Source organism: Triticum urartu, chromosome 5 (genome assembly GCF_003073215.2).
Source record: "Triticum urartu cultivar G1812 chromosome 5, Tu2.1, whole genome shotgun sequence".
Taxonomy (NCBI): Eukaryota; Viridiplantae; Streptophyta; class Magnoliopsida; order Poales; family Poaceae; genus Triticum; species Triticum urartu.
Window position 1 is genome coordinate 253,796,184 of NC_053026.1, and position 60,948 is coordinate 253,857,131.

Consider the following 60,948-nt stretch of genomic DNA (forward strand, 5'->3'; position numbering starts at 1 on the left):
CATCAACAGAGAGTCGGTAATCGAGGAGGAGAGGGATCAGCCGCTGGCCCGTTGCCTCGGTCGGCACCTAGCCAGATGCGTGATAGGAAGGAGGGAATATATGGACACGCGTGGAGTACATGAAGCGCCATGGTAACTGACCTGTAATTATCTCACGCCGACGAGTTATGCGCATCCAATTGTCATTAAAGCCCTAGGAATGGTTTCGAATTGACAGGTATCGAATCACCCGCGAGGGGTATCTAATCGGTAGGTGACGATCCGCAGCCCCCGCCCATCTTGATCGGACCCGAAGGGCAGTCGGCAAGCGACGCTGTAGGTCGCGTCGGTCGGACCGTGGCTGTAACATCCCAAAATTCTAAATTTTGGAATGTTATAATAAATAGATAGATAGATTGATTGTTTGATTGTTGTGTGATTGATTGAGTGAAATTCGAAACTTTTGAAAGTTAAATGAGAAGGAATAAAAGGACTTTCCCAAACTTTCACCTTTTGCATTTTGATCTCCATGAATTCAAATTCTTTTCAAATACAAAACCCTCGAGAGAAGATGACATGACTTCTTCCATTTAAATAAATGAAAAGGGTTTTGAAAAGATTTGAATTTCATTTAGAAATATTTTCAAATTCAGAAACTTCAAGCGACTCAATGATTTTCATGAGAGAAGATAAAATGACTTCTTCAAATTATATGAAATATGAGTTGGGAGTTTAAAAGGATCAAATTTAAAGTCTGTTTGGAATTATTTTTCAATTTGGAGTTATTTGGATTTTACTCAAATTATTTTTCTCCAAAAATAAAATATACAGAAAATAGGGTAACATGATTCCCTACATTAGAAAATTGGAGAGAAATAAATTTGATTTCATTTTGGTATTTTTAAAATGATTTTTGTTGGATATTATTAGAGCAGGAGCACTGTTGGAATTATTATAATTTGTGTGTATTTTATTTAATGCTAGAAAAATGTTCATGTCGTAGAAAGTCTTTTTCTGAAAATTTTGATATATAATATGCCTATATAAAATTTTTATTTTATTTTTGTTATTCGGTTTTCCTTCTGTTTCTATTTTAAAAAACACTATACGTGCGGCTCGTATTTATTTATCGCCTATATGCACAGTATAGTAGCTTCTGGCGCCCTATTGTTTTTTTCTCTCTTAATTAGGCCAGGCCCAGCCAGCCCTTTTTCCTTTTCAGATTTTATTTTCCTTTGGCAAAGAAAATGCCGCACGTACGCGCGCAGCCGACCGATGGGCTTTAGGTCATGCGAGGTGCTTAGCTCTTCTCCTCTGTTTCGTTTATTTTGGTCTTATATTTAGTCCCACATTGCCTAGCCTTTGACCTCTAAGTCTCTTTTCTACCAATAAATATAGACCCATAGAGCCTCCAAAAATCATACAATTCGGATTAAATCAATATTTTGGTTTGACTAGATTCATTCAAAAAAATTATATTTCTCCTCTCCGGCGCGACTTCTGGAAATTGTCTTTTCTCTTCAAAGTCGTCTTTTCTCTACTTTATAAAGGTATCTTTCTTTTTTTTTCTTCTTCTTATACTTCCATAGTTTATTATTTTTAGACTAATATGATAGAATAATTAGATTATCAATTAGTCTACGTATCTATACATTAGACCCTAGCCGTAGCTATTTTTCCTCCGTAAAACAGCTTGACCCTGATTTTTAAATAGTCATAACTTTTTACTCATTCATCCAAATTAGATGAAACCAGCGCCTATAGCTTCGTCTTGTTTTCACCTATCCAGTGAACCTGTCACATCAACTTTTTGAAATTTTCAAATTTCAAATTTTGTTCAGATTCATATTCAAACTTCTTTTGATCATAACTTGAGTTTTATAACTCCGATTTAGTTGATTCTTTTTGCAAATCGAAGCTCTTGACCTAAACTTTCTGATAAGGCCAAATTCACATAATTTTGGTATAGTTATAAATTGATTTATGTTTCAAGAGTTATTTGCTTGGTTTTGATGTTTTCCGAACTGTCTTCTTCGTTCTTCCCGATCTTTTGAGTGATTGCTTATGTGTGGTTACTATTGCTTACTTACAATAGATTGACCGGAGTGTGACGAGTAGAACTATCAAGAGTTTTGAGTGCGAATCATCTTCATCAACATTGCAGGAAGGTTCACACTTTGATCATATCCCTTTAATACCCAGTTTTATGCATTAGTTTCAACCCTCAAACATTGCATAGTTAGGAATTGATAACATGTGGGTATTGGGAAGTAGTTGATGAGGTAGGAACCTATTGCCCTGCATTAAAACCTTGGGGGTTACTATTACGTTATGCTTATATTGCTATGCTATGCTCGTAGACGTGGATTGGGTTTGAGAGTATTCATGACAGATGTGAGATTGTTAATTAATGGTTTACTTAAGGTGGCAGCTTTAACACACATCTGGGTGGATTAAGGCACCTGGGTATTCCAGCGATTACCTGTTTAGACACCTGGGTATTCCAGCGATTGCCTGTTTTTCTTTATGGACCGCCACCCAGGCTCAAAGGGATCATGAGATTATTCATACTAGAAACTTCCATGTGCAGCCACAAGCTATTATGGGCTCTAGCATAGTTGATTAAGTCGTGTGAACTCTTACAGTGGTAGACTAGCAGATGTAGGGGATGTAGGTGGTATGGTCTACCCATCGTAAGGTGCAAAACGCTCCTGAAAGACTATGTCTCGGTCATCCGTTTCTCAAACACCATGTAGTGCGAGAAATCCAACGGAGGAGATCGAGTCTTGTGGGGAAAAGTGCGCAAACCTCTGCAGAGTGTATAAACTAATCATGATTAGCCGTGTCCCCGGTTATGGACGTCTTGAGTATCTAGTACTTGGATTATCATGTGAATCTCGTCATGTTACTTTAAATTAAGTTTGTTGGGTTTTAATGATGTTACTTAATTGGGATTGAGAATGCTGTCAACCATTCTCAATGTTCAACAACCACCATGATAGTTAAATAAAATTTATTCCTTTGCAGTAGGGAAAAATTGGCTTTTCGCAAAAACCATATAACCATAGAGCTTTTCCACCAGCCATATTTGCATGTAGTGATAGCCTTTGTTCATCATTCTCTATGGTGTGAATTTGCCAGTACATTCAATGTACTAACCCTTGTGGCTGCAACGTCTCATGTTGCAGGAATCTTACGACGAGTAAGTGATACGTTAGGGTTACGATTTCTACACTCAACTTTGCCGTTGGTGTTGATGGGAATCCACAACCTTGTTGTTACTTCCGCTATTTGGATTGAGGTAATAGTATTTACATTACTTTTACATGTGATTTACCTCTGTTATAAATCCTCAAGTACTGTGTGTGTCAGCATACTGATCCAGGGATGACACTTAAGCATAGAGACTTGATCCATTCGGTCGGGTCGCTACAAGATGGTATCAGAGCACATGTTGACTGTAGGACGTGACCCCTAGAAACTGGCAAGCCCATAGGAAAGATTTTTCTCTACAACTTTCTTTTCAAAAGGATCTTTTACCTCTCTTCTCTTCCGAACTTATTCAAATATACCCTTTTAGTGAGACCATACCCCTTTTAATTTTTTGACCACTCAAAGATTCGGCGGATGAGACCACTCCAAGAAATACAAGATATGGGACCACTAAGACCACATCAGAATGAAGAGGATTTTACCGTATATTATAATGATGGAAACTACAACGGTTGAAGACTTCGAAGACTAGGGGAATTTGAAGGCCCTGTAGAATTTTCCAGATTTGTATGACCTAGGAAGGCACCCCTTCTGGAACTTGGCAGACTAAGGAAGCCGTCAATACCTGAGATCAAGGTGTATCAGAGAAAGAGCAAGCATGGAGAGTTAAAAACCTCAAAGTTTTGTCAAGAAAACCCTAAGGCAGGAGATATCAACTATGGAAGATAGCTCATGGCAATGACAAGGGCAGAAACACGGTTATCTGTGATGTCATCGCCACTGATACTATGGTCACCGAGCTAAGCTAAGCATGCATTTCTTTGGAAGGATTGTATGGAGCATCTATCAGCAAAGGATGCAGTTTTAAACTTAGCTGGTGTATCACCAGGATCTGGAGAATTACATCAGGAATTTTAAGACGGACCCGCAGGAAGCCGTATTTTGACAAGGAAGCATTTTGTGAAGAACTTAGGTCCAAGAAGCTGAAGTAGCCAAGCTGGAGGAGCAAAACCTCGAGATACCGGAGATTCGTTAGGAACTGAAGGACAGTAGGACCATGGTTCATGCGAAGGATGTTGAAACCAGAAGTTTGGAACGCAACTCCAGAATATTAAAGGACGTCACGAGAGACTTTGCGTCAACAGAGTTGATCTGGCAAAAGAACTTGAGGAAGACAAGCATGATCGGAAGAAGCCATTGGAGGCATGAACAAGGCTTGAAGAGTTTGGAGATGTTGAAGATTTATTGACCTTTAGAAGACCAAACCCCTGTTATATACCTACGTTAGATGCGACATTTGTTAGATGTCATTTCTTTGATATTTTTCCCGACAACCACAAATAAAATCTGTCTTTTCAAAACTTTTGTTTGTATTGTGTGTATCCCTCCCTATCTCTCTTATCTTACCCCAAACCCATGGACCCAATAAAGGATGAATGAAGATGAGCTTATATTTTCTGGACCGATGAGTCAATTGGAGACGGACCAATGGATTCAGAACATGGAGGATCACATGAAGAATAACCCTATAGTCAGAAAGGATATGACCCAGCATGCTCTTCAGTGCTTTGAAAGAGGTGCTGCTACTTGGTGGAGGATGTACCAAACCATCAATGGATGGCAAGGAGTAACCACTTGGAAAGAATTTAAGTTGACTCTGCCAAAGTCTCGGCTTGTGTCCCAGAAGTTAAAGCCTTATGGAAATAATATGAAGAAACCTTGTGCATGCAAAATTTGTGGAGAAATAAGACACACCCATAAAGAACACAAGGATGAATGCCCTAATTGTAAAGGAAGTCACCCAGTTGAAGAACGCCCAACTAGGCAGATTACTTGTTTCTTGTGTGAAGGGACTACCCACTATTCTACTCAGTGTCACATTTACCCCATGGTACAACGAACCATCCAGCAGAAGAAAGAAGTAATGAAAGGAGCCCTCATGGAAATTTTAGAAGAAGCTGTGATGAAGGAAGAGGTGGAGCACACACCTAAAGAAGACCCGAGTAAACCCTGCACTAACTCTTGCTATTCATGTGGAGAAGAAGGACACATCTCCCAAAATTGTTTGAATGGGGATCTAGTAGAATTCCCGACAGAGGAAGTAGAATATGACCCACAGGAAATAGAAGCCCTGATTGGAATGGAAAAGTCCAGGAAGAGAAACCGATTGGAGCCCAGGAGGGACCTGAGTCATATCACCTGTTACAGGTGCAAGGAGTCAGGGCATTACCTCAACAGTTGCCCAAAAAGGAAACCTCGATACTTGTCAAAAGTAATATGTTTTAGTTGTAATGGAGCAGGGCACTTTGCCAGAGAATGCCCCAAGGAGAAGGAAACTTGTGCTAGATAGTTGAGTTTGCAACAAAAGAAATGGAGTAGTAGAAGTGAGAGCATTTTCTTTTATATTGAGGTGTTGAGTTGAGACATGTAATGGAAAAGCGAGAGATTGTAATCATTTGAGAATGAATAAAGTTAGCATCGTTGGTACTGATATGGATTTTATGAGTTGTTACTCTATGAAGAAGAATTTTGGCCATTTTGAGGATATGAGAAATATGGTCTATGGAAGGTTTGTGCATTTTAAGGGTGGTAGTACCCTGTAAGAACCGTTGACCCCTGGAAAAGATAAGGATACTCCACTAAGTGGATTTCGGACAAAATGAATACAAGTTTTGTCTCGATATGTGTGATACCCCAAGAGTATGTGGGATGAAGTTGGAGACCGTCAGTTGTTTGGACCAAATGTGATCAAGGAGTCAGAAGAGAATGTTAAGTTGATTCGAGATAGACTGAAGGTAGCTCAGTCCAGGCAGAAGAGTTATGCAGACTAAAAAACGCAAGGAGGTAGTGTATGAAAATTGTAGACAGAGCATGTCTTCGTGTGCCCCCCCTCTGCGAGGAGTTAAACGAATTGGAGTTAAGGGAAAGTTAGCCCCGAGATTTGTAGGACCATACCATGTTTTAGAGCGTATGGGAGAAGTGGCCAACAAGTTGGAGTCACCCAAAGGACTGTCAGGAGTTCATGATGTGTTTCATGTTTCCCAGTTGAAGAAGTGCCATGCAGAGACGGCCAATATTCCCCTGTAAGGACGCTTGACCCTGGAAAGGATAATGATGTTCCATGAAGTGGAATATGGACTTCATAAGTATACGTTTTTATCTCGGTATGAGGGATATCCCACGAGGATGAAGAGATAAATTACTAGTGGATATAAAGGAGGTATGATGTCGGAAATATGGATCAATGGAAACTCCATGATGAGTCTGAGTAATCATGTCCTAGTTTGGTGCCAATAGAAGGAAGGAAGACAGTACAATTGGATGGATTTAAGAATACTAGGAAGTTGGAAGTTGGAATAATGATCAGTTGCCCGATGATAAGTTCAAGGACTACACGTGATGAGATGGGCCATAACCGACAGGCCCCAGGACATGCCAAGAAGCAAGCACATTCTTGCTGAAGGAAAACCCCTGGAGGAAGATACGGCGTTTATCGGCAGACAATTTTATAGGAGTAACGCAAAACCTGAGAGTTGTGAAGGATAGATATATGTTTATTTGGCTTGCAGAATCAATGGATTATTCCGAACGCAGTTCATGGACAAGAGAAATTCTGCAATGCTTGTGAGGATGACCGAGTGTTAGAATGCGAGATTCGCTAAACCGTATACAAGGTAATGATTTGGTTGCGGGATGGATTGATCACCATACCGACTTACTCTTATTATTCGCCTATATGGGATGGTAAATCTGAGTGACTTACCTATAGTAGAGAGACGACGATCAAAACCTTGTTTAATCCTTAGAATGGTATAGGTATTTTCCCTTGTACAAGGCAGATTTTGCCAACCGTAGGTTATACGATGAGGATCAACCCAGACCCATTTCCTGCAGGGGAAACCATAAATGGTTGACCACCATGAGATATCGATAGTTGTTTAGTATTGGCGCCAGACCCGACAGCTAAGAAGACCCAGTCATGGAAGAACCTTACCAAGATGAAAGGACAGGAGAATTGTGGTAAAGGTTATGCCACTACCAGAAGATCCCAGATAAGGAATTATCCTGAAGATCCGAGAAGACCGACACTGTTAACAATATGGATGAAGTACATGAGTTTTGATGGAACCGTAACCATGCTTCTAAGGGTGGTAGCACCCCAAACCCCCTCCTGCGACAATCAATGGATTTTGAGGAGACCCCAAACCTAACCTATTTCTTTCTAGCCTCTCCGAATCTCGAGGACGAGATTCATTTTAAGGGTGGTAGGTTTGTAACATCCCAAAATTCTAAATTTTGGAATGCTATAATAAATTGATAAATTGATTGATTGTTTGATTGTTGTGTGATTGATTGAGTGAAATTCGAAACTTTTGAAAGTTAAATGAGAAGGAATAAAACGACTTTCCCAAACTTTCACGTTTTGCATTTTGATCTCCGTGAATTCAAATTCTTTTCAAATACAAAACCCTCTAGAGAAGATGACATGACTTCTTCCATTTAAATAGATGGAAAGGGTTTTGAAAAGATTTGAATTTCATTTGGAAATATTTTCAAATTCAGAAACTTCAAGCGACTCAATGATTTTCATGAGAGAAGATAAAATGACTTCTTCAAATTATATGAAATATGAGTTGGGAGTTTAAAAGGATCAAATTTAAAGTCCGTTTGGAATTATTTTTCAATTTGGAGTTATTTGGATTTTACTCAAATTATTTTTCTCCAAAAATAAAATATACGAAAAATAGGGTAACATGATTCCCTACATCAGAAAATAGGAGAGAAATAAATTTTATTTCATTTTGGTATTTTTAAAATGATTTTTGTTGGATCTTATTAGAGCAGGAGCAATGTTGGAATTATTAGAATTTGTGTGTATTTTATTTAATGCTAGAAAAATGTTCATGTCGTGGAAAATCTTTTTCTGAAAATTTTGATATATAATATGCCTATATAAAATTTTCATCTTATTTTTGTTATTCGGTTTTCCTTCTGTTTCTATTTTAAAAAACACTATACGTGCGGCTCGTATTTATTTATCGCCTATATGCACAGTATAGTAGCTTCTGGCGCCCTATTGTTTTTTTCTCTCTTAATTAGGCCAGCCCAGCCAGCCTTTTGCCTTTTCAGATTTTACTTTCCTTTGGCAAAAAAAATGCAGCACGTACGTGCGCGGCCGGCCGATGGGCTTTAGGTCGTGCGAGGCGCTTAGCTCTTCTCCTCTGTTTCGTTTATTTTGGTCTTATATTTAGTCCCACATTGCCTAGCCTTTAACCTCTAAGCCTCTTTTTCATCAATAAATATAGACTCATAGAGTCTCTAAAAATTATTCGATTCGGGTTAAATAAATATTTTGGTTTGATTAGATTCATTTAAGAAAAATATATTTCTCCTCTCCGGCGCGACTTCTGGAAATTGTTTTTTCTCTCCAAAGTCGTCTTTTCTCTGCCTTATAAAGGTATCTTTCTTTGTTTTTTTCTTCTTCTTCTTATACTTCCGTAGTTTATTATTTTTAGACTAATACGATAGAATAATTAGATTATCAATTAGTCTACGTATTTATACATTAGACCCTAGCCATAACTATTTTTCCTCCGTAAAACAGCTTGACCCTAATTTTTAAATAGCCATAACTTTTTACTCGTTAATCCAAATTAGATGAAACCAGTGCCTATAGCTTCGTATTGTTTTTACCTATCCAGTGAACCTGTCACGTCAACTTTTTGAAATTTTCAAATTTCAAATTTTGTTCAGATTTATATTCAAACTTCTTTTGATCATAACTTGAGTTTTATAACTCCGATTTAGTTGATTCTTTTTGCAAATCGAAGCTCTTGACCTAAACTTTCTGATAAGGCCAAATTCACATAATTTTGGTACTGTTAGAAATTGTTTTATGTTGCAAGAGTTATTTGCTTGGTTTTGATGTTTTCCGAACTATCTTCTTCGTTCTTCCCGATCTTCTGAGTGATTGCTTATGCGTGGTTAATATTGCTTGCTCACGATAGATTGAACGGAGTGTGACGAGTAGAACTATCAAGAGTTATGAGTGCGAATCATCTTCATCAACATTGCAGGCAAGTTCACACTTTGATCATATCCCTTTCATACCAAGTTTTTATGCATTAGTTTCACCCTCAAACATTGCATGAGTAGGATTGATAACATGTGGGTATTGGGAAGTAGTTGATGAGGTAGAAAACTATTTCCCTGCATTCAAACCTTGGGAGTTACTATTACGTTATGCTTATATTGCCATACTATGCTCGTAGACGTGGATTGGGTTTGAGAGTATTTCATGACAGACGTGAGATCGTTAATTAATGGTTTACTTAAGGTGGCAACTTTAACACACATCTGGGTGGATTGAGGCACCTAGGTATTCCAGCGATTGCCTGTCTAGGCACCTGGGTATTCCAGAATTGCCTGTTTTTTTATGGAACGCCACCTAGGCTCAAAGGGATCATGAGATTATTCATACTAGAAACTTCCGTGTGCAGCCACAAGCTATTATGGGCTCTAGCATAGTTGATTAAGTCGTGTGAACTCTTACAGTGGTAGACTAGCAGATGTACGGGTTGTAGGTGGTACGGTCTACCCATCGTAAGGTGCAAACGCTTCTGAAAGACTATGTCTCGGTCATCCGTTTCTCAAACACCATGTAGTGCGAGAAATCCAACGGAGGAGGTCGAGTCTTGTGGGGAAAAGTGCGCAAACCTCTGCAGAGTGTATAAACTAATCATGATTAGCCGTGTCCCCGGTTATGGACGTTTTGAGTATCTAGTACTTGGATTATCATGTGAATCTCATCATGTTACTTTAAATAATTTTGTTGGGTTTTAATGATGTTACTTAATTGGGATTGAGAATGCTGTCAACCATTCTCAATGTTCAACAACCACCATGATAGTTAAATAAAATTTATTCCTTTGCAGTAGGGAAAAATTGGCTTTTTGCTAAAACATATAACCATAGAGCTTTTCCACCAGCCATATATGCATGTAGTGATAGCCACTGTTCATCATTTCTCTCTATGGTGTGAATTTGCCAGTACATTCAATGTACTGACCCTTTGTGGCTGCAACGTCTCATGTTGCAAGATATCTTACGACGAGTAAGTGATACGTTAGGGTTACGATTTCTACACTCAACTTTGCCGTTGGTGTTGATGGGAATCCACAACCTTGTTACTTCCGCTATTTTGGATTGAGATAATAGTATTTACGTTACTTTACACATGTGATTTACCTCTGTTATAAATCCTTGAGTACTGTGTGTGTCAGCATACCGATCCAGGGATGACACTTAAGCACAGAGACTTGATCCATTCGGGTCAGGTCGCTACATGGACTCCGAGGCCGGAGGTTCCGGGATGGTCGGAAGGTCCGGGGGCCGGAAGTTCCGGGCGGAGGCCGGAAGTTCCGGGCTTTCCAGAAGCTTGTCCTTGCTTCTTCTTCCTTCTCCTCTTCCATGCTTGGCCTTGGTCCTTGGATCCTCCATGGTCGTCTCGGTTGTACCTGAGTATATGCAAGGTCCATGCATGAGGTAGTAGCCATGTCTCATATATGGAAAGTGACGGTTCGAAGAGGAGTGAGTTCACCTTGTGTCCAATGGTGTATGGTCGAGGTCTCATCGCATATCCTCTTGGGGCTTGGGGAGTAGTCGAAATGTACATGGGGATGATCGTAGGATGCTCCGCATCATCTCCCCTCCCTTGGGAAAGATCCCACATCGGATCGAAAACCTCATCACCATGGAAACGGTTGTCGTGGACGGACTTGTAGTTGGATGGAGTGGAAGATGTTGCGCAATCCAAGTACTCCAAGGTGTCGCCGGAGTGGTATACATGCAAAAAGAGCAAACACAAACGACACTCGGAAATACAATGGTTAGAGCACACAAAGTGTCCATCATGTACGAATGAGTCCATGCAACAAGATTGAGCATGACAAGGTGCATGAAGCTTATCCAAAAGAGATGGAATGGTATGCAAAGCATTCATGGGAGCGAAAACATTCATTATGCACACAATTGTGTTGTGAAAATGATAAATGCAACCACGGTGCAAAATGATGTCATAGAGAGACGGTGTATCAAAAGCATGAACATGGTAATTGGTGCTCAATGTGACTATGTGATCATGCAATTGATGGTGGGCAATATGATCATGATGTATGAATATGCCATCAAGAAAGATCACAACAAATTTGCTAAGGAAATTCACAAGCTCATATATCATGGATGATATGGAAAGAGATGCAACAAGGCAATCATAATGTGAGTCAATCCATGCATAAGATGCAAATTTGTTATGGGTGGTGTTGTACCATAGCTCAATGTTGTGGTAGAAGTGGTGGTCCGGTGGTGAATCCACTAAGTCCGAGCACTCCTCAACTTGAAGGTCCATAGAGCCAATCTCCCATGTCGCTCCTCCATTCACGAGATGTATCATGTAGACAACAAGAAGAAGACAACAATGAAAGAGTGACCCATCCAATATGCGTAATTGAGGATGGCTCAAAGGGAAGGAATTCACCTTTAGGAGATTCTCGCAAATGTTGGTGTTGCACATCGTGTATGCCTTCACATGACCAAATTATCTCATGACGGTATTGCCTTGTGAATCCTTCAAAATGAAAGAACATGACAAACACTTGGAAAAACAAATGAGGTCAGCGGAGATGCAAAACCTACCATTCGTGTGGTAAGATACCCAACAAGTGTATGAATCATGCTCATCATAATAAAGGACAAGGGAGAATTTCATAATATGGAGGCATATGATGCGAGAACAACCAAATACAATAGGCTCAATCAAACAAGCATGCATCACAAGTAAAGTGTCCAAGTCTCCAAGATCAATAAGCATAGATGCAACAATTGGAGGCAATCGACAATGAACAAGATGTATCATGTGAGAGGCATGAGCACATATGTCATCAACCAAAGAAAGCAAGTAAGAGTTGAACATGGGTGATGCGACAAATCAAGCAATCATGGTGATCAAGTCAAGCAAGCTAGTAGTACGAAGATGCAAAATACTAGAAGTAATCATGGCAAGCATGTCATGGGTGCAAATAATGTGCATGAATAATTCACATGACATATCACAAGCATGAAAGGAGGATATCAGCAAAATAGCATCAATAGCTTGAGGCACATGATAAACATGGCAATAGCAACAAGGATCTCCACCAAGCATGCAAATACACATAGGAGTAGCATAATGATGAATCATGGGTAGATGCAAGCAAGGGTCACAATTGCATGGCAAAGGCATAGAAGCAAGCATAGCATGCAAAGGGAACACGGTAAAATGAGAAAGAAGCGAGAAGCAGTATATAGCCCATAGCCGTGTGAGAGCCAAGTGAAAGAGATGCGCGTAGTCATTGCGCGAACAGAGTGGTGGAAAGGATAGTTCACGGGATCCCAAGTCATTTTTGCTCTCAAGAGCTCGTTTCGTCAACTCTTGGGATTGAGAGGTTGACGAGTATATGTGAGTACCTACACAAAACAAAGACAAAGGGAAAATTGTGTGTGCGTGGTAGATGTACACATCATCCATCATGATGCGCACGTGCTTGTGTTGGTTAGCACAAAATATCCAATGCTCAAATAAATGAGATGCGTGATATAGAAACATGTCATCCATCATGATAGGTTTGTTGTTATGTATGGCATAATGGAGACTCAAAGTATGTAATGCGTCATGGGAAATATCTAGAGCATTGTTATGCGTGGAATGCATATGGTGCAAGCAATTATGGGAATCATGCCAAGTATGGAATGCATCAAAATCTCCTAATATGTATGAGGAAACTATGGGGGTCTCCTCATGAGCATTAATGGAAATATCACATGGAGAATATTGACAACATCCAAAACAAAGCATATTTGGTACATTGTGATCATGGCATGGCATAGTAGATGAATTGCAAAAATCATGTAAAGGAAGCATGGCAATATCATCACATGAAAAACAAAAGCCAATGACCATCATCTCGTCATCTACGCCATAAGTGCAAATGGGATTGACTTTAATGGGGCATGCATAGTTACTATGTTGAGATTGAAATGAAGCAATATGGGATATCTCACTCATAGCATATGACAAGTTTAAAGGATTCTCAAACATGATGTGACCAATAGAATTTTCACATGATATCCTATGGAGCATAGCATCACAACTAGGCAAATCAACATGCTCATCATCATATTTATCATAAATAGGTAAGTCATGACATGAAGAAGTCGCACTAGCATGAAGCATGGGTATAGGTGTGTCAACCTCATGCAAGCAATCATTCGTAAAATAGTCCACTAGTGGGACAAGAGAAGCACCATCACCTATTTTACCTTTGGAGCATCGCTCATGTGTTGTAGGTGAGGTGTCGAAGACCGAGTCGTGGTCATCTTCATCTTGATGGAACCATGTGGGGGTGCATCATCATCCACCATGGCCATCATTGTCTCCATTGGAGGTATGGACTCGTCGAGGGTAGGCATGCCATCATGTAGGAGACCTAGCACCCAAGAAGAAAACACACTAGGAGTAGGGGTTAAGTCGTTAGAAATCAAAGTGGCCTCACATGCCGTGTCAACAACCTCACTCACTAAGTGTTGGCTCACTCACTCCCTCTCGGATGCTCTCACTCATATGGTTGGTGGAGTCACTCAAATGGCTCTCAACCTCACATAGGATGTGTGGCATGCTCTCAAGTGTGGGGCTAGTGGTGGTCACACTCATCCTCTCATAGAAAATGCTCTCAATGTCACGTAGGGTGGAGTCACTCATGTTACTCATGTGGTGGTGGCTCTCCTCACATGGCAATTAGGGCATCTCGTCACATGTCATTGTCGGAGAGATGTAGGTGCAAATGTCTCCATTCTCAATCATGTCGTGGTCGTAGCCGTGGATGAAGGCCGAAGATGGCACATCATCACTCTCCTCGAAGACCAAAGATAAGGTCTCATGAGAGGTCTCGTAGCTTGACTCGGAGTATGAGTCCAATATGGGCGCCATCTTCATGTTGTTGAAGAGGTTCGTGCTCGTCGCCGTGGTCAAAGGGGATGGCCCTAGGTCGACCTTCTTGTCGCCGTCTTGTTGTAGGAGGTCCATATGATGTGGCACCTCATAGCTCGTCTCCATGACCGAAGGGAAATTCCCATGCTTGGCCATCTTCCTCGAGGGGCTTCCCAAGATGGAAGTGTCGCCCTCACTTGTAGGTGGTCGCCTTGGACTTGATGAAGTCAATGTAGGCGTACTCGTGGGAAGTAGGCGAAGATGCCGTACATCCAAAGGCGAAGATGCCTTGATAGCACTTGGCAAAGATGCCGAAGTGGTTGTTGTAGCCGTAGCGTGCTCTTGGTGGTGCTTGTCTCGCAGTCTTCTCTTGTGGTCATGAAGTTTGGACGTGGCGTGAAGTAGGGCTTGTTGGGACTTGTAAGTTTGCGCTTGTGGAGCATCTTCATGTTGATGGTGTCGTTGTCGCACTTGAGCTCGTAGTAGATGTCGTTCGTCCTTGTCGTGCACATGTTGCTTGGAGGTGACTTGCTCTTCATGACGATGTGGATCACGAACGTGATGGTGGTCGCCATGGAGATGTGGACGTGGATGACTTGCGCTTGCATCTTGTTTGCGCTCCGAAGATGATCGAGTTGCTCGCCGCCGCCTTGAAGATGACGAAGGGGAAGTAGACTTGATCAAGGCTCGAATCTCCTCCATCCTTGCATCTTGCTCCTCCTTTTGTGCGGAAAGCTTGTTGTCGATGTAGTCCCTTTTCCTTGCTTCGGAGAGATGAATGTCGATGGAGAGGTTCTCAGTGCGCTCTTGTAAGGTAGAATGTGCGGCTCTCGATGCTCGTTGTAGTCCGAAGATGGACACTTTGGTGATGTAGTTGTTCACGCCGTCGTTGTTGTCGAAGACCGGAGATGAAATGCCTTGCCTATCCATCACAAGACTTGAACCAATATGAGTGGGAGAAATGAGAAGAACTTATACTGAATGTACCTTGACCGATGTTGAAAATGGATCAATGATCACTCAATAGTGTAACAAGGAAATAGCACAATTGGTATCAATTCTTGTCGGTTTCTCACACCTACACAAATAAGGCTTATGGTGGAGCTCGGTGAGGATAGTGGCACACTTTTTTTAATGCAAAATGTTAGCAAGAGTCAATAATGTTGAAAGAGATTCACAAATTCGCAAGTGAAACAAGTAGACCAATAGCAATATGTGGCACACGGAAACACACACACGGATAGATAAATGGGGTCGTGCAACCAAGGAATGAGCTCAAAATGTGGAATCCATGGAAAATGCTCTTGTTGCACAACTCTAGAGAGACGCTAGCACGATTGCTCAATAGGCGGATACGACACATGTGCACAACCTATAGGAGACAAAAATGCAACGACTTCTATCCCAAGTATGCTATGTATATATGGTTCCCGGTGTTATAATCCAAGATGATCTTATATGGCAATGTGGTATGATGCTATGGCACTTTCTTACAAGCTCTTTGTTCACTCTTTTTCTTTGCTTAAAAGCTTTATTCTCTTTTTTTGTATGGCCACTTTTGCACAATGCACAAACCAAGATAGCTATTGTGTATATGCGGGAACAAACTTGAGGCACGAAGGATGATATGATACCGATATGGTATGGTATGTATGCAATGTATGGTGTAGATCACTAATGTGCACAAGTAACGTTGCTGGCAATACTCAAATGGCTAGTCTCGATAGGCAAGTGACGCAAAATGGGCTAGGGGTTATCAATGCAATTGCAATGGAATATACAATGGAGGGATACCACGATACCAAGATGATATGGAGGTTACCGTCCTTGTCGATGATGAGTGGCCGTGATCTTGATGGAGATACCAAGATGATGGAGACTCGTCCCTAAGTAGCCGAAACACCTTAGGAAATGGAAAAACCGCGAACTCAAAATCTCAAATGTCAAAATGGTGGTAGCGGGATGCGGTGGTGGTGTTGCGGAAGCTCAATGGGATTGCGACAATGCAATGATGGGTTATGCGAGTAGGCAATGCGGAAGTGGAGGGTTATTGGGTTATGTGAGTCGGAGTTGGAAGCACGGTCCCTAAGTAGCCGAAACACCTTAGGAGACACAACTCACAACACAAACAAAATTGGGTTAAGTTGGGGTGTAAGAAGTGTATGGTTGGTAAGCCTATGCGGAAGTTATGGTGGTGGTGGTGGTTGATGAAGAAGCAACCGTCCCTAAGTATCCTAGACACCTTAGGAGACTCAAATCACTCCTCAAGCAACCACATATGCGACGGGGAACAAAATTGGTTAGGTTGCGGAAGTTTGCGGTGGTGTAGCGGATGATGTGGTGGAAGCCCTAGGCAAAGATGCCAAAATGCCAAAAATTTGATGGTTTCAAAAGGTGGTGAAACCAAGGTGAGGTCCTCGGGCACGTCGATACCTTCAAAACGAGCCAAAGAACACTCAAATCGGAGTTCGAAGTGAAAAGTTGTGATGAAAACGGTGAAGAAGGCTGATGCTGAAATTCTGTGCAATGTTTCGGGTTAGGCCGGAAGTTCCGGGCCTAGGGCCGGAAGTTCCGGGCTCCGGATGTTCCGGGGGGTGGCCGGAAGTTCCGGGGGTCACGGAAAAACTACGGGGAGTCTGGGGATTTTTGGGGTAAACTTTCTGCTTAGCCCGGAAGTTCCGGGGCTGGGACGGAAGTTCCGGGGGAGTCCGGAAGTTCCGGGGGTCGTGGAATTTCTTCCGGGATGAACCCTAAATTCCAGATCTGAGAATGGGGGCGGAAAAACTCGATTTTCAGGGTGAAAACTGGGAAGATTTCATGGATAGAAATGGGGGAAAAGATGGGGAATGCTAGATCCACTTGAGACACAACGAATGCATGGATCAAAATCAACAAAACATCATCCAAACCAACAAATTACAAAAAAAATTGGGGCTATTTTTGGTGGGTATTTTCGAAATTTAGGACGAAATCAACAAAATTAGGCTAGAAAACAAAGAGGGGAGGCTCCGAAATCATGATCAACCTTGCTCATGATACCAAGATGATGTAGGGTAGAACCCTAGTGGCCCGATCTTTCACGAAAGGAGCGGATCCCGCGAAGAACGCGAAGAACACGAGGAGGGAAACGAGGGGAAAATCATGAGGGGAACACAAGAGAACACTCAAACCAACAAGTATGATCACACATGTGCTAGATCCTCGAAACACAAAGAGATACGCGATCCAAATCCAACAAAGGATGATACATAGGGTAACCGGTTCTTCTCCGTGAGGATGTCTTGAATCCACAAGGGGATCTTCCCGTAAAGGGGTCTTGAATCCAAGGTGGATCTTCTACGAAGAGGGGCCGCGGTCTCTCTCAAGGAGTAGATCCGATATGGATGAGCGAAGCTCTATCTCTCAAATGAGCTATCACCACGCTACCCTAACTAGGAGGAGGTGGGGGAGTATATATAGTGCTAGCCCACGAAGGGGTAAGTGATAGGGGGGATACATGGGCCCTTGGCCCGAGTCTTTGCACGCAGGCAGGCCGGAAGTTCCGGGTGGGGCCGGAAGTTCCGGGCTCCGGAAGTTCCGGGCAGGTTCCGGCCGGGTTCCGGGCTATCCAGAGAGTTGGCGCACTCGGGGCTGGTCTGGACTCCGGGGCCGGAGGTTCCGGGAAGGTCGGAAGGTCCGGGGGCCGGAAAAGTTCCGGGCGGAGGCCGGAAGTTCCGGGCTTTCCAGAAGCTTGTCCTTGCTTCTTCTTCCTTCTCCTCTTCCATGCTTGGCCTTGGTCCTTGGATCCTCCATGGTCGTCTCGGTTGTACCTGAGTATATGCAAGGTCCATGCATGAGGTAGTAGCCATGTCTCATATGTGGAAAGTGACGGTTCGAAGAGGAGTGAGTTCACCTTGTGTCCAATGGTGTATGGTCGAGGTCTCATCGCATGTCCTCTTGAGGCTTGGGGAGTAGTCAAAGTGTACATGGGGATGATCGTAGGATGCTCCGCATCAACTATTATAAAGGATCTCATCTATCACCAGTTTTTCACAGCTCATGCCATAAAAATCAAAAATCTCCCTAGCTTCCCGTACTATGTTATCAAATTCATTCATAAGAACAAGGGTAGCTTACTTTTTAGCTTTAGGATCCTTTATAACGGGTAGGCCATAAAAGAATCTTTGCAAGATATGATGACAACGGATAAATCTATTTTCAAGTTTTAGCACTAGTGCTGAAATAGCTTTCGCATAAGATTTAGTTCTTTTAAGTATATGAGCATTGTCAAAAGTCAAAGTTCTAACACAATTGAAACATTCTTGGATATGTTCTTTTCCCATAACATTCCCTTTCCCAAAAAAAAGTTTTAGCATCTAGATTGCCAAATCGTCCAATTTTAGGAGGTAGGCTATCATCTGTTTTTGCCATACCAAATTCACTCATAGCGACAAGTTTAAGCAAATAAGAGATCTGACGAGAAAACGGTGAATGAAAAAGAGGGCGAATAAAACGGCAATTTTTTGTGAAGTGGGGAGATGAAAACGGGAGGCACATGGCAAATAATGTAAATTTCAAGGAGATGAGATTTTTGATTAGGAACCTGATAGATGTTGATGATGTCTCCCCGGCAACGGCGCCAGAAATTCCTTTGACGTGGCTTGAGACTGCCTCGGTTTTTCCCCAAAGAGGAAAGGATGATGCAGCACAGCGACCGTAAGTATTTTCCTCAGTAATGAAACCAAGGTTATCGAACTAGTAGGAGAACCACGCAACACTATGTAAAAGTACCTGCACACAAAGAACAAATGCTTACAACCCGACGCGTAAAAGGGGTTGTCAATCCCTTTCGGGTAAAGGTGGCAGACATTGGCTAGTTGAAGGGATAAATTTGTGATAGATTCATAGATGCAAATAAAATTCAGCGTGGTATTTTTGGGTTTTTGATAATATAGATCTGAAAATAAAAGAAAATAAAAATATATCTCAAAGGCAAATAATAGATCGGAAAGCAAATATGATGAAGAATAGACCCGGGGGCCGTAGATTTCACTAGTGGCTTATCTCAAGAAATAGCACACGGTGGGTAAACAAATTACTGTTTGGCAATTGATAGAAAATCGAATAGTTATGACGATATCCAGGCAATGATCAACATATAGGCATCGCGTCCAAGATTAGTAGACCGACTCCTGCCTGCATCTACTACTATTACTCCACACATCGACCGATATCCATCATGCATCTAGTGTATTAAGTTCATGGAGAAATGGAGTAATGCAATAAGAACCATGACATGATGTAGACGAGATCTATTCATGTAGGAATAGTCCCCATCTTGTTATCCTTAATAGCAATGATACATGTGTGTCTTGCTGCCCCTTCTATCACTGGGAAAGAACACTGCACGATCGAATCCATCACAAAGCACCTCTTCCCATGGCAAGAAAAATCGATCTAGTTGGCCTAACTAAACCAAAGATTTGAAGAAGAAATATGCACCTATAAATAATCATTCATATAGGAGATCAAAAACTCAAATAACTTTCATGTATATAGATATGATCATAAACTCAAAGTTCATCGGATCCCAACAAACACACCACAAAAAGAGTTACATCAAATAGATCTCCAAGAGACCATTGTATTGAGAATCAAAAGACAGAGAGCAAGCCATCTAGCTACTGACCACGGACCCATAGGTCTATGATGAACTACTCATGCATCATCAGAGAGGCACCAATGAGGATGATGAACCCCTCCGTGATGGTGTCTAGATTGGATCTCGTGGTTCTGGAACTTGTGGCAGCTAGAATTGTGTTTCCTCAACTCCCCTACGGTTTCTGGAATATTTGGGGATTCATAGGGCAAAGAGACAGTGTGGGAGACCACCGAGGTGGGCACAACCCACCAGGGCGCACCCCGGGGGGTGTGCTCCCCTCGGGCCTCCCCTCTGGTACTTCTTTGGCCCATCTTGTGTCTTCTGGTCCAGAAAAATTCTCCAAAAAGTTTCGCTGCGTTTGGACTCCGTTTGGTATTGATTTTCTACGAAGTAAAAAACAAGCAAAAAACAGCAACTAGCACTGGGCACTATGTCAATAGGTTAGTCCCAAAAATGATATAAAGTTGCTATAAAATGATTGTAAAACATCCAAGAATGATAATATAACAACATGGAACAATCAAAAAATATAGATACATTGGAGACGTATCAGTAGCATTCCCGCTTAGTAAAAATGAAGGCTAGCAAATAGATTGAGAAGAGACCAACCAAAAAGCAAAAATGGACAAATGCATGCATTGAAAATAACTAACACTGAATAATGCACCATAAGTAGGATATAACTTTGTTGCATAACTATTGACTTTTTGTGCATGCATAGGGAATCACAAACCTTAACTCCAATATTCTTACTAAAGCACAATTACTCACCAACATGACTCGCATATTACTATCTCCATATGGCAAAACTATTGCAAGGAATCAAGTTTATCATATCCAATGGTCTATATGAATATTTTTATTATATCCCCCTTGGATATCCATCACTTTGGAACCAAACTCATATATTGCGCAAATTACCATTGCTATTATCAACTCTCAAAAAGATATAAGTGAAGCATGAGAGTACAAATATTTCTTCAAAAAAATTCAACTCTCAAAATAATATAAGTGAAGCATGAGAGTATATTTCTTGAAAAAAATTCAACTCTCAAAATAATATAAGTGAAGCATGAGAGTGTATTTCTTTAAAATATAACCATTGTTGTGCTAAAAAGGATATAAGTGAAGTACTAGAGCAACAGCCTAGCTCAAAAGACTTAAGTGAAGCACATAGGGTATTGTAGCAAATTATGATATGCGTCTGGCTCTCTCAAACAAGTGTGTTTAGTAGAGATGATTATGACAAACTAAAAGGCAAACAAAGGAAAGACTCATATAATACACAATGCTCCAAGCAAAACTCATGATATGTGACAAATAAAAATATAGCTCCAAGTAAAATTATTGATAGTCCAAGCTTAGTTGCTTGGGAGTCCTTAAATATTACCTTGGGGTGCCTGGGGCATCCCCAAACTTAGGCTCTTGCCACTCCTTATTCCTTCATCCATTGTGATCTCACCCAAAACATGGAAACTTCAATCACACAAAACTCAACAAAACCTCGTGAGATCCGTCAGTATAATAAAGCAAATCACTACTTTAAGTACTGCTGCAAACCCATTAATATTTTGTTCTTGCATTATAGCTACTGTATTCTAACTTCTCCATCGCTTATACCCCCCCCCCCCCCCCCGTGATACAATCCATAGTTTCATCAAAACAAGCAAAACAATGCATCAAAAATAGAACAGTCTGTAGCAATCTGAAGATTGACCATACTTCTATAACTCCAACAATTCTGAAAAATTAGGAAAACGTCGGAAATTTGTATATCAATCTTTTATAAAAAAATCAGAATTTTATCATGCTCCAGCAAAATTTGCCGGACGCAAAAGTTTCTCTTCATGGACAGAGTCAAAGAAACTATCACCCAAATCATCCCAAAGGCTTTGCTTGGTACTGTCGGCATTCTGGTAATGGGGGTCCGCAGACTTTCCTGCCTGCGGCCCACGGCGTGGCTGAGCTAGCAGGTCCGTACAGCCCATCTTCATCGACGAGGTATTCAAGACCCTCGCGAGGGGCCAAGCCTCGCGAGGCGGACGACGCAAGACCTCCTCAGGAGCAGCCTCGCCAGGCAGGCTCACGAGGGGCGGAGAGATCAAGGCAAGGCAAACCTCGCGAGGTCCTCGTGACGTGAGCCATGACGATTGAGACCAGGCGGGCGCCAGCACGCAGTGTCCTTGCTTCCTCTTTGGTGCCAAGGGGGCAAGCGCAGGTGCGGAGTACTGAGGCATCAAGGAAAGGTTTCCATATCGGTGCAACGAGACCAAGACCAGCAGGACGGCAAGACGGAGGTCACCATGGAGCCCAACACGGCATCACCACTAGAGCCTTTTGCAGGCGAAGACTACTTTTGTTAGGATAAGCTGTACTAGTTGTCCCCTTTCAAATTGGTCGTTGTTGCCTCCCTTCCCGCTCAATATTTGGGGAGAGGACCGGGGCCTATATAAGTAGAACTAGCCACCACAGTAGAGGAGGACTAGGACGAGGACGGATCATCAAGATCATCCCCAACCACACAAGTGTGCCAAGCATAAGAACGCCTCAACCTCAGGAGGTTGTTCTTCCCCTTGTACTATTCATCATCAGCCCAAGAGGCAATCCACCACCACCACACTGGAGTAGGATATTACACCACAACGGTTGGCCCGAACCAGTATAAATCTTGTGTCTTTGTCTTGTGAGTTCGTCGAGTTCATCCGCGAGATCTTAGCGAGCCTGGGCGTGGATCGATAGGGAGAAAACCTTCGTGCGCACCCCAGTGTTCGAACCTCGAGGGTTTTGCCGGAACCGGTGATCCGACATTTGGCGCGCCAGGTAGGGGGTGCGCCGTAGCTTCTCTTCCATCGATCTGCGCTCCGTTGCCACCGTGCTTCGCCCACATGGCAGGCACCCTGCCGCCGACCCCGACAGCCAGCATCGACAACGGGGCCAGGGGGCTCCGAGCCCTGGCCCCCACCCTGCGGCGGGTGCGGTGGCCACCCAAGTTCAAGCCGGAGATGCCGCCGTGCTACGACGGCGCGGCGGACCCGTCCGCTTTCCTGCTGGCATATGAGGAGGCCGTCCTCGAGGCCGGGGGTGATGACAAGGTTAGTCCAACTGGCTTCCCATGGCCCTCGCCGGCGAGCCGCGCGCCTGGCTGCTCAACCTTCCCGGATCCACGATGGCGTCTTGGGAGGAGCTGCGCAACCTCTTCACTGTGCGCTACGCGGCACCGGCGCACCACGCGGTCACGGCCCTGCTAGGCAGCTCACAGGCGCCGCCTTCAGATCGCCACATCAAGTCGTTCCTCCGCCAGATTGGTGTCGCTTCCAAGCGCTCGGGGGCTCCGTCGGGCTGGGCTGCGCCTGAGGCCGACCTCACCTTCAGCTCAGAAGACCACCCCGTCACCACTCCCGGCTCGGGCATGCTTCCGATGCTTTGCACGCCCACCATCTGCAACGTGGCCATCACTAAGACCCTCATCGACGGCGGCGCTGGCCTTAACTTTCTCTCCATGGAAGCCTTCAGCCTTCTTCACGTGCCGCTCGAGCGGCTCCCCCTCAGCAAGCCTTTCTCAGGAGTTGGTGGCGGCGCTGCCTGCTCCCTGGGGCAGATCCACCTTCCCGTCACCTTCGACACGCGCGACAACTACCGCACCGAGCTGGTCGACTTCGACATCGCACGCATCGGCCTCCCGTACAACGCCATCCTCGGGTACCTAGCTCTGGCCCAGTTCATGGCGGCGACTCATCCAGCCTACAACCTCATGAAGATGCCTGGAAGCAAAGGTGTCCTCACCGTCAAGGGGGACACCAAGGAGGCTGTGACGACGCTCAAACTTGCCTTCAGGACCGCTGCGGCGGCGCAGCCCGTCGGTGCCAGTGCCCCCGAGACCGAGGAGGCCACGCCAACCAAGAAGAAGCAGCTGTTCACCCAAGACAAGGCAGAAACCATGCAAGTGTCGATCGACGAGGATGGCTCCTCAAGAGCCACCTTCACCATAGGTGCCGGCCTCAACCCCAGCCAAGAGGAAGCATTGGTGAAGTTCTTGTGCGTGAACAAGAATATATTCGCATGGGAGCCCAATCAGCTGGTGGGGGTCCCGAGAGAGGTGATCCAACACCACTTAAGGGTATGCCCCAATGTGCGCCCTGTGAAGCAGCGAGCAAGGCGGCAGTCCACGGAGAAGTAGGCCTTCATCGTCCAAGAGACCCGCAAGTTGGAGGCGGCAGGTGCCATTCGTGAGGTTAGGTACCCTAAATGGCTGGCGAACCCCGTCGTAGTGCCGAAGAAAGGCGGGAAGGAGCGAATGTGCGTCGACTTCACCAACCTCAACAAGGCGTGCCCTCAAGATCCATTCCCTCTCCCACGCATCGACCAGATCGTCGACTCCACCGCCGAGTGCGACCTACTGTGCTTCCTGGATGCGTTCTCAGGGTATCACCAAATCAAGATGGCGGTGGAAGGTGTAGAGAAGACAACCTTCCTGGCCCCGTGTGGGGTGTACTGCTACACCTATATGCCCTTCGGACTGCGCAACGCAGGGGCGACCTTTCAGCGGCTGATGCACATCGCTTTAGGGCGACAGCTCGGGAGGAACACGGAGGCCTACATCGACGACATTGTGGTGAAGTCTCGGGAGGTGGGAACCTTGCTCTGAGACCTAGAGGAGACCTTCGAAAGCCTGCGGCAGGTGAACTTGCGGCTTAACCCAGAAAAGTGTGTGTTTGGTGTCCCTTCCAGCAAGCTGCTGGGGTTCCTCGTATCACACAGGGGGATCGAGGCGAACCCGGAGAAGATCAAGGCCATTGAGGGCATGAGCCCACCGCAGACCCTCAAGGAAATGTAGGAGCTGGCTGGTTGGGTGACCGCGTTGGGGCGCTTCATCCCCAAGCTGGAAGAGTGTGCCTTACCCTTCTTCAAGCTGATGAAGAAGAAGGGCCCGTTCGAGTGGACTCAGGAGGCCGACCGAGCCTTCCAAGACCTCAAGAGATAACTGACCAGCCCTCCGGTGATGGTGGCGCCATGGCCTCTCGAGCCTCTAGTACTTTATCTCGCTGCCACCCCATACTCCGCTAGCGCTGCGCCAGTGGCAGTTCGGGGGGAGCACCAGGCCAAGAGCGTGCCGCGCCAAGCTACGCCGCCAGCCAAGATGACGCAAGAAGGCGCAGCAAGAGCCATAGCGGCAGCAACAGAGACCAAGCTCGGCAGGACGACGCCGTAGAGATTCCCGCAAGCAATCAGGTGCCAGGGGTCCCGCCACCTCAGGAGGCACCCCAACTTTCACAAGATGCGGGCCTCACCAACATGCCGGTCCTCATCAAGCACCCGGTGTATTTCGTCAGCATGGTGTTGAGGGAGACGAGGGCCCGATATCCCATGCCTCGGAAGCTCCTGCTCATGCTCCTGGTGGCCTCGCGCAAGTTGCGACACTAATTCCAGGGCCACCATATCAAGGTCGTCTTGGCCTACCCATTGGAGAGGGTGCTCAGGAGCCCCAACTCCACTGGAAGGGTCGCTGAGTGGAACATTGAGCTACAGGCATTCCAGTTGGAGTTCAGCACTACCAGGGTCATCAAGGGAGCCGTGCTTGCTGATTTTGTGGCGGAATGGACGGATGCCCGGGCACTTGAAGTGGGCGAGGACCGGTCCACCTTGCTAGGAAGCGAGGCGCCCGATGGATGGGTCATGTATTTTGATGGTGCCTTCACGCACCAGGGTGCGGGAGCTGGAGCAGTACTCATCTCGCCCACGCAGGACAAGCTTTACTATGCTGTGCAGCTCTGTTTTTAGCAGGGCGAGAAGGTCTCCAACAACATCGTAGAATATGAAGGCCTCATAGCTGGCTTGAAGGCCGCGGCAGCTCTAGGGGTAAAGCGCCTCACCGTTAGGGGCAATTCACAGCTTCTAGTCAACTTCTCCAACAAAGTACATGAGCCAAAGGACGAGCACATGGAGGCGTACCTCGGAGAGGTACGTAAGATGGAAAAGCAGTTCCTAGGCCTGGAGGTGCAGCATGTGCCCCGTGGCACCAACAAGGAAGCCAACGACATCGCCGGGAGGGCATCCAAGCGGTAGCCCCAAGAGCATGGCGTCTTTGAGGAGCGGCTCTTCAAGCCGTCAGCGACGCCACCACTTTCAAGCATGGCATGACCTCGGGAGGAGCTCCCACAACTGCCTGCCATGGGAGCCCCAACTTATGGCCCGACCTCAGGAGCTCGCTTGCTCTTCGTGTCGAGCCCCAAGAGGGATGTTTGACCAAGGAATTCAAGGAATATCTGAGGCAAGGGGCGCTACCGGAGAAGGAAGAGGACGCAGAGCGCGTGGCCTGGCAATCCACGGCATACTGCATCCAGGACGGTGAGTTGTACATGAAGCGACCAAATGATGTTTCACTGCGTAGAATTTCCAGGGACCAGGGGAAGGAGCTGCTGATTGACATACATGGTGGGGACTGCGGGCACCACTCGTCGTCATGGACTCTTCTCGGCAAGGTGTTCCGCAGTGGATTCTACTGGCCCACGGCGCTCAACGACGCAGCTGAGCTGGTGAAGTCCTGTGAAGCTTGCCAGTTCCACGCCAAGCAGATGCATCAGCCAGCTCAGGGCCTCCAGACTATACCGCTCACATGGTCGTTCGCGGTCTGGGGGCTGGATATCTTGGGCCCATTCCCTCGAGCGCTAGGGGGCTACCGCTACCTCTACGTTGCCATCGACAAGTTCACCAAGTGGGCGGAAGTGGAAGCCGTCCGCACCATCCCAGCTGGTTCCACGGTTAAGTTCATCAAGGGCCTCGTGAGCCGTTTCGGGGTCCCCGACCGTATCATCACCGACAATGGCTCGCAGTTCACCAGTAACCTCTTCAAACCATACTGTGCTAACCTTGGAACGCAGATCTGCTACGCTTCGGTGGCGCACCCCAGGAGCAATGGCCAGGCTGAACGCGCCAACGCGGAGGTCCTGAGAGGCCTCAAAACCAGGACCTTCAAGAAGAAGCTCGAGGCCTGCGGCAGGGGCTGGCACGACGAGCTCCAGTTCGTGATGTGGTCCATACGCACCACCGCCACCAAGCCGACGGGCGAGACCCCGTTCTTCCTTGTCTACGGAGCCGAAGCGGTCCTCCCTCATGAGGTCAAGCATCGCTCCGAACGGGTCCTGGCATTTTATGAAACACAGCAGGATGCCGCGCGGGGGATGGACCTCGTACTGGGGGAGGAACGTCACCGCGAAGCTGCACTAAGGGCAGCAAGGTACCAGCAGGCACTACGACGATACCACTGTCGCAACATCGGCTACAGGATGCTCGAGGCAGGCAACCTTGTCCTAAGACGGGTCCTCTCCAGGGAAGGGTTGCACAAGCTCTCACCCATGTGGGAGGGCCTATTCAGGGTCGTCCATATCTCCAGGCCTAGAGCCGCGCGCCTAGAGACGCGGGACGGGGTGCCCATCCAGAACGTCTGGAACATCCAGCACCTCCGGAAGTTCTACCCATGAAGCAAGGCCCAGTGCCTGTGAAGCAAGGCCCAGTGCCTATGAAGAAAGGCCCAGTGCCTGTGAAGAAGGCCCGGTGCCTGTGAAGAATTGCTGCCCGTGAAACTCTCACGTAATAATGACTGGGGCTGTACACGCCCCGGAGTCTCAGGAGTGCCGCCCTCGGGCCTCGGGGGCTCCCTACCACGCCTAGTGGCAGCACTTAGCTCCGCGCTGGTGAGAAGACTTGAAGACTAGACTAGGTGACGGATGCAACTTTTCATTTGCTTTCCGTAGTTGGCTCGCCTTCTCTTAATCGAAGTTTGCTTCTGGCGTTCCTTCCTGATTTGGTTCCATCGCCTTTTGCCGCCTTTTCCGAATCTAGTTTGCTTATGTTCTCTTTCTCGCATACCTCACGAGGGGGCTAGGCAGGCGCCTTCGCGAGGGTTTCTTCCTCCTGTGTTGGTCCTTCTCTCTGCCTTCGGTCTGCTTTCCCACGAGGCGCCCTCGTTCGAGCCCACAAGCCATCACATCTCTCCCAATCTGTGCCCCTCGGGTACCGCGATATGAAGCGCTGGGTCAAGGCTCGGGTGAACGATAAGTCTCCTAGTGAGCTTCCTAATGAATTTTTTGCAGTTTCAGAGCAACCACTAAGCCAAGACAGAGACGAGGAAACAAGTGCCTCGTGAAGAAGAGGCTGCCACGAACGCGCCAGGCTAAGTTATCTCTGCACAAAATAACGACACAACACAGAAATAACAAGCATAGCGTAATGATTCAGGAATCACAGTTCAATACACGCCCCTCCAGGCCCATACTGGTTTCATTTTGATGCAGGAAAGAAAAGAGGAACAAAACAAAAGCAGCGTTCCAGCGACCATGGGGGCAGGCCTCCAGCGACGTCCGAGCTTAGCCGGATCCCTCCTCGCGCTTCACGGAGGCGCGGCGACGAGACGACCCGCTACCACCTTTGAAGCGAGCGCGGTGGCGTGGCGGCTGGTCGTAGCCGCCGCTGCTAGAGCTCTCGCTAAGAGAAGAGCCACCGTGGTTGGACGAGGCGCGGCAGGCGAGCTCGCCCTCGTCGCGGCCGTCGCCGAGACCGAGCACCTCCTCGCCGTCGTTTGTCTCGGGGCAGCACCCGGTGCGGCGACCATCTTCCCCAAACACCCTCACCTAGAGGGTCGCATCACCGTCATACTTGAAATGGAGGGTGCACCGCCTGCCCATGCCGCACGCGCGGGTGAACATCTGCCAACCGCGGGCCAGAACTATGTTGCCCGCGGCGGAGACTTCAACCGCGACCCAAGAGGCCCTGCTGCAGCAGCCATCTGCCTGCAGCCAGAGCCCGCCTGGACCAGATGCCGGCAACTCGTCGATGAAGAAGCGCGGAAGCTGAAGCTAGTTGCCGGCCGGATCCTCCGACCAGACAACAAATTCTGGTAGCACCTTTGCCGAGTGGAAGCATGGTCGGGGAGGCCGCACAACCACGGCACGTCTCACCTCATCAACGGGGCTGTCGCGACCGGAGCGACCCCCACCACGCGCGACGGCGCCACCCCGGGAGCGGGGGCCATGGCGGGAGTCGTGGTGTGCTTGCGGGGACGGCCGCGTCCCAGCTTGGGCGCCGGGGAGCTAGGCCCCTCACGAGGGGCCTTTCTTTTCTCCGTGGCGGAGAACCTCTTCGACGGCGCCATTGGAGTCGGTGGTGGAGCAGAGGAGGAAGAAGCAGGCAGAATGGGAAGAAGTGGGGGACGGGGTCTCCGCCCCCTTCCTCATTTATAGCAGGAGAAGGCCAACCAGCGCCCCCACGATCACAGGTAATGATGGTTTTCCTTGCATGTCGCGGGGACTTTCAAGTCGGGCAGTTGCCGAGGCAGCATGGGGAAGCAGAGATGCCCACGTCCAATCAACCGCCACGCGTCAACCGAGTCCGCAGGCTTTTGGGGCCCGCGACGCTCTGCGCTTGACCTTTGGCTTCGCTTGGAAGCCAAGCCCGAGCGTGCCTTGGGCCCAGGGGCTACTGTCGGTGTTCTGGTAATGGGGATCCCTAGACTTGCCTGCCTACGGCCCACGGCGTGGCTGAGCTAGCAGGTCCGCACAGCCCATCTTCATCGATGAGGTATTCAAGACCCTCGCGAGGGGCCAAGCCTCATGAGGCGGACGATGCAAGACCTCCTCAGGAGCAGCCTCGCCAGGCAGGATCACGAGGGGCGGAGAGATCAAGGCAAGGCAAACCTCGCGAGGTCCTCGTGACGTGAGCCATGACGATCGAGACCAGGCGGGCGCCAGCGCGCGCAGTGTCATTTCTTCCTCTTTGGTGCCAAGGGGGCAAGCGCAGGCGCGGAGTACCGAGGCATCAAGGAAAGGTTTCCATATCAGTGCAACGAGACCAAGACCAGCAGGACGGCAAGACGGAGGTCACCATGGAGCCCAAGACGGCGTCTCCACCAGAGCCTTTTGCAGGTGAAGACTATTTTTGTCAGGACAAGTTGTACTAGCTGTCCCCTTTCAAATTGGCCGTTGTTGGCTCCCTTCCCGCTCAATATTTGGGGAGAGGACCAGGGCCTATATAAGTAGAACTAGCCACCACAGTAGAGGAGGACTGGGACGAGGACGGATCATCAAGATCATCCCCAACCACACAAGTGCACCAAGCACAAGAACACCTCAACCTCAGGAGGCTGTTCTTCCTCTTGTATTGTTCATCATCAGCCCAAGAGGCAATCCACCACCACCACACTGGAGTAGGGTATTACACCACAACGGGGGCTCGATCCAGTATAAATCTTGTGTCTTTGTCTTGTGAGTTCATCGAGTTCATCCGCGAGATCTTAGCGAGCCAGGGTGTGGATCGATAGGGAGAAAACCTTCGCGCGCACCCCAGTGTTCGAACCTCGAGGGTTTTGCCGGAACTCGTGATCCGACAGGTTCAAACACTAATTAAAACACTAAAACACAATCATTATAGTAGCATAATTGTGTGCTCACATAAAAATGAAAAATAAAATATATTGGGTTGCTTCCCAACAAGCGCTTATCTTTGAAGCCTCTTAGCTAGGTATTGATAATTTTAATGATGCTTGCATGAAAGACAAGAATTAAAGCACAAAGAGAGTATCATATAGCATGTGAAAATCACATTTAAGTCTAAGATGCTTCCTATGCATAGGAATTTTATAATATAACAAATTATTAAAACAAGCAAAGACTAGCATATGCAAGGAAGAAGAATAAAACATAGACAATCTGAACATGAAAAGAGGTAATTTAGTAACACAAAAATTTGTACAACCATATATCCCTCTCTCGTAATAATTACATGTGGGGTCATATTCAAATTCAACAATATAACTATCACATAACATATTCTCTATATGATCCACATGCATGCAAAGTTGACACTCTTCCTATATAGTGGGATTATCATCAAATAAAGTCATGACCTCCCCAAGCCCACTTTTATCAAAAATTTCATAAGACTGATCATTCTCCAAAGTAGTGGGATCATTATTACCTAAAGTTGGGACTCTTCCAAACCCACTTTTATGAATATCATATTCATCATGAGGCTTAAATAAATTTTCAAGATCATAAGAAGAATCACCCCAATCATGATCATTGCAAAAAGTAGTGGACATAGCAAAATTAGCATCCCCAAGCTTAGGGTTTTGCATATTATTAGCACAATTGACATTATAGAATTTATAACAACATCATTGCAAACATAATTGGATCTAGTGAACTCAATTCACTAGCAATTTTTAGATTTCTTCTTTTAACACTTCATCACAATTTTTAGATTCACGAATCTCAAGCAAAACTTCATAAAGACAATCTAGTGAACTCAATTCACTAGCAATTGGTTCATCATAATTGGATCTTTCAAAGATATTAGCAAGTGGATGAGGATCCATAAGTTTTCGTTTTATCACTAGTACGCGTCGGTTCTATACAAACGGTTTTTGACCCCTTTCTGCGACGGCATTTGGAACCGTCGCCTAGTGAGTGACGGCGATAGGGGGTTCCTTCCCACACGACCGAGAAACCGTCGGGGATATGCCCTCCTGGCACACACGCTCGGCAAAATGATGTCGTGTGCGACCGGCGAGTGCTCAAATATGGAAATACATACAGTAGAGCTAAAAAATACAATTATACAGGCGAAATTGTTTCCGGTCGCAAGTACATCCCACATAGTCAGTCCCCGCTAAACGTTTTCGTTCGTATGTACATCCCATGCAGTCACTCCAAGGAAAATGTTTCCGTTCACAGGTAAATCACACACAATTTCCCCGTTAAATCGTTTGTGATAGCGTTGCCATTGCACATGATATTAACTATTTTATCATTTGCATTATTGAATGCATCACACACGGTGCGTACAAGAGTGTGGCAAAGGTTGTCTATCACACACATTTTTATGTGGTAAACATTTGCGCAAGGTGGCCTAACGCAAACAGTTTTCAAGAGGATGGCGTGCGTGATTGTTCATTGATCCAACATGGTTTATTCCTAGAAACTGTGTGCGCTGCCTGAGGTCATCGCCCACGGTATTTTCTCAGTAACCATTTGCAATAGCAAAACCCAATTAGCAGGCTAATTCGCCATTAGCAGGCTAATTGCCCTATTATTAATAATCCATTTATTAATCTAATTGACATTCATATTAAGCACACAATATATTTTCATTTCCATATTAAGGAAGTAGGATTTCATAATTGAAATACATCAAAGTACAACATGATATAGCTTCAGCACTCATCTACCCCATTACACAACTGCACCAGCATCAAGTTTCACATGCAACATGTAGAACTTTTCGAAATTAGCATCATAGACGGTATATAGATAGATGCATCTCATCTGGAAAACTAGTGAAGCAGAAGGCGAATATTGAGCCTTCATTCATGTTGAAGGTCTTTGCAACTTTAGGCTAGTTCCTATGGATGATTGACCATCCGTCCTTCGTCCTCTTCAGGAAAACTTCAATATTGAACCGTGGGTATTGTATGAAAACCTTCCTCGCCTCCTGACCATAGAGGTGGTTTGAGAGGTAATCATCAATGAACTGCTTTGGAAAGGCCTAAAAACAAGCATGTGCATAAATATCTTCTCTGTATTGGAAATGGGGCAAAGGAACAAAAAAGGCAAGGTATAATAGTTAATACCATCTTGTAGTTAACTGGTGTCTTCTTCATTGTGCAGACAAAGATCTTGTTGTTTTTTGTCGCTAATTTCTTTATCCTCACAATCTTTCTGAGTTTCTTGACTTGATTGATATTCATGGACAACTCATTTCCCCATATGAAAAAGGGTCAAACAGTGGGTCAAAACCTCTGATAGTAGGACCTACATGTGCAAGATCTAATTGTTAAAACCCTAAATATTAGAATGGTTCCTGCAATTGCACAATAATGCGCTATTAGACAATGGACCATGCATGTGCAGTTAACTAAACACCACAACAAATGAACCAAATGTTAACTGAGCACCACATTGCACAATATAACATACTCCTAATAGAAGATCAGACAGTTAACCAAACCAAGCATGCTTAACAACTTGGAAATATAGCAATTTTATTTGTTTCTCATGTATTTAGTACAGCCAAATTCGATTTATTTCTCACATGGTATACAATAACAGAATGCACCCACAACAATTGAACATCGCATTATAGAATTGAACCAAGCAGTTAACTAAACACCACAACAAATGAACCAAACATTAACTGAGCACCACATTGCACAATATAACATACTCCTAATAGAAGATCGGAGAGTTAAACAAACCAAGCATGCTTACCAACTTGGTAATATAGCAATTGTATTTGTTTCCCATGTATTTAGGACAGCCAAATTCGATTTATTTCTCACATGGTATACAATAACAGAATGCACACACAACAATTGAACATCGCATTGCGGAATTGAACCAAACAGTTAACTAAACACCACAACAAATGAACCAAACGTTAACTGAGCACCACATTGCACAATATAACCTACTCCTAATAGAAGATCAGACAGTTAACCAAACCAAGCATGCTTGACAACTTGGAAAATTGCACCCTGAAGAATTGAACATCACATTTGTAGAATTGAACCATATAGTTAATTGAACACCACATTGCACGACATATAGAACATATACACTATAGCAGAAGATTGCATGGTAAAAGTAGATAGCACAATTCACTAGAATTTGTTAAGGAAATGCAATAGCTAGCAAACTGAACATGGGTCCTTATAGTGAGCTAATAAGACAAGCTACTCATTGTCGGAGATACCAATGACGATGGGCTCCTTGGACATGGAAGGGGGTGAGGCCTCCCCATCGTGGGTGCCCTCATCGTAGTGGTGAGTTGCCTGAGCCGCTCCGGGCACCAACCTGCTGGCTCTCGAGATGAGGTAAGCACGTGCACGCTAAGAAAATACCTTGTAGTCTTCGTCGAAGGCACCGACAGTGGCCTCGAGAAAACGCCATGAACTGTCATTTAAAGTAGCCAACCGCGTCACGGCGTCGGTGCGCGAGGCGTCGAGGGTGGCCTCGACGGCGAGGTGCTCCTCCAAGATCTGGGGGTCGACACGAATGGCAGCTATCGCGACCTCATCCGCGCGTGCGACCGTGATTTGCTTCTTCGCTACCAAATGCTCCTTGAGATCCTGGCTATACTGTGTGCACCATGGCTTAGGGCGGCGCTTATTTGGTGGAGGGGTCGGTGATTTGGGTGGAAGGTGTCGCGCTTGCGCCGGCGGTCGGGGCATGTGGGATGTGGAAGAAGGAGGAGGATGGGGGTCGGGTGTGGATTACCTGCCTCGATAGGCAAGGCCGAGCAGCGCGAAGGGTCGCCGGTGAGGAGGTAGTGCTGCAAGCAAGGAGTGAAGGTTTGAACTTGGAAAGGAAGGTGGAAATAGGGGAAATGTGGCTTTTGGTAAGGGGGAGGGGCGGGGAGGTAGATATTTCCGCGGAAGCCAAAAATTTGGAATCGCTTCAGCGAAAAAACTTGCACACAAAGTGTCATCAGACACGGTACCTTATTCAGAGCGGGTTGTGGACTATAGCTGTCGCACCTTCTCGCGTAAGCCGTATGCGTACTATAATCCGACGGTGCTCCAAGATATTTTGTGCTGCATCTCACACGGTTGGTTATAATAAACTGTGTGGGATCTACTTGATTTTTTGCCTTGATTTGAATTACATAATGAGGTCACAGCGGCAATGGGCGATGTTTGAATTGCTAGACCTTTTATCTGCAGTGAACATGCAACTATATGTGTGTCGTAAAAGAATTGGAATTATTCAGGGTTCATTTGGAAATTTTATACATTAAATTGGTTTTCTAGCCATTTCAGGTGCACAATTCAAAATTAAAGCACATGCTCGGGTAAAATCATATATGTGTCCATGGGTTTATGTGAATGTCCCATGCAAGAAATGGGGATGAATTTCGAGCACCACAGCACCGTGGCTCTCCGGCAAATGTTGAGGTACTTGCTTTTGTAATTCTAGTAAATCCAAAACCCGTCTGAAATTCATGAACCTTGGCATACTATCATGGAATGGCATCAACATGCTGGGGTAAAAAATATTGTCCCAGTTGGAGCAGGTTGTGGTATAAGCTTCTCACAAACCAGAGCTTCTATGACGCCCCTGATTCAATCGTACACTAATCATACACGCAAACATGTACGATCAAGATCAGGGACTCACGGGAAGATATCACAACACAATTCTACAAATAAAATGAGTCATACAAGCATCATATTACAAGCCAGGGGCCTCGAGGGCTCGAATACAAGAGCTCGATCATAGACGAGTCAGCGGAAGCAACAATATCTGAGTGCAGACATAAGTTAAACAAGTTGCCATAAGATGGCTAGCACAAACTGGGATACATATCGAAAGAGGCGCATGCCTCCTGCCTGGGATCCTCCTAAACTACTCCTCGTTGTCGTCAGCGGCCTGCATGTAGTAGTAGACACCTCTAGTGTAGTAAGAGTCATCATCGACGGTGGCGTCTGGCTCCTGGCTCCCTCATCTGGTTGTGACAACCAGGAAGAAAGGAAAGGGGGAAAAGGGGGAGCAAAGCGACCGTGAGTACTCATCCAAAGTACTCGCAAGCAAGGAGCTACACTACATATGCATTGGTATCAATGAAAGGGGTAGTATATGTGGACTGAACTGCAGAATGCCAGAATAAGAAGGGGATAGCTAGTCCTATCGAAGACTACGCTTCTGGCAGCCTCCATCTTGAAGCAGAAGAAGAGAATAGATGGTTAGTTAACCAAGTATCATCGCATAGCATAATCCTACTCGACGATCCTCCCCTCGTCGCCCTGTGAGAGAGCGATCACCGGGTTGTATCTGGCACTTGGAAGGGTGTATTTTATTAAGTATCCGGTTGTAGTTGTCATAAGGTCAAGGTACAACTCTGGGTCGTCCTTTTACCGAGGGACACGGCTATTCGAGTAGATAAACTTCCCTGCAGGGGTGCACCACATAACCCAACACGCTCGATCCCCTTTGGCCGGACACACTTTCCTGGGTCATGCCCAGCCTCAGAAGATCAACACGTCGCAGCCCCACCTAGGCACAACAGAGAGGTCAGCACACCGGTCTAAATCCTATGGCACAGGGGTCTGGGCCCATCGCCCATTGCACACCTGCATGTTGTGTGGGCGGCCAAAAGCAGACCTAGCCTCCCTAATACAAGAGCAGGTGTTCCATTCCAATATGGTGCGCATCGCTCAGTCGCTGACGTCAAGAAGGCTTCGGCTGATACCACGACGTCGAGTGCCCATACCTGTTCCCGCGTAGTTGGTTAGTGCGTATAGGCCAGTGGTCAGACTCAGATCAAACACCAAGATCTCATTAAGCGTGTTAATTGAATTAATCGCGGACGCCAACCAGGGCCCAGCCCACCTATCTCCTAGGTGGTCTCAACCTGCCCTGTCGCTCCGCCACAAAGGTCCACCCAGAGGGCCGTTAGGACAAATGTTCTTTCGGTCCCAATCCGTGAATCACTCGCGGGTACTCTACGAGTCGACCCGACTTTAGTCACCACATATATCATGTATTATGTACATAAGTATATACCCGTGATCACCTCCCGAGTGATCACGGCCCGATAGTATAGCATGGCAGACAGACAAGAATGTAGGGCCACTAATGGAATACTAGCATCCTATACTAAGCATTTAGGATTGTAGGTAAAGGTAACAATAGTAGTAGCAAAGACATGCTATGCATCAGGATAGGATTAACGGAAAGCAGTAACATGCTACACTACTCTAATGCAAGCAGTAGAGAGAAGAATAGGCGATATCTGGTGATCAAGGGGGGGGGCTTGCCTGGTTGCTCTGGCAAGGAGGGGTCGTCAACACCGTAGTCGTACTGGGTAGCAGCGACGTCGGTCTCGGTGTCTAACAATAGAAGAGGGAGAAGAAACAATAAATATAATGCAAACATATGCACGACGATGTATGACATGACAATGAGCGGTGCTAGGTGTGCCCTAACGCGACAGTAGGTGATACCGGCAAAGGGGGGGACATCCGGGAAAGTATTCCCGGTGTTTCATGTTTTCAGACATACGGAACGGAGGGAGAAAGTTGTATGTTTGCTATGCTAGGGATGGGTGGCAGACAGACGGGCTGCGTATTCGGATTCGTCTCGTCGTTCTAAGCAACTTTCATGTACAAAGTTTTTCCATCCGAACTACGGTTTATTTTATATTAATTTTAAAAGATTTAATCATTTTTAGAATTCATTTAATTATTTTAAATCAACATTATCTAGAATAGTGTATGCTGACGTCATCAGGATATTAGCATGACATCGGCAGTCAACAGGGCGTTGACTGGGTCAAACTGACGTGTGGGTCCCGCATGTCATACTCTATTTATTCTAATTAGCGTTTAACTAATCTAATTACTATTTAATTAATTAACACTAGTTAATTAGGTTAATTAAACATAATTAACTAAGTTGATTTATTTATTTATTTATTTAATTTTCGTTCTAGGGCGGGCCCCCATGTCAGTGGCCCAGAGGGGCCTTGCAGGCGCTAGGTTAGCGGTGCGGGCGCCACCCGCTCGGGGCCGAGCCCAACCGAGGGCGACGGGGCAAGGCCATCGGAACACGGCGAGCACGGCGGCACAACGAGGCGGGGCCGGCGGGGGTGTAGGCCATGGTGAGCAAGGGGGCTCCAGGGCAGCAGCGGTCAGGGGCTGGGCATGGCAAGGGGCGGCCCAGGCGGGTGCTGCCAGGCAGTGGTGCGCAAGCGCAGCAGGCAGCCGCAGGAGCAGCGCGCGAGGCTGTGGGCGAGGCTAGGGAGCGGAGCGCGCGGCCAGAGGGAGCGGGGTTGCAGGCGCTGCGGACAGGAGCTGGCGAGCGGCAGGGGGGCGATGGGCGCAGCGGCAGCAGGGGGCGCGAGCAGGGGGTACTGCCCATGCGCGGTGTGAGGAGGAGGCCATGGCCACGGGGTAGCATCGGGCGGTCGGCGGCGAGTGGCCCAGGAGGAAGCGGGCGGCGCGGCGTACGGGCGCGGGCATGAAATGGTCGCGGTGATGCGGTGGCTGGCCAGGACAGGGACGCAGGGGTAGAGAGGCGTCGGGGCGGGGTGCGTGCGCGTGGTGGACGGCAAACGGCACGCGACGTCGGGGGTGACCGCGGGCGCGGAAGCCGGACGGCGCCAGCGCGGCGACCACGGGTGTAGGGAGCAGAGGGGAGTGGAGAGGGGCGAGGCCTCACGGGGGTTTCGTAGGGCACGAGCAGCGGGGTTCGAGGCGGGGGGGATGGGGACGACACGGACGTAGGGGAAGCAGTCCGGCGGGGAGGACCTGCGAACGGTGGGGCTCCGGCGTAGGCGTCGAACGGCGGGGGCGCGTCGGGCCCTGATCCAGATCGGATCGGGGGAGGGGCGGGAAGAGGGTGAACGAGTGGGGGCAGTGGGGTGTCGGTTAGGGTTTGGGGAGTAGGGGAGGCCATATAGGGGAGTGGGGTGGGCTGGCCTGGTAGACTGCTGGCTGGGCCGAAGCCCGGTGGGAAGGGGGGGTTCCCTTTTTCTTGTCTCTTCTGTATTTTGTTTGGTTTGTTTTGTTTTTTATTCTTTTTCTTTTATTTATTTCCTTTTCTGTTTTATTTCAATTTAAAATATTTAGGCATTCTGTAAAAGTGTGTTTCCTTCACCTTAAATACCTAGGCATTATTTGGCACACTCCGAACATTTTAGTTTTAAAGTTTGAAAACTTTCGTTGTTTGCCATATTTTGAATTGATTTTTGAACTAACGAGAGATTAGCAATAGTAACGAAGGTGACATGGCATCATTATCATAGGTTCACTGTAGTTTAATTATCCGGCCGTTACAGAACTCCTCCACTACAAGAAATCTCGTCCCGAGATTTAGGAGGTAGAAGGAAATAGTGCGGGGTATTCATCACGCAGGCGGTCCTCGCGCTCCCAAGTGGCTTCATCTTCAGAATGGTGCGAGCACTAGACCTTGAGGAACGTGATCGCCTTCTGACGTGTGCGGCGTTCAGCTTGGTCGAGAATGCGGACTGGATGCTCTTTATAGGAGAGGTCCTATTGCAATTCGAGCACTTCATGATCCATTGCTCGGATTCGGTCCTTGAAGCAAAGGCAGAGCTGTGACACGTGGAACACATCGTGAACCTGAGAAAGGTTTGGCAAAAGCTCCATTTGATATGCCACTTTTCCACGCCTTTTCAGAATAGTGAATGGACCAATATAGCCAGGAGCTAGTTTTCCCTTGATCCCGAAGCGGTGAGCACCCTTCATTGGTGTAACTCGAAGATAAGCCTTTTCGCCAGGTTGATAGACCATGTCTTTGTGATGATGGTCATACTGACTTTTCGGACGTGACTGAGCAGTCTTGAGATTCTCGCGAATAATGCGGACTTGTTCTTCGTCATGTTGGATAATATCGGGACCGAAGTGTGGACGTTTCCTAGTTTTTGACCAGTTCAGAGGGGTTCGACACTTTCATCCATATAACACTTTGAAGGGGGCCATCTTCAGGCTAGCTTGATAGCCATTATCTCTACTCCTATAAAATTCTGAGTTGATGATGATGGTGTGATAGAGGCAAAGGTGTCCCGATGTTTCGATGAGATGGTGGCTATCGTTTTCTGTGGGAGTCGACCTTGACGATCCGACTACGAACGTGCGAGACGTCGCGCCTTAGCAATCGCTAAACCAACTTCCGAGGGGTTATTGACCACGCCGGAGCACGATCAACCTGACCACGAGGGCCTGTTTCCTGCGAGCAAACGAAGAACAAGCAAGAAGCTGAGATTGCAATCTGGATATTGCGAATATAAGATGAAAGCTTTATTGATCAAGGTGGGGTTCTGTGACGTCTTGGTCTGGTCGTTGGACACAAACGAAGTACGCGAAGTTGCAGCTATGGCGAACTTTTAATCTAAACAAAACCCAAGTCTAAACGACGCCCTAAGGGCTGTATATACGAATTTGATGGTAACCACTACGCAAATCAACTTTGGAGAATATTGTAGAGCCACTCAATTCATCAAGCATATCATCTAGCCTAGGAATAGGATGACGATAACGAATAGTAATATTATTAATGCCTCTACAATCAACGCACATACGCGACGTACCATCCTTTTTCGGCACTAAAATGATAGGAACAGCACAAGGACTAAGGGATTCGCGTATATAACCTTTGTCGAGCAGTTCTTGTACTTGACGCATAATCTCCTTCGTCTCCTCTGGATTGGTACGGTATGGTGCACGGTTGGGTAATGATGCACCGGGAATTAAGTCAATTTGATGCTCAATCCCGCGAATAGGTGGTGATTGTGCCTGCTTTATTGTATCACGGTTGGAGGTGGCAGCCGACGGAGGCGCCGGTGAAGCAGAACGTGTGGAAGTAGATTGATGCACGTGGTGTCCATGAAGAAGGTCGACCTGCAGAAAAGTTAGTCCGCGCCAATGCCTGTCAATCCTGGACTTCACGTTCAGCTTTACAAGCAAGATGGAATAAACGAGTGGTATTGGTATACTCCTTATACTCTAGAATGGTCTGAATCTCTCTATTAATCCACCCATAAAACATGCAAGCATAGCTTCATTCTCCTCAACAATACCACATCTAATCATGCCAGTTTGTAATTCCTGATAATATTCTTCTACAGAATTTTTTCCTTGTCTTAAATGCTGCAATTTTTGAAGTAATTCACGTTGATAATATGGTGGAACCCAACGAGTACGCATAGCAGTTTTCAAAGCAGCCCAAGTAGCAGGAATGGGATATAATCTACAATGCTCAGACCACCAAACACATGCAAAACTAGTGAATGCACAAACAGCAGCAGGAACACGTCTCTCCTCGGGATATTGTAAACATGTAAATCGTTGTTCAGTTTCTAACTCCCAAGTAAGATATATATCAGGAACATATCTACCCTCAAATGGTGGAATATTCAATTTTAGTTTAGGGAGATGGTCATGATCTCGTACCTGAGGGTGAGCCCTACCATTGCCATTATTTGCATGTGGACGACCTGATGGTTGCTGTGCTGGTGGTGGCACGTAGTTCTGATTTTGATCAACCTCATCCTCGTAATCGCCAGCAAAATCATCCTCCTCCGCATCAGCAGCAGGAGCCACAGAAGTAGCAACAGCAGCACCAACAGTTTGGCCAGGTGCAAGAGGGAGACGGCTCGCTCGGCGGAGGGCTGTTTCACGATGTGTAGGTAGTCGTCGTTGTTGTTGTTGTAGAGGTGCGTTAGGTGCAGCCGGTGGTGGTGGTGGAAGACGCGCGAGCAATTCATTAAACCTGTCATCGAGCTTTGTTTCGAACGTCTTCTCCATGTCATCTATCTTCTCCATGGCCTCTTCAAATCTGTTTAGCACATCCTGCACCTGTCCATTCATCATTTGCTGAAATTTATCATGCAACTCCTGATTCGTCATGTTCTCCCAGTCAGTCTCGTCGGCTTGTGATCCTGCCATGGTTAGCAACAATAGAAAACACACAAGAATATGATCCTACAGAATACTAACAAGAGGTGGTGGTGGCGGGTGTCACAAATCCGTCAAGCAAATCTCAAATTCTTACCAGTTCTTACCCAGCAGCAGGCGGTGATCGGCAACCGTTGTAGTCAAAACTCTCAAAAAGCTTGGATAGAGCGATTGCCAGGGAGAGTCAAACGCACGACGTAGAGGTATGTGGAGCTGGGAAGGCTTATAGTATGGTAGCAAAAAGGGTCAGCAATAATCAATTCAGAGATGCAAAGTTGAATAAACGCTCAACGACGGTACTGTGCTGGTCCTAGGCTAGACCGTGCTAGAGACGCGAGCCTAGAACACTAACAAAATCACGGCGCTGCACGTAAATAAGGGAAAAGCACACTCTGGAACTTTTTTTTTCGCTTTTTTTTTGCGCTCCTCTTTTTTTTTGCGAAAAATTACTATAATGGCGAGTGTCTCAAAACTCTTCCCTCGTCAAACTGATAGTATGGGCACGAAAAAAAAAATTTCCACTTTTTTTTTTCGGAAATCAGGCAGCGACGACGAAAAAGTGCGACAAAAAATCACTATGATGGCACGTGGCTCAAAAGACTCAGAAAAGCCTAAAAATAGGATAGGGAAAAAAAATTTTGCCCGAGAAAATTTTGGCCTAAAAACTGCCCGGGGGTCTCCAGACTTTTTTTTTTCGAGACCTACGCAGGCAAGGAAACACGAATCGGAATTGAGATTGATCTCAAGAACAATCCTAATATGAGAATAACTCGGATTGGTGGTGGATATATGGTTGTGGTATATGGCAGCGGTGGTGGTATATGGTAGCGGTGGTGGTATGTGGTATATGGATAAGGATTCAGAGCGGTGGCGGATAAGCAAAAGTGGTAGATGGGCGATGATGATGGTGCGGCGGCGGCGTGACAACTTATGACCAGAACTCGAAACTCTAAAAGACTAGACTCTAAGACCAGCAACTTGACACGACGATGCAACCGCAAATTCAACAAAGCAAAAACCCTAAAAAGATTATGCAAAGGCTCAGATTGGTTCGGATATGATGAACTAACCCTAATTTTTTTTATGGCTTTTTCGTGGACTGTAGGTATGAAGAACAGATTCGATCTAATCTACGAAAAACTGTAAAATCTCACCGAGCAACCTGGAAATCTGATACCACTTGATAGAGGCAAAGGTGTTCCGATGTTTCGATGAGATGGTGGCTATCGTTTTCTGTGGGAGTCGACCTTGACGATCCGACTACGAACGTGCGAGACGTCGCGCCTTAGCAATCGCTAAACCAACTTCCGAGGGGTTATTGACCACGCCGGAGCACGATCAACCTGACCACGAGGGCCTGTTTCCTGCGAGCAAACGAAGAACAAGCAAGAAGCTGAGATTGCAATCTGGATATTGCGAATATAAGATGAAAGCTTTATTGATCAAGGTGGGGTTCTGTGACGTCTTGGTCTGGTCGTTGGACACAAACGAAGTACGCGAAGTTGCAGCTATGGCGAACTTTTAATCTAAACAAAACCCAAGTCTAAACGACGCCCTAAGGGCTGTATATATGGAGGAAGAGAGGGGAATTTCGTGGCCCTTGAGGGTGGGGTCCGAAACCAACCCTAACTCTTGTTTCCCCACACATACGGACTCTAAAAATAGCCTATACTTAAGTATTTCGAAATTACATGGGCCTGGCCCATTAATAAGGTGACGCAGCACCTAGAATAGCCTATGGACGAATATTATGAAGTGGCATCTTGTATATTTCGTCCAAGGCTTCATGCACTCCTTATGGCGGCTTCAAAGTCCTGAAATCATCACTTGTAACTCCGTTCTTGATCCCCTTGCGCATACCATCAACTCCATTCGTGTTCTTGCTCCAATGTTCATCCTTCTCCAAGCTAGGACCTTCATTTGTAAGCAAAACAAATGTATCCAATTTAGGCAGCATCATAATCTCATGAACATTAGAATCATTACCAAGAAACGAAAGTACCTGGTAATTTAATTGGCGTGCGCGAGCTCTAGTAATTGATCCAGTATATGTAACAGTAGGGGCTGTGGGTGTAACAATGGTATTGATGTCCTCATCATGGTGTGTCTGCCATCCATCATTTAGGATCGTCGGATCAGTATCTAACGCACACAAGTCAGTCTGCTGCTCATTTGCACATAACCCCTCAACTACATCTTTCTTGTTCAGGCTTCTCTCTCCCAACTCCTGGAACCATCTGGAAACAAATCGAATCACCGATGGACATCACTTAAATCGATCTGGCAGCGGCGCGAGGCGGCGGCTGCTGGCGCCATCCACCTCCTGCGCCTCTCATGCTTCTCAGCCCCACGGCCCACCACCATGACGCACCTCCACCTCAACGTCCTCTCTACCCCTTTCCCGTCTCCTCCAACGCCGACCTCGGCAAGCACGCCGTCGAAGTCGTCCATCTGCGGACGCCTCTCCTGCGTTCTCCTCTAACACCGCAGTTAGCACTCCCATCACCGCCACCTCCCCGTGCTCCTCATCATCCCCTCCACTCCTCCCCATCTCCTTTGTTCCCAGCCACCACAAGTACGCCGCCGGCGCCATCAGTGCCACAACGCCTCTCCTACCTCCACCCTTTATTGATCCAGCAGCCGTACTTCCCACTCCCACCACCTCCACTTCCTCATCGTCGTCTCCTCCGACACTGACCTCCGCAGGTATCTCGCCGGCTGTGCTCTGCTCATCCATGGTGTCGGCCAACCTACTGCATAAGAAGTGGAACATGCTTCATATTTCATGGTTTTGAACATGTTATCAGTGTGTTTTCTTTTCCCATTGCCATCTGCAAGTTGTGAAGCTTATTATTAGGCCTCTGCTTGTTGTAATAGGCTCTTGTGAAATCCTTTTTGCACTTTAAAGTTTTAATTATTTTTTTGCTAACCCTCCATTTGGGGGGGGGGGGGGGGGGGGGGGAGCATGCAGGTATTATGCCAAAATGTTACAGCCACCGAATGCGAGATCATTGCTTTCACTTAATTAGTGTGTTGTTTGGTCATTTTTGTGTTCATACTGAAGTGATTTGGTGGCTGGTTTGCAGGATAGTTTAATTTGTGTGAAAGTATTATATTTGCAATGTGGTTGTCAATGCATATCATCGTTCCTTCATACTTTAGACATTTATATGTGCATTCTGGCTATGAGGTAAAACTACACATTATTTCTTCCTTTACGCACATGTGGTGATGGCCATGAGGATTAATGTTTCATCTCACAGAGAAACCGACCAAGTACTTAGTTATCTGTTGGATTTCAAGCTGACCGAATGGAGTTAGCCACCTTTTAAAGAGTAGTGAAATTATTTGTATGACTGGAAGGTTCAAGTGGCAAAATTTTGCAGGGTAGTTTACTTATGCAAAGCTAATCTTTTGGTCAGGGTTAGTGCCAACCTTTGAGCATTCTTCATATGTCTGATTTGGTGATTGTAAACTACTGCATAGGTGTTAGGTCAATTTTGATTTTTGTAGGGGTTTTGTACTTCTAAATTTTCTGAAAGAAAATTTGCATTGTTGGGATCAGCTATTTCTGAATTTCAGGGTTGTGGCAGCAAGGGCGAGGTGCATGATAGTGACACAAAGATGGGCGAGCACGGGGAATGTAGGAACGTGCAAGGTGTTGTGCCGCAGTTACTGCTGCAAGGATGACTATGGCGGCAACTGTTTGCACAATAACTAATTCATGGCATAGGTGAGGATGATATTTTTTTATTTATCAGTAGTCATATTTGTCAGATTAAGACCACATGTAATCATTCCAGCACCTCGTATCATAAGAACTAGCCTAAAATGATTATGCTTGATCTTTTAAGCCAGTTGGTATTTTTTTACAGAAAATATTTTTCACCAAGGAAGGTAATTATAATAAGCATCAACGTCAGCATGATTTTTTTAAAGATAAACTGAAGTATGTTAAAATATAGTCAGGAGATCCTGATCTTACTAAGTGCAGAGTTCCCCAAGAATATAGTCAGAACATTATTTTTTATGTTTTGCTCAAGTAGCAAGCAGTAGCAGGCAGTAGGTGACTTTGGTTTTCATCGTGTTACAGTCAATCCCTGCTTTATCTAATGTAAGAAGCAGGTGAAAGTTTGTTCAACTAAGTAGTAATCCAATGATATATATACAGCAAAGGTTTCCTGCCAGGACCATTGCCTCCAGTTTCTTGATGTACGTTGACCATTTATTTCTAAGATGTAACATATACCAAGGCACCTATCTGATACACTGAGAGGGTGTGGTGAGTGGAGTGGAGGTATGTGGTGCACTGAGAGGGTGAAGCAGAGCCTGAAAGTTTGTCTGATTTCCTGCGCTTGGGGACGCGCTGCTTTGTAGAAAAGTTGGATACTATGATTTTGTATAGTGATGGGAGATAGTCTTTGATACTCTACTTTGTGGCGGGGGAGATATATGTCGTGTTACTGCTGTCATATTCTTGCGTGTCTAAGCTTAATAACAATTGATTAGATTGTTAATTTTTCGCGACGCAACTTCATGAGGACGCGTTTCTTGTGTCGAGTCATGTATGTTTCATGAGACTATTGGTTTTAAGAAACAAAATCATGTGATATTTTCATTGGTAATGCAGTGCACAATAAAGTCCTGATTTTAATTTGTACCACTCTATTTTGTGCATTAGATTGGTAAGGTTCACCTCCTGGTTTTTTTACCCTTTCTTCTTTTGTTCCCCAAAAGGACACATTACTAGGTCCCTTGTTTTTTTAAAATAAAAAATGCCTCTTTATTCATTCGTATACATCATTATAATGTTCCTAAAAGAGATAGAATTGATGGTGGTGGTACTTCAATCCAACAAGTAGCTTCATTAAACGTCAGGAAGACGGACCAGTTCATGGGCAATAGCATCCGCCTCTCGATACTCATGTTCAAACACCACTTTGGTAAACTCTGAAGACAAGAAATAACTATCATTGGCAACTGCTGCAACACTGCCCGCCAGTGCAAGCTGCTATTCATGACTTCGATGACTTGGCTATTGTCCGAGCAAATAATCAATCTATTGTCGAAAGTAGAAAATTAAGCAGACAAGGATAGGAAGAGAAACTAGAAAATTAAGATGGTTAGTGTCTGTCTCAGTTGTCACATGTATGTGGACGGATTTTCTTATTGTTGCATGATCTCTGTCACCACCTCGATATACGATAGAGCGAGCAATGAGATGAGCATGGAGAACAAATCCTCCCGTGAGGCAAAGATGAAGAAGAAAATGTTTCGCTTGGACGAAGAGGTTTATCGATTGGAAACCATATGTTTGACTGTGCTTGATGTGTACCTATCAATAATATATTGTCACTTTGATTAGTGCTTGGTACATTTTTATTACCATTAGTAGCATATACCAGCTCCTGACTATAAGTCCACCTGATCATTTCTTATCCCGTAGCGTAGCACGGGCATCTTGCTAGTTATTATAAGAGAACTCGGCATATGGAAGAGATTCCTCCCATTTCTTGCCGAAGGAAATTACACAAGCTCGAAGCATGTCTTTGAGAACTTGGTTGACACGTTCAACTTGTCCTTGCGACTGAGGATGAAACGCAATACTGAATGACAGATGAGTTCCCATAGCTTCTTGGAAACTTGCCCAGAATCTTGAAGTGAACAAGCTGCCACAGTCTGAACTGATAACCAGTGGAATACCGTGAAGTGGAACAATTCTAGACATGTAGAGAGTTGCAAGCTGACTAATAGTGATCTTTTCTTTGACTGCCAAAAAATGTGCAACTTTAGAAAGCCGGTCAATGACGACAAGAATAGCATCATTACCTTTCTGCGATTTGGGAAATCCAGTGACGAAGTCCATTTCAACATGGTCCCATTTCCATTTAGGAATAGAGATAGGTTTCAGAGTTCCAGCAGGCCTTTGATGTTCTTCTTTGATACGACGGCAAACGTCACACTCAGCAACATAACGAGCAATGTGTTGCTTCATATTAGATCATCGGAATCTCTGACGAATGTCTTGGTACATCTTTGTACTATCGGGATGAATAGACAAAGGCGTATCATGAGCTTCTGTCATAACCTCCTGTGTCATATCATGGTTTTCCTCTGAACATGGCACCACTAGGAGGCCTTTGAAGTACAAGGCGCCATCATCGGCAATAGTGAAGAATGAGGGCTTTCCTTCTACGAGATAGCGTTTAATCTTCTCGACTTCAAAGTCATAATGTTGAATAGTCATGATATCGCTCACAAGATCTGGTTCGACAGCCAGGGTATTTAGAGAACCCTTAGGAACAACACGAAGATTCATCTTTTGGAACTCGGGGGGAGGGGGAACGAGTGCACCGGGAGGGACAATATGAAGGTTCAGCTTTCTGAATTCTTCAACAAGCGGGGGCTGAAATTTTCAAACCTAGAGGTGGTTGCAGTAAGACACGCGGCTCAAGGCATCAACCATTACATAGCCTTGCCTAGGGTATAGGAAATACCTAAGTCAAAGTCTGCAACATTCTCCATCCATATCTGCTGACAGTGGTTCAGGTCTGGCTGAGTAAACAGATACTTCCGACTTTGGTGGTCGGTGAAGATCTCACGCGTTCAGCTCGATGACGTCCCTTGAACTCTTGATCCAGCAAAGTGTCGAGGGAGAGTTCCGTCAGCACGACGGCATGGTGACGGTGATGGTGAAGTGATCCATGCAGGGGTTCACCTAAGCACTACGTGAATATGACCGGAGGTGTAAACTGTGGAGGGGAGCACCGCACACGACTAACAATGTTTGTTTTGTGTTCTAGCGGTGCCCCCCTCATATATATATATATATAGGTTGGAGGGGAGGAGAGGCAGCCAAGGGGCGCCCCAAGTAGGAGGAATCCTACTTGGGCACATCCCAATTCGGCCTCCCCCCTTTCCAATTCCTATTCGGAGTAGGAAGGGAACAGGGGGAAGGGGGAATCCTATTCCATTTTTCCTTTCCTCCTTCCCATTTCCTTCTTCAATTTGACCAGCCCATATGGGGGCCGCACCAGCCCCTTTGTGGCTGGTGTGTTTCCCCTCTTGGCCCATAAGGCCCATATAGTTTGCCGGGGGTAGCCTGGAACCCCTTCCGGTGACCCGATACGCACCCGGTACCCCCGGAACACTTCCGGTGTCGAAATACTATCGTCCTATATATGAATATTTACCTCTTGACCATTTCGAGACTCCTCATCATGTCTACGATCTCATCCGGGACCCTGAACAACATTCGGTAACCAAATCACATAACTCATATAATACAAAATCGTTATCGAACGTTAAGCATGCGGACCCTATAGGTTCGAGAACTATGTAGACATGACCGAGACACCTCTATGGTCAATAACCAATAGTTGAACCTGGATGCTCATATTGGTTCCCACATATTCTACGAAGATCTTTATCGGTCGTACCGTAATGACAACATACGTTATTCCCTTTGTCATTGGTATGTTACTTGCCCGAGATTTGATCGTCGGTATCTTCATACCTAGTTCAATCTCATTACCGACAAGTCTCTTTACTCGTTCTGTAATGCGTCGTCCCGCAACTAACTCATTAGTCACATTGCTTGCCAGGCTATCATGATGTGCATTACTGAGAGGGCCCAGAGATACCTCTCCGATACTCAAAGTGATAAATCCTAATCTTGATCTATGCCAACCCGACAAACACCTTCGGAGATACCTGTAGAGCATCTTTATAATCACCCAGTTACGTTGTGATGTTTGATAGCACACAAGGTATTCCTCCAGTATCCGGGAGTTGCATAATCTCATAGTCAAAGGAATATGTATATGACATGAACAAAGCAATAGCAATAAAACTTAACGATCATTATGCTAAGCTAACGGATAGGTCTTGTCCATCACATCATTCTCCTAATGATGTGATCTCGTTCATCAAATGACAATACATGTCTATGGTCAGGAAACTTAACCATCTTTGATTAACGAGCTAGTCTAGTAGAGGCTTACTAGGGACACTGTGTTTTGTCTACGTATCCACACATGTATCAAGTTTCCGGTTAATACAATTCTAGCATGAACAATAAACATTTATCATGATATAAGGAAATATAAATAACAACTCTATTATTGCCTCTAGGGCATATTTCCTTCAGTCTCCCACTTGCACTAAAGTCAATACCTAGTTTACATCGTCATGTGATTTAACACCAATAGTTCACATCTTTATGTGATTAGTTCACGTCACCATGTGACTAACACCCAAAGGGTTTACTGGAGTCAATAATCTAGTTCACATCGCTATGTGATTAACACCCAAAGAGTACTAAGGTGTGATCATGTTTTGCTTGTGAGAGATGTTTAGTCAACGGGTCTGCCACATTCAGATGCATATGTATTTTGCAAATTTCTATGTCTACAATGCTCTACACAGAGCTACTCTAGCTAAATGCTCCCACTTTCAATATGTATCCAGATCGAGACTCTGAGTCATCCAGATCGGTGTCAAAGCTTGCATCTACGTAACTCTTTACGACAAACTCTTTATCACCTCCATAATCGAGAAATATTTCCTTAGTCCTCTAAGGATAATTTTGACCGTTGTCTAGTGATCTACTCCTAGATTACTATTGTACTCCCTTGCCAAACTCATGGCAAGGTATACAATAGGTCTGGTACACAGCATGTTATACTTTATAGAACCTATGGTTGGGGCATAGGGAATGACTTTCATTCTCTCTCTATCTTCTGCCGTGGTCGGGCTTTGAGTCTTACTCAACTTCACACCTTGCAACACAGGCAATAACCCTTTCTTTGACTGGTCCATTTTGAATTTCTTCAAAATCTTGTCAAGGTATATGCTTTGGGAAAGTTCTATTAAGCGTCTCGATCAATCCCTATAGATCTTGATGCCCAATATATAAGTAGCTTCACCGAGGTCTTTCATTGAAAAAATTCTTATTCAAGTATCCTTTTATGCTATCCAGAAATTCTATATCATTTCCAATCAACAATATGTCATCCACATATAATATCAGAAATGCTACAGAGCTCCCACTCACTTTCTCGTAAATGCAGGCTTCACCATTAGTCTATATAAAACCATATGCTTTGATCACCTTATCAAAGCGTATATTCCAACTCCGAGATGCTTGCACCAGTCCATAGATCGATCACTGGAGTTTGCACACTTTGTTAGCACCTTTAGGATCGAAAAAACCTTCTGGTTGCATCATATACAACTCTTCTTTAAGAAATCCATTAAGGAATACAGTTTTGACATCCATTTGCCAGATTTCATAAAATGTGGCAATTGCTAACATGATTCAGACAGACTTAAGCATCGCTACGAGTGAGAAAATCTCATCGTAGTCAACACCTCGAACTTGTCGAAAACCTTTTGGGACAAGTCGAGCTTTTTAGATAGTAACACTACCATCATCGTTCGTCTTCCTCTTGAAGATCCATTTATTCTCAATGGCTTGCCGATCATCGGGCAAGTCCACCATAGTCCACACTTTGTTCTCATACATGGATCATATCTCAGATTTCATGACCTCAAGCCATTTATCGGAATCTGGCCTCATCATCGCTTCCTTATAGTTCGTAGGTTCGTCATGGTCTAGTAACATGACTTCCAGGACAGGATTACCGTACCACTCTCGTGCGGATCGTGCTCTGGTTGACCTGCGAGGTTTGGTAGTAACTTGATCTGAAGTTTCATGATCATTATCATTAGCTTCCTCTCTAGTTGGTCTAGGCATCACAGGAACGGTTTTCTGTGATGAGCTACTATCCAATTCGAGAGAAGGTACAATTACCTCATCAAGTTCTACTTTCCTCCCACTCACTTCTTTCGAGAGAAACTCCTTCTCTAGAAAGGATCCATTCTTACCAACAAAAATCTTGCCTTCGGATTTGTGATAGAAGGTGTACCCAACAGTTCATTTTGGGTATCCTATGAAGACACACTTCTCCGATTTGGGTTCGAGCTTATCAGTTTGAAACTTTTTGACCTAAGCATCGCAACCCCAAACTTTAAGAAATGACAGCTTTGGTTTCTTGCCAAACCATAGTTCATACGGTGTCATCTCAACGGATTATACGGCGCCCTATTTAATGTGAATGCAGCTGTCTCTAATGCATAACCCCAAAATGATAGTGGTAAATCGGTAATAGACATCATAGATCGCACCATATCTAATAAAGTATGGTTATGACATTCGGACACACAATTACGTTGTGGTATTCCAGGTGGCGTGAGTTGTGAAACTATTCCACATTGTTTTAAATGAAGGCCAAACTCGTAACTCAAATATTTGCCTCCGCAATCAGATCATAGAAACTTTATTTTCTTGTTACGATGATTCTCTACTTCACTCTAAAATTCTTTGAACTTTTCAAATGTTTCAGACTTGTGTTTCATCAAGTAGATATACCCATATCTGCTCAAATCATCTGTGAAGGTCAGAAAATAACGATACCCGCCGCGTGCCTCAACACTCATTGGACCGCATACATTGGTAATATATTATTTCCAATAAGTCATTGGCTCTCTCCATTGTTCTTGAGAACGGAGTTTTAGTCATCTTGCCCATGAGGCATGGTTCGCAAGTATCAAATGATTCATAATCAAGTGATTCCAAAAGCCCATCTGCATGGAGTTTCTTCATGCGCTTTACACCAATATGACCTAAATGGCAGTGCCACAAATATGTTGCACTATCATTATCAACTTTGCATCTTTTGGCATCAATATTATGAATATGTGTATCACTACGATTGAGATTCAATAAACCATTAACATTGGGTGTATGACCATAGAAGGTTTTATTCATATGAATAGAACAACAATTATTCTCTGACTTTAAATGAATAACCGTAGTGCAATAAACATGATCTAATCATATTAACGCTCAACGCAAACACCAAATAACATTTATTTAGGTTCAATTGTAATCCTGAAGGTAGAGGGAGTGTGCGATGGTGATCGTATCAACCTTGAAATTACTTCCAACACACATCGTCACCTCGTCCTTAACTAGTCTTTGTTTATTTTGCAACTCCTGTTTCGAGTTACTACTCTTAGCAACTGAACCAGTATCAAATATCGAGGGGTTGCTATAAACACTAGTAAAGTACACATTAATAACATGTATATCAAATATACCTTTGTTCGCTTTGCCATCCTTCTTATCCGCCAAGTATCTAGGGCAGTTCCACTTCAAGTGACCATTTCCTTTGCAGTAGAAGCACTCGGTTTTAGGCTTGGGTCTAGCTTTGGGCTTCTTCATGGGAGTGGCAACTTTCTTGCCATTCTTTTTGAAGTTTCCCTTTCTTTCCCTTGCCCTTTTCTTGAAACTAGTGGTCTTGTTAACGATCAACACTTGATGCTATTTCTTGATTTCTACCTTCGCTGATTTCAGCATCACGAAGAGCTTGGGAATCGTTTTCGTCATCCCTTGCATATTATAGTTCATCACGAAGTTCTAGTAACTTGGTGATAGTGACTAGAGAACTCTGTCAATCACTATCTTATTTGGAAGATTAACTCCCACTTGATTCAAGTGATTGTAGTACCCAGACATTTTGAGCACATGCTCACTAGCTGAGATATTCTCCTCCATCTCTTAGGCAAAGTACTTGCCAGAGGTCTCATACCTCTCGACACGGGCATGAGTCTAAAATACCAATTTTAGCTCTTGGAACATCTTATATGCTCCATGGCATTCAAAACGTTTTTGAAGTCCCGGTTCTAAGCCGTAAAGCATGGTGCACTAAACTATCAAGTAGTCATCATACCGAGCTTGTCAAACGTTCATAACGTCTGCATCTGCTCCTGCAATAGGTCTGTCACCTAGCGGCGCATCAAGGATATAATTCTTTTGTGCAGCAACGAGGATAATCCTCAGATCATGGACCTAGTCTGTATCATTTCAACTTAGTTTTCTCTAGGGATATATCAAAAAATAAAATAGGGGAGCTATACGCGAGCTATTGATCTACAACATAGATATGCAAATACTATCAGGACTAAGTTCATGATAAGTTAAGTTCAATTAATCATATTACTTAAGAACTCCCACTTAGATAGACATCCCTCGAGTCATCTAAATGATCACGTGATCCATATCAACTAAACCATGTCCGATCATCACGTGAGATGGAGTAGTTTTCAATGGTGAACATCTCTATGTTGATCATATCTACTATATGATTCACGTTCGACCTTTCGGTCTCCAGTGTTCTGAGGCCATGTCTGTACATGCTAGGCTCATCAAGTTTAACCCGAGCATTCCGCATGTGCAAAACTGTCTTGCACCCGTTGTATGTGAACGTAGAGCTTATCACACCCGATCATCACGTGGTGTCTTGGCACGACGAACTGTCGCAACGGTGCATACTCAAGGGAGAACACTTATACCTTGAAATTTTAGTGAGGGATCATCTTATAATGCTACCGCCGTACTAAGCAAAATAAGATGCATAAAATATAAACATCACATGCAATCAAAATATGTGACATGATATGGCCATCATCATCTTGTGCCTTTGATCTCCATCTCCAAAGCACCGTCATGATCTCCATCATCACTAGCTTGACACCTTAATCTCCATCGTAGCATCGTGATCATCTCACCAACTATTGCTTCTACAACTATCGCTAACGCATAGTGATAAAGTAAATCAATTACATGGCGTTTGCATTTCATACAATAAAGCGACAACCATAAGGATCCTGCCAGTTGTCGATAACTTTTACAAAACATGATCATCTCATACAATAACGTATATCACATCATGTCTTGACCATATCACATCACAACATGCCCTGCAAAAACAAGTTAGGCATCCTCTACTTTGTTGTTGCAAGTTTTATGTGGCTGCTACAGGCTTCTAGTAAGAACCGTTCTTACCTATGCATGAAAACCACAATGGTGATTTATTAAGTTTGCTGTTTTAACCTTCAACAAGGACCGGCCGTAGTCAAATTTGATTCAACTAAAGTTGGAGAAATAGACACCCGCCAGCCACCTTTATGCAAAACTAGTTACATGTCTGTCAGTGGAACCGGTCTCATGAACATGGTCATGTAAGGTTAGTCCGGGCCGCTTCATCCAACAATGCCGCCGAATCAAAATAAGACATTGGTGGTAAGCAGTATGACGATCACGGCCCACAACTCTTTGTGTTCTACTCGTGCATATCATCTACGCATAGACCTGGCTCGGATGCCACTATTGGGGAACGTAGCATGCAATTTCAAAATTTTCCTACGCTCACACAAGATCTATCTAGGAGACGCATGGCAACGAGAGGGGGAGAGTGTATCCATGTACCCTCGTAGACCGAAAGCGGAAGCGTTTGACAACGCGGTTGATGTAGTCAAACTTATTCTCATTCCGACCGATCAAGTACCGAACGTACGGCACCTCCGAGTTCTGCACACGTTCAGCTCGATGACGTCCCTCGAACTCTTGATCCAGCAAAGTGTCAAGGGAGAGTTTCATCAGCACGATGGCATGGTGACGGTGATGGTGAAGTGATCCATGCAGGGGTTCACCTAAGCACTACGTGAATATGACCGGAGGTGTAAACTGTGGAGGGGAGCACCGCACACGACTAACAATGTTTGTTTTGTGTTCTAGCGGTGCCCCCCTCATATATATATATATATAGGTTGGAGGGGAGGAGAGGCAGCCAAGGGGCGCCCCAAGTAGGAGGAATCCTACTTGGCACCTCCCAATTCGGCCTCCCCCCTTTCCTATTCATATTTGGAGTACGAAGGGAAGAGGGGGAAGGGGGAATCATATTCCCTTTTTCCTTTCCTCCTTCCCCTTTCCTTCTTCAATATGACCAGCCCATATGGGGGGCGCACCAGCCCCTTTGTGGCTGGTGTGTTTCCCCTCTTGGCCCATAAGGCCCATATAGTTTGTCGGGGGTAGCCCGGAACCCCTTCCAGTGACCTGGTACGCACCTGGTACCCCTGGAACACTTCCGGTGTCCAAATACTATCGTCCTACATATGAATCTTTACCTCTCGACCATTTTGAGACTCCTCGTCATGTCTATAATCTCATCCGGGACTTCAGACAACATGTGGTCACCAAATCACATAACTCATATAATAGAAAATCGTCATCGAACGTTAAGCCTGCAGACCCTACGGGTTTGAGAACTATGTAGACATGACCGAGACACCTCTCCGGTCAATAACCAATAGCAGAACCTGGATGCTCATATTGGTTCCCACATATTCTACAAAGATCTTTATCGGTCGTACCGTAATGACAACATACGTTATTCCCTTTGTCATCCGTATGTTACTTTCCCAACATTCGATCATCGGTATCTTCATACCTAGTTCAATCTCGTTACCAGCAAGTCTGTTTACTCATTCCATAATGCATCATCCCACAACTAACTCATTAGTCACATTGCTTGCAAGGCTTATCATGATGTGCGTTACCGAGAGGGCCCAGAGATACCTCTCCGATACTCGGAGTGACAAATCCTAATCTTGATCTATGCCAACCCAACAAACACCTTCGGAGATACCTGTAGAGCATCTTTATAATCACTCAGTTACATTGTGATGTTTGATAGCACAAAAGTTATTCCTCCGGTATCCGGGAGTTGCATAATCTCATAGTCAAAGGAATGTGTATATGACATGAAGAAAGCAATAGCAATAAAACTTAACAATCATTATGCTAAGCTAACAGATGGGTCTTGTCCATCACCTCATTCTCCTAATGATGTGATCCCGTTCATCAAATGACAACACATGTCTATGGTCAGGAAACTTAACCATCTTTGATTAATGAGCTAGTCTAGTAGAGGCTTACTAGGGACACTGTGTTTTGTCTATGTATCCACACATGTATCAAGTTTCCGGTTAATACAATTCTAGCATGAATAAAAAACATTTATCATGATATAAGGAAATATAAATAACAACTTTATTATTGCCTCTAGAGCATATTTCCTTCAATGCTATCATGGAGTGGCATCAATATGTCGTGGTAATTTTTTGTATCCCATTTGGGGTAGGTTTGGGGATATGCTTCTCACCAACCAGAGCTTCTCACAACAAGCCTGATGGTTTCGGTAGGGGACGAAACGATATCTGTTGCCACTTATTGCTTTCAAAATGTTTCTCTTCTCAACATAGAACAACACGAGTGTTGTGTCAATTTTTGGTATTTTTCGGGGTTCGCTTGGACATTTTTATGCAGTAACTAAGTTTTCTATGCATTCATGTGCATAATTCAAATTTGAACTACAGGCACATGCTCTAATGCATATAAATTAGTTGAAAATTCAAATTTGTGCCCTTGGTTGCATGCTTAGGTCCCATGCAAGAGATGGGAATGAATGTCAAACACCCTGCCACTGTCACTCGGCCGCAAACATTGAGATACCTGGTTTTTAAATTCTAGTAAATCCAAAGCTCATCTAAAATTCATGAAACTTGGCATGCTATCATGGAGCGGCATCAACATGCTATGGTAAATTTTGTGTCCCATTTGGGGCAGGTTTGGAGATATGCTTCTCACAAACCAGAGCTTCTCACAACAAGTCTAATGGTTTCGGTAGGGAATGTCCCACCTTTGGGGACGAAACGATATCCATTGCCTCTTATTGCTTTCAAAAAATTTCTCGCGTCAACATAAAACAACAGGAGTGTTGTGTCAATTTTTGGGATTTTTCGGGGTTCATTTGGACATTTTTATGCATTAATTGAGTTTTCAATGCATTTATGTGCATAATTCAAATTTGAACTACATGCACATGCTCTAATGCATATAAATTGGTTGAAAATTCAAATTTGTGTCCTTGGTTGCATGCTTAGGTCCCATGCAAGAAATGGGAATGAATGCCAAACAACCTGCCACGGTCACTCGGCCACAAACATTGAGATACCTGGTTTTTAAATTCTAGTAAATCCAAAACTCATCTAAAATTCATGAAACTTGCTATGCTATCATGGAGCGGCATCAACATGCCGTGGTAAATTTTTTGTCCCATTTGGGGCAGGTTTGGGTATAAGTTTCTCACAAACCAGAGCTTCTCACAACATGCCTGATGGTTTCGGTAGGGAACGTCCCATCTTTGGGGACGAAATGATATCTGCTGCTTCTTATTGCTTTCAAAAATTTTCTAGTGTCAACATAGAACAACATGAGTGTTGTGTTAAAATTTAGAATTTTTCGGGGTTCGTTTGGACATTTTTATACATTAACTGGGTTTTCTAGGCATTTTATGTGCATAATTCAAATTTGAACTACATACACATGCTCTAGTGCATATAAATTGGTTGGAAAATCAAATATGTGTCCTTGGGTGCATGCTTAGGTCCCATGCAAGAGTTGGGAATGAATTTCAAACACGAGGGCACTGTTGATTGCCGGCAAAACGTTGAGATACTTTGTTTTTAAATTCTAGTAAATCCAAAACTCGTCTAAAATTCATGAAACTTGGCATGCTACATGGAATGGCACCTGACATGCTGTGTTATTTTTTGTGTCCATTTTGAGAGAAGGCGCACTCGAATAACAGCCAACAAAGGCATTTTGAAAAAATAGCTGCCACTTTAATATCTCAACGTTTGTATAATTCAAATCGTGTGCATTATGTTAACCATTCATGTGACGCCATGTGTCTTCATTTTAATGGATATAGGATGTGCCATGCGGACAGCTGCTTGACTGAACGGGAGGCGTGCGAGCGGAGTCCGGTGCGCAGGCTGACCGAGAGGCGTGCAAGCTGTCCTCCAATGCGTAGGCTCACCGGGAAGTGTGCAAGTTGTCTGCTGCGCAAGCTCACTGGGAAGCAAGCCCTTTGACTTCCATGGCCGCACGCCTTCCTCTCCATTAATGGCGCCCGAGCCGCTGTTTAATACGGGCGGCCTTACTGTTCGCCTACCATTCCCCTCCCTCCCGCAGACCTCCACCAATGCCATGGCATAGAATGATCATCTGTCACTAGTCTTCAAGTTTGGTGAAGTCGACTCTGAGCCGGACGAAATAGAAAATAAGGACGAATGGGGCCTCATGGACATGGACCTGAATAAGTTGGCTGCGACGGTTGCTGCCCCCGCTCCCGTCCTAGCTCCCATCCCCGCGCCCGCGCCAGCGACCATCCCCGTAGCATTGACGGACTGGTCACCGAGCACTATCGTAGAGCTGGAAGCCGCGGGCATCAGCGAGGTCTCTACGGACTCGTGCGAGCTCGTGTACATGTCAGCGCCAGCTCCCGTGCCCGTGCGGGCCCTCCACCCACTGTGGCGCCGGTCCCCATGCGTTTGGCTGCACCCGCCGCACCCATGCCCCTGCCCGTGCGCGCCCCTCCACCCACCGCGGCACCGGTCCCCGTGCGTTTGGCTACACTCGTCATGCCCGTGCCCGTGCGCGCGCCCCCTCGGCAGCATGGGACGCTGTCATCGACCGCTACCTCTCAGCGGTGCCAGTTGCCGTCCTCCCGCGCCCCGCCCGTCGATCGCGCGACGACATGATGTTTGATTTACATGTGAAGAATATTTTGTGCTGCCTTGAAGACTTCAACAACGGCGTCCTAGAGGACGACAACAACAACGACGGCGTGGCACGCCACCTCCGCCGCCGCTGGAAATAGTTTTTTGGGGGTTTAATAATGTATCTCGAATTCTCGATCATACGAATATAAATTCGTAGTGTGACTGAATGAAAGATATGGTTTGAACGAACATGTGTTTTTCTCTCCTAATGTACAGACTTATCAAACGATTTTCTTTTGAAAATAACGTCAATGGTTTTTTAATATAAAACACTCATCGCAAATGTTTTAGTTAGAGCACCCATATGCAAACCGACAGCTTCCGCAGGAAGCCAAGGGAAAATGTGCCGAGCAGGATTTGTGCAGCTCTTGATCGCAAACGTTTTAGATAGAACACCCGTATGCAAAGTGAGAGCTATGATCTTCCCCCTTAAGTCAAGGGAAAATTCACAGTGCAGGATTTGTGCATCCCTTCGATGCAAACGGTTGTTTTGGATGACCCGTGTGCAACCACGTAGAAACAATTGGGTAAGATTTGCATCTGTCATATTGGGTATGTTGCCATTTGTCAAACTGGAAAGATTGGCATTTGTTTATCTAGTAACATTGCTATTTGTCAACCTTGCAACACTGTGATTTGTCAAAATATGTAGCTAAAAATCACTAGCACTATCTAATTTTTGCAACTAAAAGAACTAGCATTGTTCATATGGACACCACTAGCAGGCGTAAGTTGATGGACGCATATGCAAATGTACCATTGATTACATACAACAAGTCATCAACCCACAACAACAATGAGGATACATGTTGGATTATAGATCATTTCCAACAAAACATTCTAGTAAAGTAAAGTTTTTCTCACACAACAATAAGAAAGCGATGAAATGAACTTCAGCTCAACCACTCGTCAGTGTTGGAAACGCTTGCTTTGAACCAGAAGTGGTTCTCTGGGAAGGACCAGCTACTGTCAATCTCGAGACCGACGCAGGACTGATTATCCAGGATGAAGCGGCCTATTTCAATACCCATATTGTGTTAGCCATGAAGGAAATATGCCCTAGAGGCAATAATAAAGTTATTATTTATTTCCTTATATCATGATAAATGTTTATTATTCATGCTAGAATTGTATTAACCGGAAACATAATACATGTGTGAATACATAGACAAACAGAGTATCACTAGTATGCCTCTACTAGACTAGCTCGTTAAACAAAGATGGTTATGTTTCCTAACCATGGACAAAGAGTTGTTATTTAATTAACGGGATCACATCATTAGGTGAATGATCTGATTGACATGACCCATTCCATTAGCTTAGCACCCGATCGTTTAGTATGTTGCTATTGCTTTCTTCATGACTTATACATGTTCCTATGACTATGAGATTATGCAACTCCCGTTTGCCGGAGGAACACTTTGTGTGCTACCAAACGTCACAACGTAACTGGGTGATTATAAAGGTGCTCTACAGGTGTCTCCAAAGGTACATGTTGGGTTGGCGTATTTTGAGACTAGGATTTGTTACTCCGATTGTCGGAGAGGTATCTCTGGGCCCTCTCGGTAATGCACATCACATAAGCCTTGCAAGCATTGCAACTAATGAGTTAGTTGTGAGATGATGCATTACGGAACGAGTAAAGAGACTTGCCGGTAACGAGATTGAACTAGGTGTTGAGATACCGACGATCGAATCTCGGGCAAGTAACATACCGATGACAAAGGGAACAACATATGTTGTTATGCGGTCTGACCGATAAAAGATCTTCGTAGAATATGTAGGAGCCAATATGAGCATCCAGGTTTCGCTATTGGTTATTGACTGGAGACATGTCTCGGTCATGTCTACATTGTTCTCGAACCCGTAGGGTCCGCACGCTTAAGGTTTTGATGACAGTTATATTATGAGTTTATGCATTTTGATGTACCGAAGTTTGTTAGGAGTCCCGGATGTGATCACGGACATGACGAGGAGTCTCGAAATGGCCGAGACATAAAGATTGATATATTGGAAGCCTATATTTGGATATTGGAAGTGTTCCGGGTGAAATCGGGATTTTACCGGAGTACCGGGAGGTTACCGGAACCCCCC

At 45.2% G+C, this 60,948-nt stretch overlaps 1 long non-coding RNA gene across 2 annotated transcripts; it reads left to right on the top strand.

Moving 5' to 3' along the window:
* The first annotated feature begins 43,435 nt into the window (after positions 1 to 43,435).
* LOC125508527 lies at positions 43,436 to 46,686 on the top strand. 2 transcript variants are annotated; one of them, XR_007283578.1, is made up of 2 exons: positions 43,436 to 44,028; positions 44,888 to 46,686. It is a non-coding gene; the product is annotated as an uncharacterized LOC125508527 (long non-coding RNA). The 2 variants fall into 2 exon arrangements; XR_007283577.1 differs by having other exon boundaries at positions 44,905 to 46,686.
* The last annotated feature ends 14,262 nt before the right edge of the window (positions 46,687 to 60,948 follow it).